This window comes from Capricornis sumatraensis, chromosome 4 (assembly GCF_032405125.1).
Source record: "Capricornis sumatraensis isolate serow.1 chromosome 4, serow.2, whole genome shotgun sequence".
Lineage (NCBI taxonomy): Eukaryota > Metazoa > Chordata > Mammalia > Artiodactyla > Bovidae > Capricornis > Capricornis sumatraensis.
Genome location: NC_091072.1, coordinates 38437951 through 38498898, shown reverse-complemented (window position 1 = coordinate 38498898; position 60948 = coordinate 38437951). Strand labels below are relative to the sequence as shown.

Below are 60948 nucleotides of genomic sequence, written 5' to 3'. Positions count from 1 at the left end.
TTTTGGCATTCTTTCCTTTTCTTCAGATATGTACCCTGGAGTGGAATCGCCTTTGTTCCTTGAGGGTTTTGACAGATGATTTTTCTTCTGAAAATATGTAGTTTAATATTTTCTGTCAAGTATGTATAATGAGCTTTGTGTTGCCCCCCCCAAGTTCATATGTTGAAGCAGGAACACTCAGTTCATCAGAAGGTGAGTTTATCTGGTGAGCCTGCAATGAGAGCCAGGATTAGATTAAAGTGATGGCCTTCTGGTGGGGCCCTAATCCAATGTCATCTGTGCCCTTAGAAGCAGGAGAAGACACCAGGGGTCTGAGCAAGAGGAAAGGCCCTGTGAGGACACAGTGAGTTGATTCCTGTCAGCTGTACATGGACACAGGCCTCGGGGACAAAGAAATCCATCTGTGCCTTGATCTGGGAAATTCTGGATCCAGGAAACCGTGATGGAAACTAATGCGAAACTCCAGACTAGGGTAGGAGGGAATGCGCTATTTCACACTAAAGACTTCAGAACATTTTCCATGTATTTGTCCATTCCCTCAGGAGGCAGAGACTTAATATAGAGCTCTGCTCGGGGATTTCATAAGACCAGAATGTGGTCAGTGAGGATGAAGGGCTTAGGAATTCCATGAAAAGAACTTCAGGATGCTGTGTGCATCTAATGTCTATATAATGTCAACCTATGTACATTCTTTCTCATTCTTCATTTGTCATGAGTTCTATTTCACACATCTTGAAATGATGTATAAATTCAAATAAGTTTTTAAAAACATAAATCTTATCTCACACTTTTTCAATTTTTCAAAATATATTGTCATTACACATTTTTTGTTATCTTTCTTCCCTAGGCTATTTAAATGACTATTTTTGTTTTGAAAGTAGGAAACTGTTGGACCCCTCTTTGCTTATTCTAAATATTTTGGGTCAAGTGTGGCTAAAGAGCTGTGTGCCATCACCTGGGCAGATGGAGGGCGACCATCTTCTCACAGCTGACAGCACGTGTTCTGATGGAGCCCAGATCTGTGCCATCTCACTAAAATCGTCCTGTGTCCTGAACCCCTGCCCCCTGGAGGTGCAGGCCCAAGAATATCAGCCCATCCCTAATAATTCCAATCTCATCTGGCTTCTGTGACAGACTCCTCTCTACTCCTGTGCTGCTCAGAGGATTCCATAAAATAGAGCATTCTCAGGCCCATTCAGAGCCTTTGAATTGACAAAGTTGAAGATCAGATGATGTTTTCTTTTGTGAGAATCTAAGAATGTAATGAGGAGGATTTAGATCCTGAGACAAGGGAGTAAAAGGAATAGGCTGTGACCCAGGTCACAGAGAAAGACAGTCTCAGAAGTTTGGGGCAGTCTGGGCCCAGCCCCAGTGTGCCAGCTGTCTCCCTGACAGTTTCATCCCCTTGTGCCTTCAGCCAGCAGGTCCCTGCCCTTGAGGTGCAGGGCTCTGCAGAATGAGGAGATTCCCCCAACTGTTGCTCTGTAGGAAGGAAGGAGCACGGTTTGCTCTTCCAAGGAAGTCCTCTCCACATGGCTCAGTGGCTGTTCTTGGACCTACTCAAGTCTTTTCCTGCTGGAGAAGAGAGGCAGCCGGTGAGGTGGGTGATCTCTGCCCACCACCTCCAGTGCTTCTCAAACCCTGCTGCTCGTTTGATGACCTCAGAGCAGCGGCAAGCCCGGTGCCCAGGCCTCAGAACAGACAATGAGCTCTACCTGTAAGGAGGATTTGGGCGTATGTACACATTGCAACTCACCAACTGAGTCCAGTGTGGCCAGAGTGAGAATAAACCAATACAAATGCTTATCATATTCTCTACGCACGAGACTCACACGGTGCATTGTCAATGTGCACGTGTGGGGGTCTGGGAGGGCCTGATTCTGTATTTTTAATAAGGTCCCCTGAAGCTCCTCTTTCCCTCAATTACAAAATCTATCTTGAGTAAAAATAATATTCAGATCCTCTTCAAGACTTAGAGATAAAAACCACATAAAACATGTCTTATATGGTAGAACTTTATTAAAATTGAAAGAAAATGTTTATTCTATGGTAAATTTTATAAAATTTTTGAGAGATATTATATCAATCCTAGCAAAATCATCATTAAAAAGGAAGGCAGGAACTTGCAAATTTGATTTAGGGCACAGGAAGGCCCTGCTAGGGCTGGGTTCAGGGCCTGCCTGCCACAAAATGCTCTTTCTACATCTCTTGATATGATTGTATAGTTTTTCTTATTTATTCTATAAATATAGAAAAAATTTAAATAAAGCTTTATAGTAACACCCCTGGTGGCTCAGAGGGTAAAGAATTTTCCTGCTACAGGAGACTCAGGGTTGATACCCCGGTCAGGAAGATCCCCTGGAGGAGGGCATGGCAACCCACTCCAGTATTCTTCCCTGGAGAATCCCCATGGACAGTGGAGCGTGGCAGGCTACAGTCCATGGGGTTAAAAAGAGTCAGATATGACTGAGCAACTAACACTAATAAAACGTAATAAACACAGCCATGGGAAGGTCCCCCACCATGATTTACAGGGAAAGACTCCAGAGAGTCCATGAGTCTCATCTCAGGACAAGGCACTGCTGACCTTCTGCAGAGCAGAGTCAGGCCCTTTAGGCAGGTTCCAAATGTTCAGATACAGATACTACCATCAAATACAGATACAACCATCACTTCCTGTCTACACCATGGTTACAGGTCACTCATAGAGTTTGCCTCAATTGCTTATAATCCTTTTAGGTTGACAGCTTGCCGTCCGGTTGGATAAGCGCCATGGGACAGACTGGGGTTCCATGAGGAGACAGGGCAGTGTGTGCAGCTGGGTGTCCCCAGGGAGGTCCGGTCCCACTGCTGTCTCGCCTACCAGGGTGGGGAGTCGGGCTTCACTGGGAACAGCCGCTCCCTCTAACACCCTGCCCACCTCCCAGAGTCACAGTCAAGTCAGGGCACCGGGCGCTAGAGGACGAGTCTCAGTTGCCACTGGTGTCTGCGTCCCAGTCACTCTCTTCAGAGGAAGAAGACACCTGGAGGTCATCGTAGAGGACGCTCCGGGGCCTGGGGACAGCGAGTCCCTCGGGCGTCTGGTCAACGGACGGGCTCTGAGCAGGAGGGGCTGGCCGCTCCGCAGGCCCCGGAGACGGGGGCGCCGTGTAGCGGCAGCTCCAGCAGCCTTCGGCATCTCTCAGGAAGCGCATCCTGAGAGGCTGGGCCCGAACACGGATGATGATGGGCGGCAGGTGGGCTGCAGGGACGGTGCGCACACTCCTGGAAGGAGATCTGTCCGCGGGAGGCTGAAGGTCAAAGCGTTGCCCCTGGGCAGGTGTCTCCCTGGATGCACGGAAGGCCATTCTCGGTCCACGTCCAGCTGTGCTGGGTGGAGGAGGGAGATTCAGGAAGGCCCCCAGATCTGCTGTAGGAGTGCTCTGCTGGGGGGTCTGGACGGGGCTGAGTCTAGGTTTCTTTGGGGGGTTCACACATGTCAGAGTGGGGTTGGTGGGGCTCTGAGCCCATCTCTTGCCTGGAGCCTCGATGCAGCCCTTGGAAGCCTGGACCAAATTCTTGCCGATGAGAGGCACTGTGGGGAGGCTGGATTTCACATTATCTTTCCTGGTGGGTGACCCTCTTGAGTGATCTGGATCCTGGAAGGATTTCCTCTTGGATGTGTGGATAAGCAGGGGCATGTTTGGGTGCTGTAAGAGAAGACCACACAGAGAGGCCAGGTGTGAGAATCTCCTCTCCCTCCAATAAAACACCTCATAGGAATTAATTTTATATGATAAGATAGTCAACATCAGGTTTGCATATAAAAAAAGAAAATTACAGTATGACCTTGATACATTTATGGATCAAATAGGTAAATGGAAATGTTATAAAAATATCTCTCATTAAGTAAGGGGAGGCAAGCTTTTGGTATACCCTCTTCTTAGGACTGTATACAGCTTGGTGTTTTGCAGGCACCTTGATGGCAAAATGAGTTTCCATGGTCATGGAAGATGAATGACAATTCACAGATTCCTGTTCTAACTTAAAGGATTCGACTATGGAAGCTACTGAATGTGGTCCACTGGAGAACGGAATGGCAAGCCACTTCAGTATTCTCGCCTTGAGAACCCCAGGAACAGTATGAAAAGGCAAAATGATAGGATACCAAAAGAGGAACTGCCCAGGTCATTAGGTGCCCAATACGCTACTGGATATCAGTGGAGAAATAACTCCAGAAAGAATGAAGGGATGGAGCCAAAGCAAAAACAATACCCAGTTGTGGATGTGACTGGTGATAGAAGCAAGATCCGATGCTGTAAAGAGCAAGATTGCATAGGAACCTGGAATGTCAGGTCCATGAAACAAGGTAAATTGGAAGTGGTCAAACAGGAAATGGCAAGAGTGAACATTGACATTCTAGGAATCAGCGAACTAGAATGGACTGGAATGGGTGAATTTAACTCAGATGACCATTAGATCTACTCCTGTGGGCAGGAATCCCTCAGAAGAAATGGAGTAGCCATCATGGTCAACAAAAGAGTCCGAAATGCAGTACTTGGATGCAATCTCAAAAACGACAGAATGATCTCTGTTCGTCTCCAAGGCAAACCGTTCATTATCACGGTAATCCAAGTCTATGCCCCAACCAGTAATGCTGAAGAAACTGAAGTTGAACGGTTTTATGAAGACCTACAAGACCTTTTGGAACTAACACCCAAAAAAGATGTCCTTTTCATTATAGGGGACTGGAATGCAAAAGTAGGAAGTCAATAAACACCTGGAGTAACAGGCAAATTTGGCCTTGGAATGCAGAATGAAGCAGGGCAAAGACTAATAGAGTTTTGCCAAGAAAATGCCCTGGTCATAGCAAACACCCTCTTCCAACAACACAAGAGAAGACTCTACACATGGACATCACCAGATGGTCAACACCGAAATCGGATTGCTTATATTCTTTGCAGCAAAAGATGGAGAAGCTCTATACAGTCAACAAAAACAAGACCAGGAGCTGACTGTGGCTCAGATCATGAACTCCTTATTACCAAATTCAGACTTAAATTGAAGAAAGTAGGGAAAACCGCTAGACCATTCAGCTATGACCAAAATCAAATCCCTTATGATTATACAGTGGAAGTGACAAATAGATTTAAGGGCCTAGATCTGATAGATAGAGTGCCTGATGAACTATAGAATGAGGTTCGTGACACTGTACAGGAGACAGGGATCAAGACCATTCCCATGGAAAAGAAATGCAAAAAAGCAAAATGGCTGTCTGGGGAGGCCTTACAAATAGCTGTGAAAAGAAGAGAGGCGAAAAGCAAAGGAGAAAAGGAAAGATATAAGCATCTGAATGCAGAGTTCCAAAGAATATCAAGAAGAGATAAGAAAGCCTTCCTCAGCAATCAATGCAAAGAAATAGAGGAAAACAACAGAATGGGAAAGACTAGAGATCTCTTCAAGAAAATTAGAGATACCAAGGGAACATTTCATGCAAAGATGGCCACAATAAAGGACAGAAATGATATGGACATAACAGAAGCAGAAGATATTAAGAAGAGGTGGCAAGAATACATGGAAGAACTGTACAAAAAAGATCTTCACGACCTAGATAATCATGATGATGTGATCACTAATCTAGAGCCAGACATCTTGGAATGTGAAGTCAAGTGGGCCTTAGAAAGCCTCACTACAAACAAAGCTAGTGGAGGTGGTGGCATTCCAGTTGAGCTGTTTCAAATCTTGAAAGATGATGCTGTGAAAGTGCTGCACTCAATATGCCAGAAAATTTGGAAAACTCAGCAGTGGCCACAGGACTGGAAATGGTCAGTTTTCATTCCAATCCCAAAGAAAAGCAATGCCAAAGAATGCTCAAACTACTGCACAATTGCACTCATCTCACATGCTAGTAAAGTAATGCTCAAAATTCTCCAAGCCAGGCTTCAGCAATACATGAACCGCGAACTCCCTGATGTTCAAGCTGGTTTTAGAAAAGGCAGAGGAACCAGAGATCAAATTGCCAACATCCGCTGGATCATGGAAAAAGCAAGAGAGTTCCAGAAAAACATCTATTTCTGCTTTATTGACTATGCCAAAGCCTTTGACTGTGTGGATCACAAGAAACTGTGGAAAATTCTGAAAGAGATGGGAATACCAGACCACCTGATCTGCCTCTTGAGAAATCTGTATGCAGGTCAGGAAGCAACAGTTAGAACTGGACATGGAACAACAGACTGGTTCCAAATAGGAAAAGGAGTACGCCAAGGCTGTATATTGTCACCCTGCTTATTTAACTTCTATGCAGAGTACATCATGAGAAATGCTGGACTGGAAGAAACACAAGCTGGAATCAAGATTGCCAGTAGAAATACCAATAACCTCAGATATGCAGATGACACCACCCTTATGGCAGAAAGTGAAGAGGAGCTAAAAAGCCTCTTGATGAAAGTGAAAGAGGAGAGTGAAAAAGTTGGCTTAAAGCTCAACATTCAGAAAATTAAGATCATGGCATCCGGTCCCATCACTTCATGGGAAATAGATGGGGAACAGTAGAAACAGTGTCAGACTTTATTTTTTTGGGCTCCAAAATCACTGCAGATGGTGACTGTAGCCATCAAATTAAAAGATGCTTACTCCTTGGAAGAAAAGTTATGACCAACCTAGATAGTATATTAAAAAGCAGAGACATTACTTTGCCGACTAAGGTCCGTCTAGTCAAGGCTATGGTTTTTCCTGTGGTCATGTATGGATGTGAGAATTGGACTGTGAAGAAAGTTGAGTGCTGAAGAATTGATGCTTTTGAACTGTGGTGTTGGAGAAGACTCTTGAGAGTCCCTTGGACTGCAAGGAGATCCAACCAGTCCATTCTGAAGGAGATCAGCCCTGGGATTTCTTTGGAGGAAATGATGCTAAAGCTGAAGCTCCAGTACTTTGGCCACCTCATGAGAAGAGTTGACTCATTGGAAAAGACTGTGATGCTAGGAGGGATTGAGGGCAGGAGGAGAAGGGGACGACCGAGGATGAGATGGCTGGATGGCATCACGGACTTGATGGACGTGAGTCTGAATGAACTCCGGGAGATGGTGATGGACAGGGAGACCTGGCGTGCTGCGATTCATGGGGTTGCAAAGAGTTGGACACGACTGAGCGACTTAACTGAGCTGAACTGATGGAAGCTACTGATAAAATCACTTCCATGTCCCTGCCAGCTTCTCGCCAGACATGCGAGTAAGAATGCAAAATCAAAGGCACCACGAAAAATGGCATCTGAAAAATAAATGCTGACATTGTCAGGAAAGAACATGACCGGTTTCCTCCCAGAGACAGGACTGAGGCCAGTCGATTAAAGAGGGGACCCAAGAGACTGACCCTCAGGCAGAGGCCAGGCTCCGGCTCCTCCTTCCAGCTCTGCGGCTGCTGAGCGCGGGGCCTCCTGGGAAATCGCTGCAGGAGCTTCCTCTGCTGCTCCTCTTTCCTGCAACACAAACAGGTCAAGTGTCAGAACCCAGTGTCCTTGTCACCGATGGGCCTGACAGTGCTGTGGCCCAGCCCCTTTCCTCATTTGGGGGTGACACTGGACCTGAAGCCCTCTGCCTTTGTGCAGACCCCCCATGTCCTTCCCTGACTCCAGAGGCCCCTGCAGGGTCTCCCAGGAAGTCCTGTCTCTTCATCTCTATGGCTTCGGGGCCTGTCAGGTGCAAAGCAGTGTGTGTTCCCCACTCTCCTTAGTGACTTCAGGGCCTGGTGTGAGCCCCCGAGTGTGGCCCCTGAGCACGTGGCTCCTGTCTCTGTCTCCCCAGTTGCCCTGTCCTTTCTAGAGATGGCTCAGCACAGTGTCGACAAGGAGAGGTACCGCCTCCAGATTTCAGCCCCGACCTTGGGTCCCACCTCCCCACCGCTCACCTCTGCCTTTCCTCCTCCTTTCTCTCAGCCGCATTAGGGGTCCCTGGGGTCGGTGGGTCCTGCAGCTTCCACGCCAGGTTCTCCTTACCGAATCTGGACCCCAAGGGCAGGGGCACCAGTGCCCCTTGCCAGCGCTTCATGGGGCACCTGAGGCTCCTTGCTGTGTGCCCAAAGGCTCCACAGTCCTTACACTTCACCTGTGGGTGGAAGAGAAGGTCAGTGAGTTAGCAGAAGCCACAGGCACGAGTCCAAAGGGAATGCAAGGACGGATGGAGAGGGTTGAATGCTGGTTTTGGAGAAAGGACGTGGTTCCTCACGTGCCGAGATATTTACAATATTGTGGTTCCCAAAGCCCTCGTCAGGAGCATCAGAGGAGGAGAGGCTGGCAGTGTAAGTTGAGCAGTAAGAGCCCACTGAAAGATCTGGATGAAGCCAGGGCAGACATAACCCCAAGGAGCCCAGGTGGTTCCTCGAAGGCTCTGAGTGGCCCAAGCTGCTGGGGAGGGAGGTCGAGGCAGCTATCTTTGGATGCAAATGTACTAGTGAGTTATGGACCCAGAATATTCCAGGTCTAAACCCTGTCTCTGCAGTCCATGCCACCCACAGATTCCCGGCAGGTCCAAGCCTCCACTCACCATAGAGTCTTTGTCCTGTGGCTGGGGAGCCGTCTGCCTCCCAGGTCCCGGGTTTTGCTTCCTTACTTTCTGGTCTTGAAAGAGTCGGCAGGCTCTCAACCATCCGTACTGACCATCCATCTTCCACACCTACTGGAGATTCTCCTCAATCTTAATTTTTGGATTTCCTCTGTGAAAAGAAAGAAAAACTGTCATACTAATGCAGAGACACAGAGACATCCCTGCCCTATCGACCCTAAATGGGGATCATGACATCGCGACCGGGTTTCTGACAATTTGACTTCTTCTGCCAAGATCTTTCTCTTCACAGAAAGTGAAGAAGAACGAAAGAGCCTCTTGATGAAAGTGGAAGAAGAGAGTGAAAAAGTTGGCTTAAAACTCAACATTCAGAAAACTAAGATCATGGTAAATGGATAGGGAAATACTGACAGACTTTATTTTTTGGGGCTCCAAAATCACTGCAGATGGTGACTGCAGCCATGAAATGAAAAGACACTTGTTCCTTGGAAGAAAAGCTATGACCAATCTAGACAGCATATTAAAAAGCAGAGACATTCCTATGCTAACAAAGGTCCACCTAGTCAAGGCTATGGTTTTTCCAGTAGTCATATATGGAGTGAGATTTGACTGTAAACAAAGGTGGATGGCGAAGGATTGATGCTTTTGAACTGTGGTGTTGGAGAATACTCTTGAGAGTCTCTTGGACTGCAAAGAGGTCCAACCAGTCCATCCTAAAGGAGATCAGTCCTGAATATTCAATGGAAGGACTGATGCTGAAGCTGAAACTCCAATACTTTGGTCACTGATGCAAAGAACTGACTCACTTGAAAAGACCCTGATGCTGGGTTAGATTGAAGGCGGGAGGAGAAGAGGACGACAGAGGATGAGATGGTCAGATGGCATCACCAACTTGATGGACATGAGTTTGAGTAAGCTCCCGTAGTTGGTGATGGACAGGGATTCCTGGTGTGCTTCAGTCCGTGGCGTCCCAAAGAGTCAGACATGACTGAGCAACCGAACTGAAAAACTGCTCAGACATTTCTGTATTCTCCCCTGATTACTGACACACAGATTAGGACCCAGACTAACATGCATTTGGATTTGCATCCTCGGAAGACTAAGTTTAGAGACTTGGGTTACATGTATCACATTCTAGGAGATAAAAGATCTCCCTACATGTATACAAATATTTGTTCTAGGGGAAAGCTACACTTAATATTGAGGAATAGGCATTTGAAAATCAAAAATAAGTGTGATCAATTTTGAAACCTGGATTCTCCCATTTGACATCAGGGAAGACAATTTTCAAGTACAAATTCACTTCAAATTATCTTCCTCTCTACTAGATTAGGGGCTTCCCTGCTGGCTCAGAGGCTAAAGTATCTGCCTGGAATGCAGGAGACCCGGCTTCGATTCCTGGGTCCGGAAGATCCCCTGGAGAAGGAAATGGCAACCCACTTCAGTACTCCTGCTTGGAAAATCCCATGGTTGGAGGAGCCTGGTGGGCTACAGTCTATGGGGACGCAAAGAGTCGGACACGACTGAGCGGCTTCACTTCACTACTAGATTAGATGATTCACAGCTGACAGTCTGTTTTCTGGAACTTTTGTCCTCAACGTCTCATTCGTACCTAGCTAAGAATTGATGCTTTTGAACTGTGGTGTTGGAGAAGACTCTTGAGAGTCCCTTGGACTCCAAGGAGATCCAACCAGTCCATTCTGAAGGAGATCAACCCTGGGATTTCTTTGGAAGGAATGACGCTAAAGCTGAAGCTCCAGTACTTTGGCTACCTCATGAGAAGAGTTGGCTCATTGGAAAAGACTCTGATGTTTGGAGGGATTGGGGGCAGGAGGAGAAGGGGACGACCGAGGATGAGATGGCTGGATGGCATCACGGACTCGATGGACGCGACTCTGAGTGAACTCCGGGAGATGGTGATGGACAGGGAGGCCTGGCGTGCTGCGATTCATGGGGTCACAAAGAGTCGGACACGACTGAGCGACTGAACTGAACTGAACTGAATGTGAAATACATGTTTCAACCAAGGGTGAACAAATAATGTTTTTGGCTTTCAATAGTATGCATATTCAGTGGAAATCTAATCAGCCATAAAAAAAAAAAAAGAAAAAAGCTTGAGATCTTATTATTTTCCAGAACATGAAGAGACATTACCGTTATGATGCTAATGAATTAAGTCAGAGGCTGAAAGCAAACACAAAGGACTTCACTCCTGGGTAGAACAGTGAGAGCAAACAAAAAAGTAACAAATCAACACATCGATAAACAAACCAGAAGACAGAGGCAAACACACAGATACGCAGAACAGTTAGCGGACAATAGGGAGGAAGCTTCCAACATCCACTGGCTCATCATAAAAGCAAGAGAGTTCCAGGAAAACATCCATTTCTGCTTTATTGACTATGCCAAAGCCTTTGACTGTGTGGATCACAACAAACTCTGGAATATTCTTAAAGAGATGGGAATATCAGACCACCTGTCCTGCCTCTTGAGAAATCTATATGCAGGTCAGGAAGCAACAGTTAGAACCGGACATGGAACAACAGACTGGTTCCAAATAGGAAGAGGAGTACGTCAAGGCTGTCTATTGTCACCCTGCTTATTTAACTTATATGCAGAGTACATCATGAGAAACGCTGGGCTGGATGAAGCACAAGCTGGAATCAAGATTGCTGGGAGAAATATCAATAACCTCAGATATGTAGATGACTCCACCCTTATGGCAGAAAGTGAAGAAATAAAGAGCCTTTTGATGAAAGTGAAAGAGGAGAGTGAAAAAGTTGGCTTAAAACTCAACATCCAGAAAACTAAGATCCTGGCATCTGGTCCCATCACTTCATGGCAAATAGATGGGGAAACAGTGAAAACAGTGGCAGACTTTATTTTCTTGGGCTCCAAACTCTCTGCAGATGATGGGTGCGGCCATGAAATTAAAAGCCTCTTGCTCCTTGGAAGAAAAGTTATGACCAACCTAGACAGCATATTAAAAAGCAGAGACATTACTTTGCCAACAAAGGTCCATCTAGTCAAAGCTATAGTTTTTCCAGTAGTCATGTATGGATATGAGAGTTGGACTATAAAGAAAACTGAGTGCTGAAGAATTGATGCTTTTGAACTGTGGTGCTGGAGAAAACTCTTGAGAATCCCTTGGACTGCAAGGAGATCCAACCAGTCCATCCTAAAGGAGATCATACCTGAGTATTCAATGGAAGGACTGATGTTGAAGCTCAAACTCCAATACTTTGGGCACTGATGCAAAGAACTGACTCACTGGAAAAGACTGTGATGCTGGGAAAGATTGAAGTGGGGAGGAGAAGGGGTTGACAGAGGATGAGATGGTTGGATGGTATCACTGACTCAATGGACATGAGCTTGAGGAAACTGCGGGAGTTGGTGATGGACAGGAAAGCTTGCCCTGCTGCAGTCCGTGGGTTCACAGAGAGTCAGACACAACTGAGCGACTGAACTGAATTGAGGGAGGAAGCTTCAGGGCAGAAGGCAGGATAGTGACTGTGGTCAAATGTGTAGTGGCAGGGAGAGAGGAAAATCTGGGTGGTGAGGCTGTATAAGGGTCAAAATGCTGGAATGTAATAATGTACCAAAGGGCAGAGTTGCTGCAGTCCCCATGATGCAAGGTGACCAGCAGGATCTTGCCCACCAGAAGAATAAGAAAAGGCAGAGCCGCTCGGTGAAGGGAAAGCACTGCGTTCCCGGGGCGATTGTCCCCCAAGCAGAGGGACACCCAGATCATGCAGCAGAAGCTGAGAAAGGCAAAAGGGAAGGGGGAAGCCAAGTAGCTTTGGGGCTTCGTGTGCAACCCTCTTGCCCTTGGCCTGTGGGCCTGAAGCCAGTGCCCCCATGCTGGGGTTTCCTGCCGCAGGGCTCCCAGGCCCCAGGACCGATGGCGTTCCCTTTGCCCTGAGTCTGCAGCGGGTCCCTTTTGTGCCTCCTTCCCCTCAGGTAGCCTCTCTCCCTTTTGGCCACTGCCAGAGGGTGAGGGGGTTATCCTTTCCCAGTCATTTTTATTCCTGTGGGGTTCACCTCAAAGTTTTAAAATTAGCTTTGTAATTGAAAAAAAAGGACAAATAAACATGTAATATTAACATCAACGTTTACTCAATTCAAAAAATAAAATTATAAAGTTCAAGACAGCTTACCCTATCGCCAGGCCAAATCACTACATAAGTTACGATGGACTTTTGTTCTGAGCGATATGCTGAATACCAGCTTTAAAAAGCAAACCATCCTAAACTCCAGCTGTGCTCCTCGTCTCTGTAGGAGAGGATCAGAGAGGTGGGGGAGGAATGCCCTCACTGAGGGAGATGCAGCTCTGATGGTGGCCGAGGACCAGTCAAGGAGGAATTGCCCTTTCCCAGCTGAGCTGAGGCTGCTCCAAGGTCACATGACCTTGTCCAGAGATTCTTAGCCAAGTGACATCAGCTATTCTCTTTGGTCTAACGACATCTGAAGACTTGTTAAGAGAAATTATTCACAATTTCACTCGTGTGTGGAACACAAAAGACAAAAAGAAAACAAGTAAACAGAATTTTAAAGAAGACAAGGCTGACATGATGGCAAATACAAAGGTACACAGACCTGAGTAAAGGGAATCAGAAGAGGAGCCGCAAAGAAAATGGGGCAGCAGATAGTCACAGAGGAAACCTGCAGTTTTTGGTGCTGAGAAGGTGTGTGGTTCACAGAAGCTGAAATGTATGGTAATGCACCTAAAGTTTCACTAAAATTACAATGGGATAATATCAAAACTTAAAACAATTTAAAGTCCAAAGAAATTAGAGAATCAATCCCCAGCTGCCTAAAGCCACATCACTACATGACTTTCCTCTTGTCCCGTTTCCCTGAGGGACTAGCCAAACACCAAGTTTAAACCACACAACCTGAAATTCAGCTGTGAGCCTTCAGTCTGTCAGCAGATGCTCAGAATCATGAGTGCTGGACACTCCAGCCGAGGAGATGCAGCTTCCAGGGTGGCTGAGGAGGGTCAGAGGGGAAATTTCCCTTTCCTGACTTTCTACTCCCCTCAGGTCACATGACCTTGATGAGGTTTCTTCCCCCCACCCTTTTTTTCTGATGAGGTTTTCTTAACCAATCAACGTTATGTAGGCCACAGTCCAGGGGGTCACAAGGAATCAGACACAGCTGAGCGACTCAACAGCAGAAATCAACAGCAGAGGACACTCGAGAAATACCTTGTGCATTCACTTGGATGTGGAACACTAAACACAAATTTCAAAAGCAAATAAGTCAGCACAAAAAGCAAGGAAAGCAAATGACACAAAAGCAAACATTCCCATAGAGCAGAGCAGGGCGTGTCAGAGGATAGTGCAAGGCGACGGCCGACGAGTGAAACGGGTCCACAGTTGGTAACAAAAACACCTAAGTTGTTGGTGCTCACCAATTCTATGATCTACTGGAACTGAAATATATTTTTGTACACGTAAAACTGAGCTAACATTTTCACTGAATGATATCCTACAAAAATAATTAAATTAAAAAATTAAAATATTCCTGCCCATGGCCTAGACTACATTGGTACCTATTTTGTCTACTGTCTCATTTCTCTGATGGACAAACTGAACATCAAATTTAAATCAACCTGAACCTTAGTCACATTCCTCTTACCTGTCATAAGATGCCCAGAATGCTGGGTGCTAGGCACTCTGCACCTTTGAAGGTGACTGAGGAGGGCCAGTGGGATAACTTCCCTTTCCTGCTGCCGTTGATTTGTCCCCAAGGTTACCTGACCTTGATGAGGTTTTTCCTAATCCAATCAAGGTTATATATCACCTTTGGTCTAATAATGTCTTGTAGATACCTTTAGAAAACAGCAATACCTGATGAATTCATTCATATACGGAACATTAAATACAAGGAAAAAGAGAAAATAAGTAAAAAATAAATATTAAGACAGCAAATGACATGCAAATAAACACATTCACAGAACAGAGCCATGGATGTCAGGGGGTACCAGCAGCCGAATGGCTGCTGAGTGAAATACGACCACAGGATGGTAAAAGAAAAAAACTTCAACGTTTTTGGTGCAGGTCAGTTTTATGGCATACTGAAATTGAAATGTATTTGATATAAATAAAACATATAATATTGTAACCAAATGAATGATACTCTAGAAAAATAATTAAGGGCTTCCGTGATGGCTCAGACAGTAAAGCATCTGTCTGCAATGCGGGAGACCCGGGTTTGATCCCTGGGTCGGGAAGATCCCCTGGAAAAGGAAATGACAACCCACTCCAGTACTCTTGCCTGGAAAATTCCATGGACGGAAGAATAATTACATGAAAAATTATCCATGCCTCAGTGCATAAAGCCATATGTGTACATATTTTGTCTACGTCTTTTCTCTGCGGGATACACTGAACACCAAATAAAGCCAAACAACCTGAAATCCAGCTGGGTGCCTCCCATCTGTCAGTAGCTGCTCAGAATGGTGGGCGCTGGACACCGTCCACTGGAGGAGACGCAGCCTCGGAGGCAGCTGAGGGTCCATGGTGGAAGTTCCCTTTCTTAGCTGACTTGTTACTGCTCCAAGGTATGTGACCTTGTTAAGATTTTCCTGACCAATCCAAGTCATATATCAGCTTTGTTCCTTCTGTGTCTGAAGACAGATAAAGAGAAGAGAAACACCTATTGACTCTACTCATGTGTGAAGCAGGAAGAAACCAAGAAACAAAAAGAAAACAAGTGAAAAAAAATTAAGGAACTAAACAAATGACCCAAGAACACATACACAGATACACAGAACTGAGTGGTGGATACAGTGGGGAACTGGCAGGCGGGAGGGCCCGAGGGTAACACAGTCACGGAGAGTAAAGGAGGGAAGATAATGTGTTGGTGCTGGGCAGGTGCACGGTATGCAGGACCTGAAATCCACTTGTAAATGTAAAACTCATCTAATATTATAACAATGATAGCTCAGTATAACATAGAGATGAAATTAAAGAAAATTAAAGAACCTTTACTCCATTGTCTAAAGCCACAACACTACATATTTTGGCTGCTGTCCTATTTATCTGGGGGTTTAGCTAACACCACATTTATTTCAAACCAACCTGAAATCCAGCTGCACTCCTGTCTGTAACTAGAATCACAGAAAAGTGGGTGCTGGACAAACTCCACTGGATGAGATGAAGCTTTCAAGGAGGCTGAGGAAGTGTCCATGTGGAAAGCTGTCTTTGCAAACTGACCTTCATACTGCTCCAAGGTCACATGACCTTGTTGAGCCATTTGTACCCACGGAATGATACATGTCACAATAGAGAGACAATAGAATTGGTTGCTCATCACCTTTACCCAGGACTTGTTTTCCCATCTTGACTGCCCCCAGAATTCCTTGTGGAAATTTTGAAAACCAGTGATGAATAAGAATCCTCCCGTCAAAGTGGGAGACACAGGTTTGATCCCTGCTCTTGGAAGATCTCATGAGCAGCTAAGCCCCTGTGCCCACTGTTGAACCTGTGCCCACTGTTGAGCCTGTACCCACTGTTGAGCCTATGTCCTAGAGCCCCAGGAGCCCCAACTAGGCTCTAGGAGCCTAGAGCCGGAGCTCTGCAGCAAGAGAAGCCACTGTAATGAGAAGCCTCTGCAATTAGAGAGAAGTTCCTGTTTGCCACAAGTGGAGAAAAAGCCCTCCCAGCGATGAAGGCCCAGCAGAGCCAAAATTAAATAAAATTGTTTTAATTTAAAAAAGTCATTATGGATCAGTACCATCCTTGTGTGTGTTTCTGTGAGTGGACTCAGGCCTTGGTTGGGGAATTGTACTGCTTTGACAGGAACACACCTCATCCGAGTGGATATCCGGGAAGACTCTCTCTGGAGATATGGGTTCAATATAGATATGTGTCAAAGGATAACTTTCCAAGTCCTGCAGACAAGAGGGGAGATTTGCTCTGTGACAACATTTTATTTGGAAAAAGACGTGCTAATTATTTAAAAAACCTGCTTGTGCGATGACTGATAGTTTTAGGCATTTTATATTCATGCAGATTTATTTCATGAGCTTATGAGGTGGTAACAAGGCGGGGTTCCTGTTTAGTGAGACGGCTGGGTCCAAAATTCAGGAATCAGCTGAGTAAGATAGAGAGTCCCAAATCCCAAAACTTTGTCAGTGGGATTTTCCAGACAAGAATACTGAAATGGGTTGCCATGACCTCCTCCAGGGGATCTTCCCGACCCAGGGATGGAACCTGAGTCTTTTATGTCTCCTGCGTTGGCAGTCAGGTTCTTTACCACTAGCACCATCTGGGAAGCCTGCAGACATAGGTTGAGCAGCTCAAATAACGTAGGACCAGATGTCTCTGAGACTCCTCCAGGACCTTGCCTGAGCAGGATCATGACATTTTGGAAACCTGGCCAGTGGAGCTGAAGATCAGAGCTGTGTCACCGCCAGGGCCTGAAGGGGTGGATGGGGTGGGGGGCCACTGGAATGAGTGGAGCTGAGTTGTGAGGAACGAGCAGTGGAGAAAGGGGAGACTCAGCGAGCGGGGGTGTGTCTCTGCCCACTTTCCCAGAGTGCAGACCTGCGTCCCTGTGTTTACAGGAGCCCAAAGAAACCAGACAGCAACACTGAGCTCCTTTAGCCACGGACTTTATTGTTTGAATGTTAACAATTATTATTCTATGCACACATTTTAATTTCTTATAAAACTTTCTTATAAAAATTTTCATGAAAAGGTATCTGCCTGATGGTGTGTTTGTTGTTATGATTGTTGTGGTGTAGTCACTAAGTTGTGAACCCATCGATCATAGACCCCCAGGCTCTTTTGTCCATGGGGTTCTCTAGGCAAGAATACTGGAGTGGGTTGCCATTTCCTTCTCCAGGGGAACTTTCCAGACCATGGATTGGACCCATCTCTTGCCTTGCAGGCGGATTTTTCACCACTCAGCCACCTGGGAAGCCTGATTGTGTGACAGGTTTCTTTTGCAGGCTTCCCCTCCTACACAGGGTCATTTTTTTCTGATATGAAATCCGTCTGTAGCTCCACTGTGACTTTAGGATCGCTGCATTCTCAGTGTGATAATTTCGTGTTGACTGAGAAGTAAGTCCCCAAAGACTTCCCTTCCTTCACAACACCGAGGGTGTGTCATACAGACTGAGCACGTCTGGAGCAGAGTGGTTGATCTACGGAGAAAGAATTTCTCAGAACCTTCCATGAGGTCACTTTGCTAGGATAAATTATTTAGAAGTATGCCCTGGTATTGCTCAACATACTTTAGTATTTCTCAAGAATTTTCACCTTTATTCTTGTTTTAGTGTTTACATTTTTCATTGAGTTTCTTGAGCACATCAAGCCTGGGGCTCCGCTGAATGTTCATAGTGATTACAATCCTACTGGTTTCCTTCATGGAGTCGGCACATGTTGAACAATTAATTATGAAAGAACTAGGGGTTGCTTATCCTCTGCTCATGACCTCTAGGTACTCAGGGGCTTCAGAGTTGGGAGTTGTTGCTGAAAACACCCATATTGTATTTAGAGGGAGTCCTGCTAAGTTACCTGAGGTCAGGCCAGTGACTAAAGGCTTTGCCACAGAGACAGCGCACATGTGGATCCATGTCCACAGGTGATTCCTGTCTGGACTGGGAAGTGCGATGCCTGAAGGAGCCTCCATATTGGTTACAGACAGTTACTTTACTGAGTGGGAACCTGGTGATTTAAAGGCTAACACTATGGCTGCTGCTCCTCCCACGTTCCTCATGTGTGGAGTGTGGAAGGAACAGCGTGTCACCTCGGGTGGGAAAGTCTACTGAGGGCCTTCCTGGTTTTCTCTCTGGTGCTGGGTTCCCTCGTGTCGTCTAAGGGAAGAGCCGTGACTAAAGCACTTCCCACAGACCTGACACTCATAGGGTTGCTCACCGGTGTGTGTTCTCTCATGCCTTCTCAGGTTTGTATATTGACTGAAGGCATTCCCACACCGCTGACATTTATAGGGTTTCTCTCCTGTGTGGGTCCTTTTGTGCCGAGTCAATTCAGAACTCTGACTGAAGGCCTTCCCACACGCAAGACACACGTGAGGTTTCTCTCCAGTGTGGATTCTCTTGTGCTGACTAAGGCCAGAATTCTGGCTAAATGTTTTTCCACACTGATGACATTCATAGTGCTTTTCTTTGGGGTGGATTTTCTCGTGTTTTCTAAGGTAAGAGATTTGATTAAAATTTTTCTCACACAGACGACATTTGTAGGGCTTCTCTCCTGTGTGAGTCTTCTCATGTTGTTTCAGGTAGGACCTTTGACTAAAGAGTTTCCCACACACATGACATTTAAATGGTTTCTCTCCAGTGTGGACCCGATTGTGGTTTCTAAGGTCAGAACTTTGAAGAAAGCCACTTCCACAGAGACCACATTTGTATGGTTTCTCTCCAGTGTGAATCATCTTGTGTTGTCTGAGGCTAAAGCAATTGCTAAATACTTTCCTACACAGAGGGCATTCACAAAACTTGCCTCTACTGTGAATGTGACCCTGTGCATTAAGGAATGACCCTTGGCTAAGTGATTTTGCACACCGTTTGCTGACATTACGTTTCCTTCTTAAGTGAATTGATGAATGTTGAGGGAAATATCTAGAAGGATCTTCATCTCTCAAATCCGTGCATCCAGCAGGATCCCCTTGCGGGTGAGAAACCTGTTTGGGGAAAGGAGATATGAGGCTGTTACTGGTTTGCCCATGTCCAGGTAGACACTCATTTGTCTACATGTTCACCCTAGAACATCAGCTCAAAATAGTCTCTGGTTAAAATGTCTCCAGTGTTAGTTGTAAACACATGTTGTGTTATTTCCCTGCAAGCATGAACATTCTCCTTTATAGTTTCCCAATCCAAGATAGGGAAACAGTGGAAACAGTGTCAGACTTTATTTTGGGGGGCTCCAAAATCACTGCAGATGGTGACTGCAGCCATGAAATTAAAAGATGCTTACTCCTTGAAAGAAAAGTTATGACCAACCTAGATAGCATATTCAAAAGCAGAGACATTACTTTGCCGACTAAGGTCTGTCTAGTCAAGGCTATGGTTTTTCCTTTGGTCATGTATGGATGTGAGAGTTGGACTGTGAAGAAGGCTGAGCACCAAAGAATTGATGCTTTTGAACTGTGGTGTTGGAGAAGACTCTTGAGAGTCCCTTGGACTGCAAGCACAGTCCATCCTAAAGGAGATCAGTCCTGGGTGTTCATTGGAAGGACTGATGCTGAAGCTGAAACTCCAATCCTCTGGCCATGTCATGCAAAGAGTCGACTCATTGGAAAAGACCCTGATGCTAGGAGGGATTGGGAGCAGAAGGGGACGACAAAGGATGAGATGGCTGGATGGTAATCCCGACTCAATGGACATGGGCTTAAGTGAACTCCGGGAGTTGGTGATGGACAGGGAGGCATGGTGTGCTGCAATTCATGGGGTTGCAAAAAGTCAGATATGACTGAACTGAACTGAACTGAATCCAAGATATCAGATTAATTTTGAAGATTTCAGTGTGTTCTAGAGACTAGGAGATGAAAAATGTTTTTGCAACGTATCTTTTTCTCTCTTACATTATGGTTTTGAGCTCATGTTAACTTCTTAACCAATTTCAGAGTATACAAAAATTTGCTCAAGAAGAGTTCAGTCTCAACTTACAGGCAATTGAGCTCAATTACCAACTTATCTCACTGCAGGTCTTTCATTTGGATAAGTGGGGTTCCCACCCATGAAACTTACCGTTGCCATGGCAGGGGATGTGTGCTTCCTGAAGACACTTTGCATGATCATTTCTTGTTGTCTAAGGGGCCTTTCACTGCCTAAAGAAATGTGAAAAGTATAGATTTTAGAGTGGCAATAGGGAAATAAAATGTAGACAGATACAAAGGTCCATGTGAATATATTTCAAAAATTGGTACTCAGAGAAACTGTGTATAACAAAGAAACACTCAATGTAGTAGAAATACTTTAAAAGTCATGTCTATTAGAAAAAAGCCCAGGCTTAAAATATAAAAACATAATGTGGTGAAGAGATATTGGGTCAGAAAATGGTAGACAAAACTTTAAGTGGCAGGATTAGGACAGGAATCACTATGTGAAAATTGAAGTGTGGTATAGTCCACAAGCACCTTTTTCCCTAAAGGAGAGAAAATATCAGGAATATGAATCGTGATGTTAACAACACGAGGAATATGCCCCAATGTCCTCACTTCCACTTTGGAATATATCCCTGCCTTCATCAGACTTTCATCTGGTGTCTCCAAGGACTTAACACACCGGCTGAAACTGTTTCGCCCTGAAGCCCAGGCCCCTGACGCTCACCTGGACTCTGACCTTGGAGGCCTCCTGCTGCTTCAGGCCACAGCTCTTTTCCTTGTTCCAGCTGGGAAATCACATCGGATTTGCTGATCTGATAACCTGTTTGATTAAAAAAAAGAAAGGTGTGGATTTTGAGTCTAGGCTAATCACTCTTTGCTGTGCTCAAAACATGGGCAAAGTACTGGGGAAAATAAAGAGACAACTGAAGGTCAGTGCAGGTAACAATATCCTGATCAGGCAGAACAGTGAAGGTCCTTCAGCAGACTGGGAGGAAACCCAGAGCAGCAGCAAGAACAGTGAAGCTGTCTAGGAGCTAGCTGCCTTTCTGTCAAACAGGATCCAGTAATGATCCACCGTACAGGAAGAATCGAAATTATGTCATATATAGGACTCTGCTCTCAAGCCTTCATGGAGTGATTGGAACAGAAGAATTAGTTTAAAATATTTGATCCTTTTATTTATGCATTAAAATGTCCATTGAATCCCCAGTCGTGTTCTGAACGTTGAGACTAAGTATCAATAAATATATGAAACCTGGCCAAGCTGACCTTTCAGTGTGGTAATGAAAAGTGCCATGAAAAGGAATGTCTTCCTTTAAGTAATTATGAGGACTAGCAGAGAATCAGGGAGCAGCTGGAGTGGGACCCAGGAAAGCTGTTCTAAATGCTCGTTCAGTGAGTGAATGAACAGAATGGACACAGGCGCAGGCACATCCCTGTTGACAGACTCACCTACAGAGACCAGGTGGGTGACAGTTTCCAGCATCACATTTCTGAACAGGTTTTTCTGGGACTTGTCTAGCAGGCTCCACTCTTCCTGGGTGAAGTCGACGGCTACATCTTCAAATGTCACCTATTCCTAAAACATCAGGGATGTTCTGGTTTAGACAGAGCAGCCCTCCCGCTGTCCAGAGTGGGCGGCTGAGCTGAGGAAGGATGGGGACTGGTGGCAGCGTCAGGAGGAAGCACCCCTACTCACCAGGGGCTCCATGCTCAACAGCTCAGTCACCGGGAGCCTTTCTCGGGATCTCACTCACAGCCAATCAAGCACTAGGCAGGCCAACCTGAGGATGGAGAAGCCACGAGACCCCAGTCCTGTGCTTCCAGACCCACCTGAATTCAAGCCCCCAACCTTCACCTGGGTGTAGCCTCAGCCCAGCACTCGGGAACTGGTGGTGCGTCCAGGGAATACTATGCAGCTTCTTCTCTCCCACATCCCGTGTGAAGAGCTAGAGCTGCGGTTGCTAACAGAGAAAGTCAGAGTCTGCAAATAAGGACGTGCTAAGCACTGACTTTGTTCATCAGCCCGTGGCACCCAGAATCGCTCAGTGTCCTCCCTGATTCCAGCCCTCGGGGACCCTGACTCTCGCCAGAGTGGATGGTGATTTACTGCTGTAGGTAAACGCTCTGGAGGCCCCCAGATCATCTCCTGCCTTATGTGCCCACAGTGCTTCTCCAACAGCCCTGGCAGTCCTCTGGAAACACACTGCCTTTCAGCTCTCCCTCAGCCCTGAGGTTAGTTCTGTCCTCCATGGATGTGGATATCAATTACCCTAGGACCTCTTTTAGGATGGAGTTAAATGGAGGACTTATTCCATTTGGAGGGACCATAGCACCCACCCTGCCAGCCTCGTCCTTATCCCCTGCACCAGAAAGTAGCAGGAGTCCAGGAGTCACAGTTTACTGTCCCAGACTATCTCAATCCTACTGGTCAAGGATGGTCAGAAATATGGAGATTTAGAAGGAAATTGCTTTACTTACCAATTTACAATGGACACCCAGAGGTTCCAAAATCTTTAATATCTGACAGGGTTCCACTAGAGGAAGGAGCAGCTGTCATTTCATTTTGCTCAGTCTGTGTCTTGTGTTACCCGAAACACCTTTGGGGTAACAAAGATCACCCAGATTTTACCTGTAATACAGCCTCTAACATTAACAATCAGAAGCAGCTCCTCGTTACATGTCTCTTTATGATTATTGCCCAGGTTGGGGAGAACCTCTCTATATATTCAGTCGATCCCCTCATCACATCTCATCTATCTTGAAACAGAAACCTTCCTGAATATATTTGCTCTCTGGTTTCTGCTCTCCAGTTCTCCTTTCACCATCAAAGTGAAAGCCTAAGTGTCATTTCCTATCAGAAATGAAGTCCTGGATCCATACGTCTGCTCACCGTGGAAAGGAATCAAGTGTCCAGGACAATGAACAAACCCCAAAATCCACTCAAGGAAAAGTGATTGGATTGGTGATTAGATTATCTGGAACTGGGGAAACCCAAGTTGGGAGAGACTTTCCAGGAAAACCAATCAAGACTGGGCATAGATTGCCTTTGGTTTAGACATCAATTTCTGTGTGAAGTGAAATGCTCTTTTTCATTCTTAAATTTCTTCCTCTATTGATAATAGGAATATATAAATTCCTATGATATCCAGGGAAACCCCAGGAATATGCCAAAGGGCATTCCTACAATAGAAAGAAGACAGAACCTCAGCAACCCTGGTGATGTCCCGCTTAAAGGTCATAGGAATCAAAGGAGGTTAATATTAAATTTTTGGAAGAATTAAAATAAATATTTGAAAATATTTATTTTATCTTGAGATAATTATTTTGACACAAAAATCCATCTCAAGACACGTAAGAAATAAAATGAAGACAATCACTTGATGAAATCCATAAAAGAAACTTCAGCAAAGCAGAAAATGAAGTATTTAAAAACCAATTAGTAAAAGCATAGTTGTAGATCAATGATCAGCAGAACCTTTCAAGATGAAGGTCATGCTCTGTATCTGTATTGTGTGAACAGATAGTGTCACACACAGAATACCTGAAATCTGGCTGGCACTACCGAGGAAGTGAAAATTAGCTGTTCAACTGCATTAATTTAACTGCGTTACTGTATTGGAGATCACAAAATCTTAGTTTAGGGATATAAAATAGATTCAAGACAAGAATGTTGGAGTTGAAAAAAATCGTGAACAAAGTTTAGAAATGAGAGTGGCAAAGAAAATGTTGGCACAGTATGATCCAGAAACTATAAGAGGCTGCTTTGACTCCAGTGTCTAGAGACAGATAAGACTTATAACATTTAAGGGAATGAAACACTCCTATCTCAGTTTGGAAGACTCACCAAAACCCCAAATTGGAGGAGCCAGTGAAGTCGAGTGGATTCTGAGGACTTCACAGTAAGCAGCTGATTTCCCTCTCTTCAAGGTCCCAAACAGTCCAGCTTCTTCTCTGAACAAATGCATCCCTCTGTTGGTTTGACTTTCTTTTATACTCGAATAGCAGTTTATAACACAATCTGGGCTACAATCCACCCTATTGGATCTTGAGCTTAATAGGGTTGTAGTCTGTGAGCCACACCCTGTTCAACTTGATTGGATTTTCTAAACTAATTTGAATTTATAACCCACACCCAGTGTTGAAGAGCAAAGATGTAATGACATTGAGAAGATCCATCATTTCCTTCTTCATCCATAAACACTTCTGATGGATGTATTACTGTATTGGAGATCACAATAAAGTGCTGTACTGAGAACCATTCAATGTCTTCAAATAACAGGGCATCAGACACCCTGGGATTCTGGGGAAGTGAAGCTGGGCTTCTCTGGGAGAAACATGGAATTAAAAATAAAATGCAAGATGAAGAATTATGACCATTTGAAATATAAGTAATTGAGTGACAACACTCAACTTGCTGGTCTGCTGAACGTGACTCTTAAAGCACTGGCTACGCAGTACTTTCAAGAATATGTTAAGACTCTATTAACTGTGCAAAGAAAATGAGAAGACAGTTTTACACTCCAATGTTAATTAGTGAGGAAATGAACACAAACGTTCCTACATAGTGAACTATTGTCAATTATTTCACCTCCATGAGTCGTGTACAGTTGATTTGAATATGTGAGTGGAAATTTTATGGGTGTGGTGATGGCTCTTTAAACTTAAAATTCCTGATTCCCAAATGGAAAAAAAAATTAACCAGAGGACACAGTGAGTATTTCATTGATTCTGAGGACATTTTGGTTATACCTCATACAATGCCTAGTGATCCTGTTGTCTCATGCATTTTAGTTCCATCTTCCATATTCATTAAAGAGTAGTTCGCCTGAAACTAGTATATTAAGTTAAATCCACTATACTTCAGTTTTGAAAAAAGAGTATTTTGAACTTTCATCATATCATTCAATCTCCATGGAATCATCCTTTTCCCTTAAATTCATCAGATTATGTGTAAACTAAACTGAAACAGATCATTTTGGATATAGGCACTTTCCACCACAAGATTTAAAGAACTCCTGTAGGGTCATTCATTACTTATGCCATCTCTTACATAGCAGGAAAGGAATTACATTCATCTCAGCTCAGGAATTTATTTATTTATTTATTTTTCCTATTCTCTCCTGGCACATCAGAATATAAGTTATGATTTAAAACATGTGCACTCTCTTTTTATCTAGTTTTAAAAAATATAGTTGATGTACAATATTGTATTTGCTTCAGGAGTAGAACATTGATACAGTATTTTATAGATTATGCTCCACTGAAGTTATTGTAAAATATCATCTGTATTCCTTGTGTTTTGCAATATGTTGTTGTTGTTGTTGAGTTGCTAGGTCATGTCCAACTCTTTGAGACCCTATAGACTGTAGCATGCAGGCTCCTCTGTCCTCCACTATCTTCCAAAATGTGCTCAAATTCATGTCCATTGAGTCACTGATGCTATCTAACCATCTCACCCTCTGTTGTTCCCTTCTCCTGCTCTCAATCTTTCCCTCAATTGGAAAAGTATCAGGATCTTTTCCAGTGAGTCAATTTTTTGCATTGGTGGCCAAAGTATTGGAGCTTCAGCTTCAGTATCAGTCCTTCCAATGAATATTCAGTTTTGAGTTCCTGTAGGTTTGACTGGTTTGATCCTCCTGCTGTCCAAGGGACTCTCAAGAGTCTTCTCTAGCACCACAATTCAAAAGCATAATTTATTCAGCACTCAGCCTTCTTTAAGGTCCATCTCTCACACCCACAATATATAGTGGTAGCTTATTTATTTTATACATGTAGGTTTGTTCTTCTTAATCCCCAGTCCCTATCTTGCCCCCCTCACCTCCCCCTCCTAAATGGCAACCACTAGTTTGTATTCTGTATCTGTCTTTTTCTGTTTGATTTTGTTTATTTGTATTTGTTTAGATTCACACATATAAGTGATAACACATAATATTTTTATTTCTCTGTTTGAATTATTTCATTTGGCATAATATACAGTGCAATATTACTCAGTCATAAAAATGAAAGCAATTTACCATTTGCAAAAACAAGGATGGACCTTGAGGGTATTATCTGTTCATCTGTGGATGGACACTTAGGTGCTTCCATATCTGGGCTGTTGTAAACAATACTAGTGTAAAATGAGAGGTGCATTTATCCATTTGAATTTGTGTTTTCCTTTCCTCAGATTTTACCCAGGAGAGGAGTTTTGGATCATAAGGTATTCTGTTTTCAGGAACCTCCATACTGTTCCCCACAGTGGCTACACCAATTTGCATTCCCACCAACAGTGTAGAAGGTTCCCTTCTCTCCAAATTCTAGTCGACACCCGCTAGCCGTAGAATTCTGATGATAACCCGAACACGTGTGAGGTGGAATCTCATTGTGGATAGGACTTCCATTTCTTTGATTAGCATTGTTGAGCATCTTTTCATGTGCCTGTGGCATATTTCTTCTTTGTAAAATATCTGTTCAGACCTCTGCTCAATTACTTATTACTTTTTTTTTTGATATTGAGTTGTATGACTTGCAAACCAACTATATACACTTTAAACCGCTCCTTCTCTCTGAACCCTCCTCTTGGCATTTGAATATGTTATGACATCACCCAACCTGAAATTCGAAATGAGACAAAAAAAGATAAGCAAACAATTTGGATTCCTTTTATTTCTAATGGTTTCCCTCTCATACCCTCTTTAATCCAGGTTGAGGGTAGAGCTTATTAGCATTTCTCCCCACCTCAAACAATCTTGTGTTTTGTCCCCATTAATTCAAAGACATGATTCTTGCCAGGGAAGCTCACGTCTGATCAAAATTCAAGTCTCATGAGATGCCATCAGTCTTCATGTTATTTCTATCCTGAGCAGAAGTTGATTCCTTCTGTTGTGAGCCCGATTTTCCCTGGAATCTTATCACTTTCATCACAGTTTTGGATACCAGAGGGCAGAGGAAATGGCGCTTCATGTGCTGGGTATTTATTAGGAAGTGATCTCAAGATAAACATATAGTGAAAAGATGAGGGAGAAATCCACACACTTGGAAATGTGGCTTCACCTCAGCTGTCAGCAAGCACTGGTCAAGACACATGTGAGCTCAGCCAGGGTGGATGGCAGGAATGCGGCCAGCTGAGGAGGAGAGTGAAAAAGTTGGCTTAAAGCTCAACATTCAGAAAACTAAGATCATGGCATCTGGTCCCATCACTTCATGGCAATTAGATGGGGAAACAGTGGCAGACTTTACTTTTTTGGGCTCCAAAATCACTGCAGATGGTGACTGCAGCCATGAAATTAAGATGTTAACTCCTTGGCAGGAAAGTTATGACCAACCTAGACAGCATATTCAAAAGCAGAGACATTACTTTGCCAACAAAGGTCTGTCTAGTCAAGCCTATGGTTTATCCAGTAGTCATGTATGGATGTGAGAATTGACTATAAAGAAAGTTGAGAGCCGAAGAGTTGATGCTTTTGAACTGTGGTGCTGGAGAAGATTCTTGAGAATCCCTTGGAGTGCAAGGAGATCCAACCAGTCCTTCCAGAGGAAATCAGTCCTGGGTGTTCATTGGAAGGACTGATGTTGAAGCAGAAACTCCAATACTTTGGGCACCTGATGTGAAGAACTGACTCATTAGAAAAGACCCTGATGATGGGAAAGATTGAGGGCAGGAGGAGAAAGGGATGACAGAGGATGGGATGGTTGGATGGCATCACCGACTCGATGGGTTACTAAACTCAATGAGTTTGGGTAAACTCCAGCAGTTGGTGATGGACAGGGAGGCCTGGCATGCTGCAGTCCATGGGGTTGCAAAGAGTCGGACATGACTGAGTGACTGATCTGAACTGAACTGAGGGGGAGTGACACTGGGAGCTGACGGTCAGTACCAAGTGGTGCTGCTGGGCAGGTGTGGATCACGACCCTGTCTCCCAGGGGGCAGCCACCCTGCCAGCCAGCTGTCCTCTGGGGAGCTGGTGGTGTCCAGTGGGGGACCTGGACCAGGTCTCTCTGTGCCCAGAAACCCCTCTATATAAGGCTGGCAACAGGGTTAAGGGCCCTGTGTCCTCATGTATATGTGGATTCCTTTCTCTTCCTGCTCCTAGGCTGTGCCCCCAGAATGTACTTCCCTGTTAAATCTAGAGCTCTGCTGCCCTTGAGAATTGATGTCATGACCCTGTCACTCACTTGGTAAAAACCTGTCTCTCATCTCCCATCACTGTAGCTTTATTACCATCATGAATATAATGAGTACATCTCCCTCCCCATGTTCATTGTTGCCTTAATTGTTACTGTTGTTAATCTTCTTTATTCCCATTATTGTATACTATAGTACATTGTTATTCAGTCAGTTCAGTTGCTTATTTGTGTCAGACTGTTTGGGACCCCATGGACTGCAGTACACCAGGCTTCCCTGTCCATCACCAACTCCCAGAACTTGCTCAAACTCATGTCCATTGAGTTGGTGATGCCATCCAACCGTCTCATCCTCTGTCGTCCCCTCTCCTCCTGCCTTCAATCTTTCCCATCATCAGGGTCTTTTCCAAGGAGTCAGTTCTTCGCCATTGGGTGGCCAAAGTATTGGACCTTCAGCTTCAGCATCAGTTCTTCCAATGAATATTCAGGACTGATTTCCTTTAGGATTGATGGGTTTGATCTCCTTGCTGTCCAAGGGACTTTCAAGAGTCTTCTCCAACACCACAGTTGAAAAGCATCAATTCTTTGGCACTCACCATTCTTTATGATCCAACTCTCATATCCATACATGACTATTGGAAAACCCATAGCTTTGACTAGATGGACATTTGTTGGTAAAGTAATGTCTCTGCCTTTTAATATGCTTCTAGGTTTGTCATAGCTAGTACACTGTGGTTGTTGATATAGAACATTGAGGGGAGATGCTCTTTGGGAAAGTGTTTCCAGCTGTACCACAAAGTATCTTTTTCTCCTGAGGAGCTTTCTGAAATATTCCAATTCTTGATTCTACCAGGTGTGAAATAGATAGCTAATAGGGATGTAATGCACAAGCATAGGGAATATGGCCAATATTTTATAATTATTTTATATGGAGTATGATCCATTAAAAATATTGAAGTACTAAGTGCTGCACCTGAAAGTAATATAATCCTGTAAATTAACTGTACTTCAACTAAAAAAATCAATAAAAAATAAAAGCCAGTTTTTAAAACATAAAAAACACAAAAAAGAATGAACTTTTAGAAGCCAGATTATATCTCCTACCAAATTCATATGTTCAACTATTCACACTGAAGAGACCAGAATGGAGGACACCCTTTGTGGTTCAGTGGTTAAGACATTGCCTTCCAAGGCAGGGAATGTAGGTTCCATTCTTGGTTGTGGTAACATGTTGCAAAATGTGGCCCCTGAATTAAAAATAAATCAATAAAACTTGAAGAGACCCTAATGGGGCTGTCTATGGAGACCCTTTGTGATCCCATGGACTGTAGCCCCTCAGACTTTTGGTCCATGGAATTTCCCAGGCAAGAACACTGGAGTGGGTTGCCATTTCCTTCATGTCTGTGGAGAAGAGGCAGATAAAGCAGTGTTTAGGTTAAAGTCATGCCCTCATCTCAGCAGACTGGTGCCCTTAGAAGAAAAGCAAGAGACCCCAGAGTCTAAGGAGGGGCAGGACACAGGAGGCCGCTGTGGGTGGGTGGTGGTCACACTCTCAAAACAGAAGCCTCAGGAGAAAACAGAGCAACTACACTTGATCTGGAAACTTCATGCCTCCAGGACTGAGCCTCTGCCTGTAGTTGGAGATCTTTGTTAGATAGAAACTGGAGTGTGGACCTCCGGAGGTGCGGTTTCACACCAAACCCCTCAGAGCATGTTTTCCATTTCTATAACCCAGTAACTCTGGAGGCAGAGACCAAGCCTTGGGCTCAGATCTGGGGACTCCCAGGACCAGACCTGGGGTTGTGAGGTTCAAGGACTGAAGAAGTGCTCTAAAAGAATAATTGTTACTAGAACTCCTACCATCAAATATCTATGATCTGTCCAACTTCTTTCTCATATCTTTCATTTCAGATGTTCTTTTTCATACATCTTGAGTTGACTTCTACTTTCAAATACTTGGGATGAATGTGGATGATTCCCAATAAGTTTTCATCTTTCTAAATATATTATAGTTTCACCATTTAAAAAACTACCTTTGGGGAATTCCTTGGCAGTCCAATGGTTACATGTCAGACATGCACGGCTGTGCTTCAGGGCACCCAGGATATCTCACTTTCTTGTGCATTTTGTCACCTGTGAAATCTGAGACACACTTCCAAGCTGAAAGAGAGATGAGCTGGGAGTTGGGCTTCAAAAATGGGGAACACCTGCTATATGAACACAGTGCTGTAGTGCCTGACCGACACGTGGGCCCTGGACAGCTAATGCTGTTTCAGCAGCATGGACCATCTGTCCCTACCAGATCTGTGTGCTATACAAGCTCACATCACCCGACCCCTCCTTCATTCTGGAGAGGTAGTCTGGCCCTGGAAGGACCTGGTTGCTAGTTTCCACAGATATAAGCAGGAAGATGCCCACAAGTTTCTGATACTCACCCTGGACATCATGCAGCAAGCATGTTTGAGTGCCTATGAGCTGTTAGACCATGCCTCTGAGGACAGCACCCTCATCTGTCAGATCTTTGGAGGGTCCCGGAGATCTCAGACACTTTTGACCCATGTCTGGACATCCACTGGATATCATGGCAACTCAGAGTATGAACCAAGCTTTGAGAAAGCTGGTGAAGCCCAAGAAGCTAGATGGTGGCAATGCCTATCATTGTAGCATATGTCTCCAGAAGGTGCTGGCCACCAAGTGGCTGACTCTGCACCACGCCCTGCCAAGGTCCTGATCCTCATGCTAAAGCGGCTCTCAGATTTCACAGGTGACAAATGCACAAGCAAGTGAGATATCCTGGATGCCTTGATGCGCCACCGTACATGTCTGAGCAGAAAGTAGGACCCCTGGATTATGTGCTCTATGCTGTGCTGGTCCACTTCGGGAAGAGCTGTCACCAAGGACATTACTTTTGTTGCGTGAGAGCTTGAAACGGCCAGTGGTACAAGATGGATGATGCTAAGGTCACCCCCTGTGCCGTGCATCTGCCCAGAGTGCCTACGTCCTCTTTACATCCAGAAGAGTGAACTAGAAGGAGGCGATGGGGGTAGCGCCAGGAGGTCCCTGGGGGCTGACTCCACAGGCATGGATGCAGCCCATGGCGAGCCTGCAGGATATGCCAGCCCCAGAGCTCCTGGGTTGGAGGAGACCCTGGAGGGAACCGACGTTCAAGAAATCAGCTTAAAAACTATATGATTATCTCAATAGATGCAGAAAAAGCCTTTGACAAAATTCAACATCCATTTATGATAAAAACCCTCCAGAAAGCAGGCATGGAAGGAACATACCTCAACATAATAAAAGCTATATATGACAAACCCACAGCAAACATTATCCTCAATGGTGAAAAATGAAAAGCATTTCTCCTAAAGTCAGGAACAAGACAAGGGTGCACACTCTCACCACTACTATTCAACATAATTTTGGAAGTTTTGGCCACAGCAATCAGAGCAGAAAAAGAAATAAAAGGAATCCAGATTGGAAAAGAAGAAGTAAAACTCTCATTGTTTGCAGATGACATGATCCTCTACATAGAAAACCCTAAAGACTCCACCAGAAAATTACTAGAGCTAATCAATGAATATAGTAAAGTTGCAGGATATAAAATCAACACACAGAAATCCCTTGCATTCCTATACACTAACAATGAGAAAACAGAAAGAGAAATTAAGGAAACAATTCCATTCACCATTACAATGAAAAGAATAAAATACTTAGGAATATATCTACCTAAAGAAACAAAAGACCTATATATAGAGAATTATAAAACACTGGTGAAAGAAATCAAAGAGGACACAAATAGATGGAGAAATATACTGGTGTCATGGATTGGAAAAATCAATATAGTGAAAATGAGTATACTACCCAAAGCAATCTATAGATTCAATGCAATCCCTATCAAGCTACCAATGCTATTTTTCAGAGAACTATAACAAATAATTTCACAATTTGTATGGAAATAGAAAAAACCTCGAATAGTCAAAGCAATCTTGAGAAAGAAGAATGGAACTGGAGGAATCAAACTGCCTGACTTCAGTCTCTACTACGAAGCCACAGTCATCAAGATAGTATGGTACTGGCACAAAGACAGAAATATAGATCAATGGAACAAAATAGAAAGCCCAGAGATAAATTCATGCACCTATGGACACCTTATTTTTGACAAAGGAAGCAAGAATATACAATGGAGTAAAGACAATCTCTTTAACAAATGAAACTAGAACACTTTTTAACACCATACACAAAAATAAACTAAAAATGGATTAAAGATCTAAATGTAAGACCAGAAACTATAAAACTCCTAGAGAAAAACATAGGCAAAACACTCTCCAACATAAACCATAGCGGGATCCTCTATGACCCACCTCACAGAATACTGGAAATAAAAGCAAAAATAAACAAATGGCACCTAATTAAAATTAAAAGCTTCTGCACAACAAAGGAAACTATAAGCAAGGTGAAAAGACAGCCTTCAGAATGGGAGAAAATAATAGCAAACGAAGCAATGGACAAAGAATTAATCTCAAAAATATACAAGCAACTCCTGCAGCTCAATTCCAGAAAAATAAATAACCCAATAAGAAAGTGGGTCAAAGAACTAAACAGACATTTCTTCAAAGAAGACAAACAGATGGCTAACAAATACATGAAAAAATGCTCAATATCACTCATTATCAGAGAAATGCAAATCAAAACCACAATAAGGTACCATTTCACACCAGTGAGAATGGCTGTGATCCAAAAGTCTACAAGCAATAAACGCTGGAGAGGGTGTGGAGAGAAGGGAACCCTCCTACACTGTTGGTGGGAATGCAAACTAGTACAGCCACTATGGAGAACAGTGTGGAGATTCCTTAAAAAAACTGGAAATAGAACTGCCATATGACCCAGCAATCCCACTGCTGGGCATACACACTGAGGAAACCAGAACTGAAAGAGACTTGTGTACCCCAATGTTCACTGCAGCACTGTTTATAATAGCCAGGACATGGCAGCAACCTAGATGTCCATCAGCAGATGAATGGATAAGAAAGCTGTGGTACATATACACAATGGAGTATTACTCAGCCGTTAAAAAGAATGCATTTGAATCAGTTCTAATGAGGTAGATGAAACTGGAGCCTATTATACAGACTGAAGTAAGCCAGAAAGAAAAACACCAATACAGTATACTAGCGCATATATATGGAATTTAGAAAGATGGTAACAATAACCCTGTATGCGAGACAGCAAAAGACACACAGATGTATAGAACAGTCTTTTGGACACTGTGGGAGAGGGCGAGGGTGAGATGATATGGGAGAATGGCATTGAAACATGTAAATTATCATATGTGAAATGAATCGTCAGTCCAGGTTCCATACAGGGTGCTCGGGGCTGGTGCACTGGGATGACTCAGAGGGATGGGATGGAGAGGGAGATGGGAGGGGAGTTCAGGATGGGGAACGCTACACCCATGGCGGATTCATGTCAGTATATGGCAAAACCAATACAATATTGTAAAGTAAAAAAGAAACTAATTAAAAAAAAATCAGCTTAGGGGAGTGGAGGTGCCTCCAAGAACACCGTTGACCTTGGCTTGAGTTCCACCTCCAGAAGGTCGAGTCGGCCCCACTTGCCGCAGCAGTCCTGATCCACCTGTCAAAATATGGAGATGGGAGGAAAATGAAACTTCCTGAACAGGAAAACTACCGGCTCAACAATTCAACCAGGGACCCCCCACCTCAGGGGCCAATAAACGTTGGCAATGACCCTTGTCTCCGATGGGGAGGCCAAAGGAAGAAAAGTAGCAAGAAGAAGCAGAGGCCTCCGGATGCACTGCAGTAAGTGCTGCTGTACATGTCTGCATGGACACTCACAAAGACACACACACTCACATAGACACACACAGTCACATAGACACACACACTCACATATGCAGACACACACATACTCAGACATACACACTCACAGACTCACATAGACACACACACTCACATAAACACACACAGTCACATACTCACATAGACACACAGTCACGTACTCACATAGACACACATACTCACAGACACACACACACTCACATAGACACACACATGCTCACCTAGACACACACTCACAGACACACACACACTCACACACTCACAGAAACACACTCACATACTCACATAGACACACACACTCACATAGACACCACACATTCACACACTCATTCACTTACAGACACACACAGAGTCATGTTTAGGAACTAGTTGGTGTTCTGGGTGTGAATAGTGGAAGGACTGTGTGTCTGGACAGTTCACAGGACACAGAATTCAGTTTGAACTTTCCCTCCTGAGATCTGGGGTGGGAGATCAACTGTGAAGTTGTTGGAGGGGATGGCATTGATGACTAGTTTATTTTCTTTTCCTCACTGGGTTGGGCTTTCTTTTCATATTAACATGACCACTTGTAATAATTTTACTGTTAAATGTATGTCTGTATGCTCTGTGCCTTTGTCATCTGATTGGTTTCCTGTTTGCTTGAGAGGAAATACTAATATCTATTTCATTTGTGGCGCATCCTTTTTTACAGCGTGTGAAGACCGGTGGCCCTCCAGACACCAAGGTCACATCTGTCCAAGGCCCTGTTCTCATGTGGATGCTGCCCTGTGAGCATCGTGTTGGGGACATGGCTGGGTCCCCCACCTACCATCCTGCACTCTGCCCAGGACCCTCCGTCCCTGCCCAGCTCACAGAAGCAAGCCTCCTTGGCCTCAGCCCTGCCCTCACATTGCAGGTTCAAGCCCCGCATCTTGATGTGCCCGCCAAGCCATGCCCCTGCCCTGCTCCCCAAAGACTGAGCCAGGACTCTGGACTCTGCACCCCAGCCGCAGATGAAGGGGTCTGCCTGGGTCCCCCGGGACTCACGGTCCCTCAACAAGCAGAGACCCCCAGCAACTTCCAGATCCACAGAAAAGCACTCAGCAGCTCCACCGGGAGGCTGACGAGACTGTCTGTCTCCGCTCAGCACAGACCGCTGTGGACAGAGAGACACCTGCTCTGGTGACCAGCCCTGACCTAGGCCTCCCCACAGGAGGACTGCCCTGACCACTGCCCGTTCCCCGTCCAGCTGTTCCAGGCTGGCCTCTAGAATGGTCTTTACCAGACTGACCGATGGATGGTGGAGCTCCAGGTTCAGAAGAACGTCCTTCCTCCAGCCTCTGGAGACGCCACCCTTTTCTGTCAAAGCCCTCATACCCTCAGTGACCCTGGAGGGCATGCCCCCTGGGTCCCGTGGCCTTTCCTCTTTGATGACTCTGTGCTCTGGTTCTCCTTTGAGCAAAGTGACCGGAGTGAGAAGCTCCCGTAAAAACTGAGACGTGATTTTCTGCCCTAAATGACTGAGGAGGGGCGAGCACAGGGCATTCACCGCTCCCTGTGTGTGAGCAGAGGAAGGAACCTGGAGTGACATGGGAGGTAGACACGCCACACAGCTTCTTCTAACTGTGGACGTTTCAGGAGGAAATAACATGGAACTTATAAAATTGGCATAGGAAAGCTTTTTTAACTTTTAAAAATTTTATCCTGAGGTAATCTGAGTAAACTAATTGAATAGGAATTTAATTGGAAATAAAGAGCTTTGAAATTAGTCTGAATTTGAGGAAACTCTGGTTAAAGGACTGAGCTATGGGCTCTATGTCTTTTAAGAGTTGCCCCGTCCTGAGACAAGAGTTTTGTTTTATAAAAATGATTGTAATATCTAGTGGAACTATATGTAACTTTGTTCTGTATTTTCCAAGTCTCTTGTAAATGTGTTATCGTACTTTCATCATTTAAAAAATTAAAAAAGAAGGGAAAAAGTTTTGTTTTATAGAAGATGAGAATTTTGTCTCTCTGGAGGTGTCATATAGAAACCAGTACATTTTGTTATTCAATGGCACTGTGTTTTAAAATGTCTTTCAATGTTACTAAATCCACAAAATATGATATACTGTGCAGGTATTTTGATTTCTAAGTTGTCACCAGTTGACTTTATGTTTTATTTATTAAGTTTATGTTACTGATATGTTCATGTGCTTAGTCGTGTCCAACTGTTTTGCAACCCCATGGACTGTAGTCCACCACGCTCCTCTGTCCATGAAAAATTTCCAGGCAAGAATACTGGAGTGGGTTGCCACTTCTTTCTCCAGGGTATCTTCCTGACCTAGGGATCAAAGCCGCATCTCTTGTGTCTCTTGTATTGGCTGGAGGATTCTTTACCACTTCACCACTTGGGAAGCCCATATTCCTGATTGTAGGGTAAGGGAGTTAGAGAAAGCGAAGTTCGGAAAAAGAAGGAGACTGGCACTTTACAGGAACAGATCACCTTTAATGAGGCGAGAAGGGGCAGCAGTCAGATTAGTAAACTGCTGCACTAACCCAAGAAAAGAGTAAGCATATATAGGCATATATGTGGAAATCTACTGTCTTAAGGGGGCCATTCTTTTCCGAGGTTGTTTGGAGTAGTTATCTCTTAAATGGCTGGGGCTGGGGCCAGCTGGGAGCTGGGTGTAATCAACCTTAATGTCCAGTTTTTTTCTTCGGGTGAGCGAGTTCTTTGTTTTGCATAGAATGGTGGGGAGGACCTGAAGGGGAGTTTTAACTCCAGGCTACTTTGAGCCGTGTAACCTTCCTTCACTGATATAACCTGTGGCTTAATAGAAATGCAGTCCTTTAGGTATCCAGGACTCAACTCTAAGAAAATGAGATTCCACAAAGTGGATGGACCCAGGAATTTGCATTTTTAGCAAAGCTCTTAGGGATGCTGAACATGGTCCCCGAACCTCCCTCCAGCGAGCACTAAGGCAAAGGGCAAGCGCAGCACCACCAGTCCCTGAGACCCACTAAGTACATCTTAACACAGGACTTTTGTTCCTAGGGAGACCACCATCACTTCTCAGATAGATTACAGATTGCACTGAGCTAACCAAGCAAAGACTGGAGGGGAGAAGGGGGTCGGTTCTGAGCAAGGTGGCATCTGAGCAACACCCAACCTTCATTCAGCAACACCAACTGCATTGAGCAGCTATTCTGCTCTCCTGGGTGGGCTGGGGGCCCTCTACGCTGGGCCCTGTGCTGGGAACCACAGTTCATGATATGAGCGCATCGTCATGCACTGCAAGTGGTCACAGTCCATTTACACACTGGAGTGGAAACCTTCGGATGTGCAGATGGCCCATTCAGCTTAAAATTCCTGGTTCCCAAGCAGAAATAATTAAACCAGGCGACACAGTGTTTCACTGTATCTGGACACTTTGCTTATTCTTTCTCATAAAAGGCCTGGAAATCTTATGACAGCAAGCATTTCAGTTTCATCTCCCATGCTCAGTAAAGAGCTTATCTCCTGAAACTAAGATAAATCAACACACTACTTCAGTTTTTTTAAAAAAGATTATTTGAAACCTTCACCATTACCACACAGTCTCCACAGACTCATCCTGTTCTCTTACTTTCATCAGATTATGTGTAAACTATGTCACAAGTGAAATAATTAACTTTGGACGCAGGCATTTTGCACCCCAAGATTTAAAGGACTCCTGTAGAGTCATTATTTATACCATCTCCCACATAACAGGAACAGAACTGTCTTTCATTTCAGCTCAAGAATTTATTTCTACACTTGTGTTCTTTTCCTATTCTTTCCTGCCAGGTCAGAATGTATGTTATGATTTAAGTTGAATTCACTTTTTATTTTTTTAAGCATGGTTTATTTACAATATTATAGTAGTTTCAGGTGTACAACATAGTGATTTAATTATTTACATTATACTCCACTTAAAGTTATAATAAAATATTCCCTGTGTACAATTTATCTTTGTAGCTAAATTTAAAAATTTTTATACATAGTAGTTAGTATTCCTTGATCTCATGTTTTCAGTTTGCTCCTCCCCTCTTCCTTTTTGCCTTTGGTAAGCCCTGCTTTATTCTCTGTGAGTCTATTTGTTTCCTTATTTCATTTGTTTCTTTTTTTCTTTTAGGTTTCGCATATAAGTGATAGCATACAGTATTTGTCTTTTTGTGTCTGACTTATTTCTCTAATCATAAGACCCTGCAAGTCTGTCCATATTGTTGCAAATGGCAAAATTTCTTTTTTACAGCAAAGTGATATTCCATTGTGTATATACATCATTTGTTATTTACTCTGTTGATGGAGATGTAGGTAGCTTCCATATTTTGACTTTTGTAAACAAAGTACTTGTGGACATTGGGGTGCATGTATCTTTTCAAAATAGCATTTTTTGTTTTCTTGAGCTGCACACCCAGGAGTGGGGTTGTTGGATCACAGTAGTTCTATTTTTCACTTTTAGGACCCTCAATACTCTTTTTCATAGTAGCTGTACCAATTTGCATTCCCACCAACAGTGTGCTAAGCTTCCCTTTTCTCCATACGCTGGACAATCATTTCCAGTTGTAGAACTTTTCATGAGGGCATTGAGACAGGTGCCAGGTCACAGCTCATTGTAGATTTGATTTGCATTTCTCTGATGATTAGAGGTGTTGAGTATCTTTTTATGTGGCCGTGTGTATTTCCTCTTTATGAAAACGTCTATTCAGATCTTCTGCCTATTTAAAAAAATATTCATTTGTTCATTTATTTTTGACTGTGCCAGGTCTTGGTTGCTGCCCAGGCTTTTCTCTAGCTGTGGCGAGTGGGGGCTACTCTCGTCCCGGGGCCACCGCTTCTCATCCCGGTGGCTCCCCTGTTGCAGAGCACAGGCTCTCGGTGCTCGGGTTTCGGTCTCCGCAGTTCCTGGGCCCTAGGGGACAGGCTCAGCAGTCCGCGCACAGGCTTAGTTGCTCCATGGCACGTGGGAATGCCCCAACCAAAGACTGAATCCCGGGGTTGCCTCCAGGGAAAGTGACTCACCTCCAGCCCGGGTGGGACTCCGCTTCCTGCCATCATCAATGCTGGGACGCAGCTCTAAGAAAATCGTGGCCTCCAATTGTCTAAAGCTGCGAACCTCAGGCCCTGTTGCTTCTCCTACAGCATCTCACTCCTTCTCCCTGTGACCGGCTGCCAAGGGCCCCGGGAGACGGGCTTCCCACACCCCCGCCCAGGATACCGCATTTCTGGGGGTCTGTCTAATCTCTGCACTCAGCTCCGTCCAGAGAGGCAGGCGGTCCCGCCCGGAGCAGCCCCAGCCCTCGGCCCTCGTGCCAGGGGACCGGTCCCTGCGGGCCCACCACGAGGGGAGGCTCGGATCTCCTCTTGTTCAACAGAAACGCGCCCCACGACCGCACCCCCGGAGGCTGGAGCAGAACAGACCCGGGGAGACCTCCCTGATGGTGGATTCGCGGTCCAGACAAGTCTGTGGCCTTCAGACCTGACCTCTGGGAATCCATCATGTCCCTCAGCCGTCTGAAATGTTTCCTCGAGGTCCTGAACTACTAGAGGCGAGGAAGAGGTTTCGGCAAGTTGGAAAACGGAGACTGGAACAGTCAGAGCGCTGGCTTTGAGCTACTGAGAAGGTCCTGCGCCGGAAGGAGCCGGCGGCCCTGGAGCCCGCCCTGCCGTGCGCGCCACAAGGCGGCGCCGGAGAAGGGCCCGGGCGGCTCCAGGTTCCGGGCGTCAGGCGGGACGGGACTCCTCCTGAACGCGCGTCTGCGAAGAGCCGGGACAGACGGACTGTGAACCGAGACGCAGGTGCTCCCTGACACGGCGGAGTGAGCGCCGGGCGGAACTCGAGCCCCGCGGTCCTCTTTTGAAAAGTGCGAGAGGCGGGCGCTGTCCACGCGGGGCCGGGCGGGGTGCGCGCGGAGCCGCGGAGCCGCGGATCCGGACGGACGGACGCCCCGGGCGCGGGGCCCACACACCGCGCGCTTCCCGGCAGCGCTCAGCTCCCCCTCCTCTTCCTGGTGCAGCGGAGCCGGGCTGTTCACTGGGAAGAGCAGAGAGCAGGAGAGGACTCGGAGACTCACCCCCTAACCCACAGGGACGACCGGGTTCCGGGGAGCAGGCCCCGCCCGCAGACCTGCGCTCCGCTCCTGGGACGGGCGCGCCCGGACCTGCTCCCCGACCGACCTGGGGGGCGCGGGGCTCGGGGCGTCCTCCTCACACGACGGCGCCTGAGGGACAGGGCTGGGGGGCGGAGGTGACCCTGCGGCTGAAGGGGCTTCAAATGCACACAAACAAGGAATCCCAGTATTCCTATTTCCTGGCTTTGGTATTTCTCAACATTTCACAAAATTTTCAGCTCTGTATTTTCATGTCTTTATTTCTCTCTTACTTTTCTTTTTTTGACTGAAAAGGGAAGTGTTTACTCTTTCATTTTTGTTTATGTACTCATTTATTTTTTAATTGGCCTGGCGTTACAACGTTGTGTTAGTCTCTGCTGTACAGCAAAGTGAGTCAGCTGCATGAATACACGGATCCCTTCTTTCCTGGATTTCCTTCCTACTGAGGTCACCGCAGAGCATTTTCCCTTTCTTTTCTTTTTGCTAGACTGTTTTGAAGCAAATCCAGGGTACCGTGTCATTTCATTGCTCAGCCCTTCAGTGAGCTTCTTTAGCTGAGGAGGCCCTTTCTCTTCCAGCATAACTGCCTCATTGCTGACACTCTAATGAAGTCAATAAGAAGCCTCTGATACTAGGAGTCCATATTCAAACTTATCTGGCCCTCTTAAAAATGTTTTCTTGCAATTGGTCTCTTTGATACAGAATCCAAACAAGGCCCACCTGCTGGTTGTTTTGCCTCTTTTCTCTCTCTATAATTGTAATCCTTCTTTCTCCTCAGGCCATTGGGTTGGTAAAAAAAACTAGTTTCTTTTTCCTAACTAGCATCTCAAGTCCTGAGTTTGACTTAATTGCTTCCTTGAGCAGTTGTTTTACTTGTTTCTCTAACTTTTGCATTTCCTGTAAATTGTTAGATGTAGAAACTCCAGTAGTTTCAGGTTCAACTGCTGGTGAGCCCTGAGGGAACTCAGGAAGGAAACAAGAAATACCCACTATCTAGTAGCCATCAGACTGTAGCCACCCCTGATGGTGCAGCTTGAGGAAACTCAGGATGAGAAAACACAGGATCCTGGCCCCAGAGAGCTGAGGAATGATTTCAGTTCAGTTCAGTTCAGTTGCTCAGTCGTGTCCGACTCTTTGCGACCGCATGAATCTCAGCACGCCAGGCCTCCCTGTCCATCACCAACTCCCAGAGTTCACTCAGAGTCGCGTCCATCGAGTCAGTGATGCCATCCAGCCATCTCATCCTCGGTCGTCCCCTTCTTCTTCTGCCCCCAATCCCTTCCAGCACCAGAGTCTTTTCCAATGAGTCAACTCTTTGCATGAGGTGGCCAAAGTACTGGAGTTTCAGCTTTAGCATCATGCCTTCCAAAGAAATCCCAGGGTTGATCTCCTTTAGAAAGGACTGGTTGGATCTCCTTGCAGTCCAAGGGACTCTCAAGAGTCTTCTCCAACACCGCAGTTCAAAAGCATCAATTCTTCAGTGCTCAGCCTTCTTCACAGTCCAACTCTCACATCTATACACGACTACTGGAGAAACCATAGCCTTGACTAGACGGACCTTAATCAACAAATTAATGTCCCTGCTTTTGAGAACCTGGGTCTACTGCATTGGAAGAAGGCGCTTTAACCTCTGAGCCACCAGGGAAGAATGAATATACTATCTAGGTTGCTCATAACTTTTCTTCCAAGGAGTAAGCGTCTTTTAATTTCATGGCTGCAATCACCATCTGCAGTGATTTTGGAGCCCCCCAAAGTAAAGTCTGACACTGTTTCCACTGTTTCCCCATCTATTTCCCATGAAGTGATGGGACTGGATGCCATGATCTTCGTTTTCTGAATGATGAGCTTTAAGCCTACTTTTTCACTCTCCTCTTTTACTTTCATCAGGAGACTTTTTAGTTCCTCTTCACTTTCTGCCATAAGGGTGGTGTCATCTGCATATCTGAGGTTATTGATATTTCTCCTGGCAATCTTGATTCCAGCTTGTGTTTCTTCCAGTCCAGCGTTTCTCATGATGTACTCTGCATATGAGTTAAATAAGCAGGGTGACAATATACAGCCTTGACGTACTCCTTTTCCTATTTGGAACCAGTCTGTTGTTCCATGTCCAGTTCTAACTGTTGCTTCCTGGCCTGCATACAGATTTCTTAAGAGGCAGGTCAGCCCAAACACTTGCATCTTCCCATCCCTAGAAAAGTGCTAAATTCCTTAACTGGATATCTGTTTTTCTTTTATTAACAGTAACCTTTTGTTCTGAGTACATGTTGTTATTGCAAAAACTCCTATATATCCTGGCATATATGCTGGCTTCCCCATTTCCTCTTCCAAACAGTTTTACCTGAGAGGCTCTCTCCCTAAAAATGCCCGCCGAATAAACATAACTCTCAACTTGTAGGTTGTGCATTTTTTTTCAGTGGACATGCTTTTGGTCAGAGTATTTCTTAGGTGGTGGTGTGCCCTTCTCTGAATCACAATAGGAGGTCCATGAACCTCTGATCCTGTCGCTTACAGTGAGGACAAGGTTGATTATTGAGTTTAGTTGGTCTCAGTCATAATTCTCTATCATGAAATACTTTGCCAAGCTTTCCAACAGATATTTTAAAGCCATCCATTGACATTGCTTTAGATCTATTGTTTCATTCAGGGGTGCAAAATGTGATTTTCCAATTCTATTATCCATTCTTCAATTATCTGGAAATTTTCTATAAATATTTCACTCATATAATGGTTTACTGTAAAATACAGTTTCTACAAGAAGGGCAGAATAAATGCTTGATCTTTTCTCCTATAATCCGATTTCCAGAATGATAAGTTGGCACCTTAACAAACCTCAAGTATAAATAATATTGTTTTTTAAGTATCAGTATGACCTCATGGATTTTTCTATACTTGATGTGTTTAAAATATAATTTACTATTATATTTTAGTGTATTTAACACGTTTATATATTTTATATATTTAATCGGTGGTAGTCACAGTTCTCTGCCGGGATGGAAAGTGCTCCATCCTAGCCTAGGGAGTCCCCCTCAGATTGGAGCCAGTGTTTCCTGGACACTCACCAGCCTTTGGTAGCTTCTCTACCATCTAGCACAACGAGATACCCCAGACTCACCTTGTCCATCTCAGGCTCCGTGCTTGGAAGCTGCTGCTTCTGTGAGACATCCTGGTTCTTTCTAGTGGGAAAGGTGATGGCCCATGGCCTGGGTGCTGGGGGTGCTCATTGCTACTTCATTGTCTCTGCATTTGTAGGGGTGGGCTGAGAAGTATACACTTGTTAAGAGGGGGAAAGTCAGGATTTTATACTAATACATCCAATTCAAATTTAAGGCTATAGGATTTTAATATAACCTTTTAATTTCATATGAATCTTCTCTTACGTCAAATCTCTTGGTTCTGATGATTTTCATCCTCCCCCCAACCTGAATTTCATCTTGATAAGCTTCAGATGGACACACAGACAAGATTAGTACTATGCGTACCCGTACAACCTCCGTCTGGATCCACCAGTTGTAATTGCTTTGCAAGTTTAATTTGCCTTGAGTGACTACAGAGGAAGTTGCCAGCTTTGTGACATTTCAGCCAGCCCTAAATGCTTCAGCTTGTACCTCCTAGGAATAGGCTCTTCTTCGGCAAAATGTCAGTGCAGGAAACAATAAAGATGCAAATCTCGTAGACACTGCTCTGAGGGGGGCACTTGTCCTGGTGTGTTCAGGTGACTTTGGCTTTTCCATTGGACAACAGTCATGTCTTGCATCTTCAAAATATATGTTCTATACTCTGCATACATTTTACACAAATATGCATGTATTTTGTGAAAAGGAAATTCTTCAAAAGTACTTCTAACTGGAAGCCACTGCCTTTCACTGCTCCTCTGAATGACATGCTTACCCCTCTTATTTTCACTTATCAACTTTAAACACCATCTGTTGTTTCATAAACCACAGGACTTAGTTGATACTACCCACTCCCCTAACCACTGGACCACCAGAGAATTCCCCCACATTTTTATACTGCTTGACTTTTATGTGTGCTTGTGATTGATCCAAGTGGAATGTGGACTTGCTCTTGCCAGATGAAAGAGAGGACAGCGTGTGTATCATCAGGAGTTGTAAGAAATTTATTGGAGAAAGGGGAAGGCATCCCTCTCTCTCCCATCAGTGGGTGTCTACAGACCTCGTGGTACAGAAATGACAAAAGGCAGGGGCAGTGGTCCTGGAGAATGCTTCTGTAAGTGATGTGTAAGTAGATCATGTGACTGTGCTGGAGTTAGAAATGGTCCTCCAGGAACCGGCTATTAGGCCTCCTGACTCGGGATAGTTTTATGGTCCTAATAAAAGTTCTCAAATGCTAAGGTTAACCAACCCACAGCCCACTGTCCCGGCCCAGGGAGGAGCAGGGGCAGCAGCTCTGGGCTCAGCAGATGGACAGGCTGCTGAGATCGCTGGGTCTGGGATGAGCTTCTGCTACGAATGAGGGGGGCCTGAGGCTGGGTCATTTATCACGTGCTCTTGGTCTCACCTGGACCCCCTGCATCGCTCACCTGGAGATCTGGTGATGAATCAGAGTGGAGGTGGCACGGCTCACGGCCTCGTCAGCATCCCCCAGTCCCGTACTTGGTGGGCTTTGCTGCCTGGCCTGTCTGCCCTTTCGAACTTCACACTTTCTTAATCTCTTCCAAAAGGAGACACAAGACTCATTCTGGTCTCAAGGACATACGCCTCACAAAATCCTTTTATTAAAACGATGGTTACAAAGACTTCACATGGCTCCCGAGTCCCCTCTGCCGTCGCTCCCAGCTCAGAGTCAACGGATGCAGCACTTGGCTTTGCCCTTGTAGCAGGTGCCTTCAATCCTGTTGTAGAGGGGGCAGGGTGACAGGTTGCAGGTCCCCCCTTTCCTGGCACATATGTAGCTGTCAGACCGCTGCCCGAGAGCCGTAAGCTGGCCGGCACCTGAGACAAGGGAAAAGCAACCGTGTCAGACTCCTGGCCTGCGGCACAGGGATTTCAGGGGAAAGCAGGACAGACAGCCCTTTGCAAAGCACGTCACAAGGGTTTCCCTTGCAAGAGCTTTGCACCAAGCTGACCTGTGGAGCTGCTCATGAAACACGGCACCTGAAGAGCCCCCTCAGTGCTGGTGGGTTGGTGTCTCCACCCTTTGCGAGCCCTCATTTTTGGCATTATCTTTGAAGGCTCAGTGCATTATAGGCCCAAAAGGAATAGCTACATGCCTCATCAGAGGGCTCTGGTTACGTTCCTTATTCTAGAGTGAGTCTCTGTGATTTTTAGCAAAGCACCCTAACATTCTGAACCCCAGTTCTCAAATTTAAGGAGACTAGATTATGTGATCTCAATCATTTTCAAGATTCTGAGGCTGGTCATCTTTCTTTTGGTGGGGAAATAGCACTTTTATGGTTACTTTCTTTTTAATTTAAATTTTTTATTTTATATTGGAGTATAGCTAATTAACAATATTGTGATAATTTCAGGTGGACAGCAAAGGGACTCACCTTTGGATATACATGTATCCATTCTCCCCCAAATGCTCCTCCCATCCAGGCTGGCGAGTAACATTGGGCAGACTTCCAAGTGCTATACAGTACATCCTTGTTGGATGTATAGCATTTATATATACCATTTTATATATAGCAGTGTGTACATGTCCATCCCATTATGGCTGCATTTAATTCTCTAAGAAATGTATCACTTTTTCCTAACTAAATGACAGAGGAATTGAGATTAAATGTTCTCATTATCTAATCAGTCAATGGTTATATTATGTTAAAAGATGCAGAAAAATATTGGAAAAAATTCAACATTAATTCATGATTAAAAAAAAGAAAGAACTTCTACCAAATAAGGAACTGGAGGAAACTTCCTTAACCTGATAAAGAGTGCTTACAGAAGCCTACCACACAGTGTACACTTCAAGCACTGAAAACATCCCACGAGACTGGCAATCAGACGAGCATTGCAGCCATTGTCATTATCACCCCACGTTGTACTTGAGGTTCTAGCCAGGGGAATGAGATAAGAAAGAAAGAAACAAAAGGTACAAGCATTGGAACAGAAGAAATAAAACTGTCTCTATTTGCAGATATTATGATTAGACGTAGGCAGTCTGAAAGGAAAACAGGAAAGCTTAGCAAATTTGCAGTCCATGAGATTAATATACAAAAAGAATAAGAATTTTTCTTCTGCAATCAACAGGAAAAATAAATAAAAACACTTTATAGAAGAGCGTAAAACATACCTGGTTGCAAATCTAAAAAATAATGTGCAATATCTCTGTCTGTAAAGAATATAGTTTTTTTTTTTAATTTAAAGAGGCCCTAAATAAGTAGAAATGCTATGCTTAAGCATTGGAGGATTAATTATTTTTAAAATGTTAATTTTCCCCCAATTAAGCTGCAGTGCTAGCCCCAAACCATGAAAATCTCAGGAGATTCTTTCAGTGACACTTGATGAGCTGATTTTAAAATTTTTGTGGCAATTCAAAGGACCAAGAATAGCTGAGGCAGTCTTAGCAAAGAAGGCAGGAGAACTTGCTTTACTGGATTTTGAGACTAATTATAGAGCCACTGTAATTAGACCAGGTGGTGAGGATGCAAACCTACCAATGGAACAGGGCAGAGAAATGTACCAATAGAATCGCGGGAGATGCCCGAGGAGATCCCTGCAGATGCTGAAACTGAGCAGCAGTCGCTCAGCGTAGCAGTGGAGGAAATGGTCTCCTCCGTGCTTGGTTCTGGAACAATTAAATATTCATAATGGAAAAAATAAACCTTTTACCATTAGTCACACCACACCTGCACATTAAAAATCACTGCCAGATGGTTATAAACCTGGATGTAAAAGGAAAATCAATAAGCCCTCAGAAGACACACTGAACACTCTTCACGCCTTTGGGCTAGAAGAAGACTTCTTAAGGCATCAAAGTACTAACCCTAAAGGAAAAAATATGACACGCTTAACCACCTTAAAATAATGTGGAAAATTCAGAGAGTGGAAAACTAAGGCAGAGGGTGAGGGAAGATATTTGTCATGCTTACAACTGACACGGCTGCTATGCAGAATATATAAAAACTACTCCAGATTACAGGGCCTCTCCTCCGACCAGCCTCCACACCCAGGAGACCAATCACTTACAGGAGCCATGTCTTGGCATCCCTGGTGGTCCAGTGGTTAAGAATCTGCATTGCAATGCAAGGGACATGGGTTTGATCCCCGGCCCAGGAAGACCCCACATGCCTCAGAGCACCTGAGCCCCACGTGCCACACTCCTGAGCCTGTGCTCTGGAGCGTGGGATCCACAGCTACCGAAGCCCACATTCCGGAAAGCGTGCGCTCAGCCCCAACAAGAGAAGCCACCACAGCAAGAAGCCTGCACACGCAGCAAAGAGCAGCCGCGCTGCAGAACTAGAGAAGGTCCTCACATCACCGAAGACCCAGCACAGCCAAAATGAACAAGTAGATCCTTACCAAGAAGAAGAAGCCTTGTTTGATTCTGTGACTCTCTGGTTTGAAAGCCTCTGGGGCCCCCCTGAACACAGATGGGGTCTCCTGCTGCCTCAGGCCTGATGGACCTGTGCTTCCCTACATCCCTGGCCCCTCTCCTGACCCCTCACCCTGGTCCCGGCACTCTTTGTGCAGTGTTGGAGCTGATGGCCTGGGTTTGAGTCCCTGCTCAGTCTGTTACCAATCAAGTGACTGTAGCCAAGTTATTAAGCCACAGAATGGGGGTGATGATTCTTCCTCCCCACAGCGGAGCTGGGAGGACTAGAGTGAGAGTGAGAGCCCTGGTTGTTGTTGTTGTTGTTTTAATTTATCTGGACGTCTGGGCTTTCAAGGGGATCCCCTGGTTGCTTAGATGGTAAAGAGTCTGCCTGCAATGTAGGAGACCAGGGTTCAATCCCTGGGTTGGCGAAGATCCCCTGGAGAAGGAAATGGCACCCTACTCCAGTATTCTTGCCTGGAAATCCTATGGATGGAGGAGCCTGGCAGGCTACATGGGGTAATCCATGGGGTCACAAAGAGTTGGACACGACTGAGTGGCTCGCCTACCTACTTGGCTTTCATACCAGCTCTCCTTCCCATGTGGCTTGTCCTTGCCGTCTCTCGTTTTGATAGAGGCAAAGTGAAGAGACAAGATCGATGATTAAATAGTTAATCCCACTAGGGTATTGCAAGTAGAAAAATATGGGAGACCCGTGTAAGGTAATGATCACTCGAGAGAGCAAGTTTGCTTAACCACAAAACCCAGCAGGCTTGCTTAGCAACAAAACCGAGCAACAGAGGCACAAGGCAAGCCTCAAGGCAGTAAAATAATGGCGGCATGAGAGCCACAGCCTGCGCAGTGAGCTTAGCAAGTCAGTGAGCCCAGGACATGCTCTCTGCACACATAGTAAAACTAATTTGTGGACCTAGCTTGACCAGGAAGGGACGAAAAAACTACCCTGATCAACCTGGAGGAGGAGCAATCTTGGAAGCATGATGTTCACTTAGGAAAGTCAAAGAAGTTCTTTCCCCCCTTCCCACTTTTCCATTGCTTATAAAAGAAGCCAGTAAGTTTTTGGGTGGTGGCTGCATGGGCGCAGGAGGGCCGAGAGGAGCTACTCCACATTCAAGGTCAGGAGGGGCGGCCATGAGGAGGTACCCCTCATCCAAGGTAAGGAGCAGCAGGTGTGCTTTGCAGGAGCAGCTGTGAAGAGATACCTCACATCCAAGGTAAGAAAACCCAAGTAAGACGGTAGGTGTTGCGAGAGGCATCAGAGGGCAGACACACTGAAACCATATTCACAGAAAACTAGCCAATCTGATTACACGGACCACAGGCTTGTAAACTCAATGAAACTAACCCGTGCCGTGGAGAGGTCTGACAGAATGCGGTCCACTGGAGAAAGGAATGGAAAACCCCTTCAGTGTTCTTGCCTTGAGAACCCCATGAACAGTATGAAAAGGCAAAATGATAGGATACTGAAAGGGGAACTCCCCAGGCTGATAGGTACCCAATATGCTTCTGGAGATCAGTGGAGAAATAACTCCAGAAAGAATGAAGGGATGGAGCCAAAGCAAAAACAATACCCAGTTGTGGATGTGACTGGTGATAGAAGCAAGGTCTGATGCTGTAAGGAGCAATATTGCATAGGAACCTGGAATGTCAGGTCCATGAATCAAAGCAAAGTGGAAGTGGTCGAACAGGAGATGGCAAGAGTGAACGTCGACATTCTAGGAATCAGCGAACTAGAATGGACTGGAATGGGTGAATTTAACTCAGATGACCATTAGATCTACTCCTGTGGGCAAGAATCCCTTGGAAGAAATGGAGTAGCCATCATGGTCAACAAAAGAGTCCGAAATGCACTGCTTGGATGCGATCTCAAAAACGGCAGAATGATCTCTGTTCATTTCCAAGGCAAACCATTCATTATCACGGTAACCCAAGCCTATTCCCCAACCAGTAACACTGAGGGAGCTGAAGGTGAATGGTTCTATGAAGACCTACAAGACCTTTTAGAACTAACACCCAGAAAAGCTGTCTTTTTCGTTATAGGGGACTGGAGCACAAAAGCAGGAAGTCAAGAAACACCTGGAGTAACAGGCAAATTTGGCCTTGGAATGTGGAATGAAGCAGGGCAAAGACTAATAGAGTTTTGCCAAGAGAACGTACTGGTCATAGCAAACACCCTCTTCCAACAACACAAGAGAAGACTCTACACATGGACATCACCAGATAGTAAACACTGAAATCAGATTGATTATATTCTTTGTAGCCAAAGATGGAGACGCTCTTTACAGTCAGCAAAAACAAGACTGGGCAGGAGCTGACTGTGGCTCAGATCATGAACTCCTTCTGCCAAATTCAGACTTAAATAGAAGAAAGTGGGGAAAACCACTAGACCATTCAGGTATGACCTAAATCAAATCCCTTATGATGATACAGTGGAAGTGAGAAATAGATTTGAGGGACTAGATCTGATAGAGTGCCTGAGGAACTATGGACGGAGGTTGGTGACATGGTACAGGAGACAGGGATCAAGACCATCCCCATGGAAAAGAAATGCAAAAAAAGCAAAATGGCTGTCTGGGGAGGCCTTACAAATAGCTGTGAAAAGAAGAGAAGCCAAAAGCAAAGGAGAAAAGGAAAGATATAAGCATCTGAATGCAGAGTGCCAAAGAATAGCAAGGAGAGATAAGAAAGCCTTCCTCAGTGATCAGTGCAAAGAGAGGAAAACAACAGAATGGGAAAGACTAGAGATCTCTTCAAGAAAATTACCCTACAAACATCATTAACTTTAAACATTAAAGTATCCATACCCCATTGCCTAGACCACATTGGTACCTCTTTTGTCTACTGTCCCATTTCTCCGATGGACACACACCACCAAATTGAAATCAGCCTTAATCCCAGCTGCATACCTCTTACCTGTCAGTACATGCTCAGAAGGTAGGTGCTGGACACTTTGTGCACCTTTGAAGGTGGCTAAGGAGGGTCAGACTTCATTTTTTTGGGCTCCAAAATCACTGCAGATGGTGATTGCAGCCATGAAATTAAAAGACGCTTACTCCTTGGAAGAAAAGTTATGACCAACCTAGATAGTGTATTCAAACGCAGAGACATTACTTTGCCGACTAAGGTCCGTCTAGTCAAGGCTATAGTTTTTCCTGTGGTCATGTATGGATGTGAGAGTTGGACTGTGAAGAAGGCTGAGCGCCAAAGAATTGATGCTTTTGAACTGTGGTGTTGGAGAAGACTCTTGAAAGTCCCTTGGACTGCAAGGAGATCCAACCAGTCCATTCTGAAGGAGATCAGCCCTGGGATTTCTTTGGAAGGCATGATGCTAAAGCTGAAATTCCAGTACTTTGGCCACCTCATGTGAAGAGTTGACTCATTGGAAAAGACTCTGATGCTGGGAGGGATTGGGGGCAGGAGGAGAAGGGGACGACAGAGGATGAGATGGCTGGATGGCATTACTGACTCGATGAATGCGAGTCTAAGTGAACTCCAGGAGATGGTGATGGACAGGGAGGCCTGGCGTGCTGTGATTCATGGGGTCACAAAGAGTCAGACATCTCTGAGCGACTGAAATGAACTGAACTGAAGGAGGGTCCGTGGGGTCATTTCCCTTTCCTGCTGCCTTTGAGTCTGCTCCCACATCACCTGACCTTGACGAGGCTGTATTAATCCAATCAAGGTTAAGTATCACCTTTGATCTAACAACACCTTGTAGACACTTTCCGAAAAGAGAAATACTTTATAAATTCACTCATATATGGAATTCTAAATACAAAGAAAAAGAGAAAACAAGTAAAATAAATTATTAAGAGACAGCAAACAATGGTAACAATAACCCTGTATGCGAGACAGCAAAAGAGACACAGATGTATAGAACAGTCTTTGGACTCTGTGGGAGAGGGAAAGAGTGGGATGATTTGGGAGAATGGCATTGAAACATGTATAATATCATATAAGAAATGAATTGCCAGTCTAGGTTCAATGAAGGATACAGGATGCTTGGGCTGGTGCACTGGGATGACCTAGAGGGATGGTATGGGGAGGGAGGAGGAAGGGGGGTTCACGATGGAGAACACGCGTACACCCGTGTCGGATTCATGTTGATGTATGGCAAAACCAATACAATATTGTAAAATAAAAAAAAAAATAAATAAAAGTGTAAACACACACACACATACAAAGAGACAACAAATGACAGAAAAATAAACACACATTCACAGAGCAGAGCAGTGGGGGTCAGAAGGCTGCAGTAAAAGAGGTCCGCAGGCTGGTGAAAGCAAAACCTAGTTTCTGGTGTTGGTCAGTCTTATGTCATGCCAGAGTTGAAATCTATTTTTATACAAATAAAATATGTACTTTTGTAACCCAAAGATACCCTAGAGAAAGAAATACTTAAAAATTACATTTCCATGTTTCAGTGCATCCCCTGTGACTCAGCAGGTAAAGAATCTGCCTGCAAAGCAGGAGACCTGGGTTCGATTCCTGGGTTGGGAAGATCCTCACTCCAATATTCTGGCCTGGAGAATTCCACAGACTATACAGTCCGTGGGGTCCCAAAGATGTGGAAACAACTGAGCGACTTTCGCTCAGTACACTGAGAGACAAGGGGGTGGTGACCCTCAGCCTGAGCAAGGGTAGATAAGTGCCTGGTTGGTCAGAGAGTTCTCGAAACACTCGTCGTGGGCTCTGCTGCCCCTGTTGGTCCAGGAACAACAGTCCCTGACACTTGCCTGTAGCCCCCTGCTGAGACACCCAGAAGCCTGCTGTCTGAACTCCCAGGTTCTGGAGGAAGAGTTGGCGCAGGGCACCTGACAATGAGGGCTGAGGTGATTCTGGGGCTTCCTGTGGCTGTAGGCAGTGCACAGGCTGACCACATTCTCCTTGCAGGGGACTGACACGGGGGCGTTGTTAACGTGCATAAGTGGCCCCGGGGATCTGGGAGGCCCTGATTCTATGTTTTTCATAAAGTCCTCCCATGCTCCTCTTTCCCCTCCATTACAAGATCTATCTTGAGTTCAAAATAGTATTAAGATGATCTTCAAGGCTTAGAGATAAAAACCACACACAAAATGTTTTATATGGTAAAACTTTATTAAAATTCAAACTTTTTCATTGGTAAATTTTATAAAATCTGTGGGAGACATTATATCAATCCTACCAAAATGATCATTCAAAAGCAAGGCAGCAACTGATTCCCACTAGTTTTCCATACCAGTATTACATAATAGGGCTTCCCTAGCAGCTCAGTCTGTAAAGAATGCGCCTGCAGTGCAGGAGACCTGGGTTCCATCCCTGGGTTGGGAAGATCCCCTGGAGGAGGGCATGACAACCCCCTCTAGGATTCTTGCCTGGAGAATCCCCACGGACAGAGGAGCATGGCGGACTGAGGTCCATGGGGTCCAAAAGAGTTACACACGACTCAGCTACTAAGTGTACCTTTCCATGATAACAAAATCAAGTAATACATAATAACAAAATCAAAAATTCCCTGATGAGCATAAGTATAAAAGATCTTAATAAACTATTAGTGTATTAAATCCAACAGTATATAATTATATATACATATGAAATGGATCTTGACCTATTGGTGATTTGATTTAGGGCTGAAGGAAGGCCCTGCAGGGGCTGGGTGCAGGGCCTGCCTGACCAGGATGTTGACTGTGACCAAATGATCTTTCTACATCTTGTTTCTTCTGAAAAGATAGAAAGAAATTTTTTAAAGCAAAGCTTTAGAGTACCATGTAATGACACTTGATAAGCACAACCACGAGAATTTTCCCCACTGTGATTTATAGTGCAAGACTCCACAGAGTCCACTAGACTTATCTCAGGATGGGTGTCGGCTGACCTTCTGAGGAGCAGAGTCAGGCCTTTAGGCAGGTTCCAAATGTTCAGATACAGCTACTACCATCAACACAGATACTACCATCATCAACTACAGATACTACCATCACTTCCTGTCTACACAATGGTTACAAGTCACTCCTAGAGTTTGCCTCAATTGCTTATAATCGTTTTAGGTTGACAGCTTGCCGTTCGGTTGGATAAGCGTCTCGGGACAGACTGGGGTTCCATGAGGAGACAGGGCAGTGTGTGCAGCTGGGTGTCCCCAGGGAGGTCCAGTCCCACTGCTGTCTCGCCCACCAGGGTGGGGAGTCCGGCTTCACCGGGAACAGCCGCTCCCTCTAACACCCAGCCCACCCGCCAGCCACAGTCAAGTCAGGGCACCCGGCGCTGGAGGACGAGTCTCAGTTGCCTGCGTCCCAGTCACTCTCTTCGGAGGAAGAAGACACCAGGAGGTCATCGTAGAGGACGCTCCGGGGCCCGGGGACAGCGTGTCCCTCGGGCGCCTGGTCGACGGACGGGCTCTGAGCAGGAGGGGCTGGCCGCTCCGCAGGCTGCGGAGACCTGGGCACCGTGTAGCGGCAGCTCCAGCAGCCTTCGGCATCTCTCAGGAAGCGCATCCTGAGAGGCTGGGCCCGAACGCGGATGATGATGGGCGGCAGGTGGGCTGAGGGGACCCCGCGCACGCTCCTGGAGGGAGATCTGTCCGCGGGAGGCTGGAGGTCAAAGCGTTGCCCCTGGGCAGGTGTCTCCCTGGATGCACGGAAGACCACTCTCGGTCCACGTCCTGCTGTGCTGGCTGGAGGAGGGAGATTCAGGAAGGCCCCCTGATCTGCTGTGGGAGTGCTCTGCTGGGGGGTCTGGATGGGGCTGAGTCTAGGTTTCTTTGGGGGGTTCACACATGTCAGGCCGGGGGTCTGCGCACATCTCTTGCCTGGAGCCTCGACGCTGCCCTTGGCGGCCGGGGCCACATTCCTGCCGATGAGAGACACGGCGGGGAGGCTGGAATTCACATCATCTTTCCTGGTGGGTGACCCTCTTGGGTGATCTGGATCCTGGAAGGATTTCCTCCTGGATGTGTGGATAAGCAGGGGCATGTTTGGGTGCTGTAAGAGAAGACCACACAGAGAGGCCAGGTGTGAGAATCTCCTCTCCCTCCAGAAAAACACCTCACAGGAATTAATTTTACATGGTAAGATCCTCAACATCAGGGTGCTCATGTGACCTTGACACATTTATACATCCAATGGCCAATGGAAATGTTCTAACAATGTCTCTTGTTAAGTAAGGGGAAGCAAGCTTTTGGTAGACCTTCTTCTTGAGACTGTACACAGATTGGTGTTTTGCAGGTGCCTTGATGGCAAAATGAGTTTTCAGTTCCAGTTTTGGAGGATGAATCACAATGTACAGATTCCTGTTCTAACTTAAAGGATTTGACTATGGAAGCTGCTGATAAATCACATCCATGTCCCTACCAGCTTCTCGCCAGACATGCGAGTAAGAATGCAAAATCAAAGGCACCACGAAAAATGGCATCTGAAAAATAAATGCTGACATTGGTCAGGAAAGAACATGACCGGTTTCCTCCCAGAGACAGGACTGAGGCCAGTCGATTAAAGAGGGGGCCCAAGAGACTGACCCGCAGGCAGAGGCCGGGCTCTGGCTCCTCCTTCCAGCTCTGCAGCTGCCGAGCGCGGGGCCTCCTGGGAAATCGCTGCAGGAGCTTCCTCTGCTGCTCCTCTTTCCTGCAACACAAACAGGTCAAGTGTCAGAACCCAGTGTCCAGGTCACGGCACACCCCTTTTCTAGTTTGGGGCTGACACTAGACCTGAAGCCCTCTCCTTTGTGCAGACTCCCCATGTCCTTCCCTGACTCCAGAGGCCCCTGCAGGGTCTCCCAGGAAGTCCTGTCTCTTCATCTCTATGGCCTCAGGGCCGGTCAGGTGCAAAGCAGTGTGTGTTCCCCACTCTCCTTAGTGACTTCAGGGCCTGGTGTGAGCCCCCGAGTGTGGCCCCTGAGCACGTGGCTCCTGTCTCTGTCTCCCCAGTTGCCCTGTCCTTTCTAGAGATGGCTCAGCACAGTGTCGACAAGGAGAGGAACCGCCTCCAGATTTCAGCCCTGACCTTGGGTCCCACCTCCCCGCCGCTCACCTCTGTCTTTCCTCCTCCTCTCTCTCAGCCGCCTTAGGGGTCCCTGGGGTCGGTGGGTCCTGCAGCTTCCACGCCAGGTTCTCCTTACCAAATCTGGACCCCAAGGGCAGGGGCACCAGCGCCCCTTGCCAGCGCTTCATGGGGCACCTGAGGCTCCTTGCTGTGTGCCCAAAGGCTCCACAGTCCTTACACTTCACCTGTGGGTGGAGGAGAACCAGGTCAGAGAGTCAGCAGAAAGCACAGGCATGAGTTCAGAGGGAATGCAAGGATGGATGGAGAGCGTGGAATGCTGGTTCTGGAGAAAGGGCGCAGTCCCTCAGGTGCCGGGATCGTTACAATATTGTGGTTCCCAAAGCCCTTGTCACAAGCATCAGAAGAGGAGGGGCTGGCTGAACAGTAAGGGCCCAATGAAAGATCTGGATGAAGCCAGGGCAGACATAACCCCGAGGAGCCCAGATGGTTCCTCCCAGGCTCTGAGTGGCCCGAGCTGCTCAGGAGGGAGTTGGAGGCAGCTATCTTTGGAGGCGAATGCACTAGTGAGTGATGGACCCAGAATATTCCAGGTCTAAACCCTGTCTCCGCAGTCCATGCCACCCACAGATTCCCTGTGGGTCCAAGCCTCCACTCACCATAGAGTCTTTGTCCTGTGGCTGGGGAGCCGTCTGCCTCCCAGGTCCCGGGTTTTGCTTCCTCACTTTCTGCTCTTGAAAGAGTCGGCAGGCTTTCAGCCATCCGTACTGACCAGCCATCTTCCACACCTACTGGAGATTCTCCTCAATCTTAATTTTTGGATTTCCTCTGTGAAAAGAAAGAAAAAATTGTCATACTGATGCAGAGACACAGAGACATCCCTGCCCTATCGACCCTAAATGGGGATCATGACATCATGACCGGGTTTCTGACAGTTTGACTTCTCCTGCCCAGACCTTTCACTTCACAGAAAGTGAAGAAGAACGAAAGAGCCTCTTGATGAAAGTGGAAGAAGAGAGTGAAAAAGTTGGCTTAAAACTCAACCTCAGAAAACTAAGATCATGGTAAATGCATAGGGAAACAGTGACAGACTTTATTTTGGGGCTCCAAAATCACTGCAGATGGTGACTGCAGCCATGAAATGAAAAGATGCTTGTTCCTTGGAAGAAAAGCTATGACCAATCTGGACAGCATATTACAAAGCAGAGACATTCCTATGCTGACAAAGGTCCTTCTAGTCAAGGCTATGGTTTTCCCAGTAGTCATGTATGGATGTGAGAGTTGGACTGTAAACAAAGGCGAATGCCAAAGGATTGATGCTTTTGAACTGTGGTGTTGGAGAGGACTCTTGAGATTCCCGAGTGCTGCCAGGAGATCCAACCAGGCCATCCTAAAGGATATCAGTCCTGAATATTCACTGGAAGCACTGATGCTGAAGTTGAAACTCCCATACTTTGGCCAGCTGATGTCAAGAACTGAGTCACAGGAAAAGACTTGATGCTGGGAAAGATGGAAGGCAGGAGGAGAAGGGGACGACAGAGGATGAGCTGGTTGAATGGCATCACCCACTCGATGGAAATGAGTTCGAGTAAACTCCCAGAATTCAAGATGGACGGGGAAGCCTGGGGTGCTGCAGTCCATGGGGTCTCAAAGAGTCAGACATGACTGAGTGTCTGAACTGAACTGAACTGACATTTCTATATTCTCCCCTGATTACCAACACACAGATTAGGACCCAGATTAACATGCATTTGGAATGCATCGTCAGAAGACTACATTTAGAGACTTGGGTTACATGTATCACAATCTAGGAGATAAAAGATCTCCCCACAAATATTTGTACACAAATATTTGTTCTAGGGGAAAGCTACAGTTAATATTGAGGAATAGGCATTTGAAAATCAAAAATAAGTGTGATGAATTTTGAAAACTGGACTCTTCATTCGACATCAGGGAAGGTAATTTTCAAGTACAAATTCACTTCAAATTATCTTCCTCTCTACTAGATTAGATGATTCATGGCTGAGGGTCTGTTTTCTGGAACTTTTGTCCTCAGCATCTCATTTGTACCTAGCTCATGTGAAATGCATGTTTCAACTAAGGGTGAAAAAATAATGTTTTTGGCTTTCAATAGTATGCATATTCAATGGAAATCTAATCAGCCAGAAAAAAAAAAGAAAAAATATTGAGATGTTATTATTTTCCAGAACATGGAGAGACCTTATTGTTATGATGCTAATGAATTAAGTCAGAGGCTGAAAGCAAACACAAAAGGACTTCACTCCTGGGTAGACCAGTGAGAGCAAACAAAAAAGTAACAAATCAACACATTGATAAACAAACCAGAAGGCAGAGGCAAACAGACAGATACCCAGAAGAGTTAACGGACAATAGGGAGGAAGCTTCCAACATCCACTGGCTCATCATAAAAGCAAGAGAGTTCCAGAAAAACATCCACTTTTGCTTTGTTGACTATGCCAAAGCCTTTGATGGTGTGGATCACAACAAACTCTGGAAAATTCTGAAAGAGATGGGAATAGCAGACCACCTGTCCTGCCTCTTGAGAAATCAATATGCAGGTCAGGAAGCAACAGTCAGAACCGGACAATGAATAGTCCGGTTCCATGTCAGGAAAGGAGTATGTCAAGGCTGTATATCGTCACCCTGCTTATTTAACTTACATACAGAGTGCTTCATGAGAAACGCTGGGCTGGATAAAACACAAGCTGGAATCCAGATTCCCGGGAAAAATATCAATAACCTCAGATATGCAGATGACACCACACTTATGGCAGAGAGTGACAAATTAAAGAGCCAATGGATGAAAGTGAAAGAGGAGAGTGAAAAAGTTGGCTTGAAACTCAGCATTCAGAAAAGGAAGATCATGGCACCAGGTCACATCAGTTCATGGCAAATAAATGGGGAAACAGTGGAACAAGCGGCAGACTTTATTTTTGGGCAGCTCCCAAATCACTGCAGATGGTGACTGCAACCATGAAATTAAAAGACACTTGCTCCTTGGAAGAAAAATTATGACCAACCTAGACAGCATATTCAGAAGCAGAGACATTCCTTTGCCAACAAAGGACCATCTAGTCAAAGCTATGCTTTTTCCAGTAGTCAAGTATGGATGTGAGAGTTGGAATATAAAGAAATCTGAGTACTGAAGAATTGATGCTTTTGAACTGTGGTGTTGGAGAAGACTCTTGAGAGACCCTTGGACTGCAAGGAGATCCAACCAGGCCATCCTGAAGGAAGTCAGTCATGGGTGTTCATTGGAAGGACTGATGCTGAAGCTGAACTTCCAATCCTTTGGCCACTGATGCGAAGAAGTGACTCACTTGGAAAGACCCTGATGCTGAGCAAGATTGAAGTCAGGAGGAGAAGGGGACGACAGAGGATGAGATGGTTGGATGGCATCACCAACTCAATGGGCATGAGCTTGAGGAAACTCCGGAAGTTGGTGATGGACAGGGAAGCCTGCCGAGCTGCAGTCCACAGGGTGGCAGAGAGTCAGACATGACTGAGCATCAGAACTGAACTGAGGGAGGAAGGTTCAGGGGAGAAGGCAGGATAGTGACTGCGGTCAAATGTGTAGTGGCAGTGAGAGAGGAAAATCTGGGTGGTGAGGCTGAATAAGGCTCAGAAAGCTGAAATGTGCTAAGGCACAAAAGAGCAGAGTCGCTGCAGTCCCCATGACATGATGTGACCAGCAGGAGCTTGCCAGCCAGAAGAATAAGGAAAGGCAGAGCCGCTCAGGCAGAGCCGCTCGGTGAAGGGAAAGCACTGAGCTTCGGGGTGATTGTCCCCCAAGCAGAGGGACACGCAGATCACGCAGCAGAAGCTGAGAAAGGCAAAAGGGAAGGGGGAAGCCAAGTAGCTTTGGGGCTTCGTGTGCAACCCTCTTGCCCATGGCCTGTGGGCCTGAAGCCAGTGCCCCCACGCTGGGGTTTCCTGCCACAGGGCTCCCAGGCCCCAGGACCGATGGCGTTCCCTTTGCCCTGAGTCTGCAGCGGGTCCCTTTCGGGCTTCCTTCCCCTCAGGTAGCCTCTCTCCCTTTCGGCCACTGCCAGAGGGTGAGGGGCTTATTCTTTTCTAGCCATTTTTATTCATGTGGACTTCATCCCAAACTTGTAAAATTAGCTATGTAATTGCAAAAAAAAATTAAACATCTAATATTAACATCAACATTTATTCAATTTAAAAAATAAAGTTATAAAGTTCAAGGCACCTTACCCTATCGACAGGCCAAACCACTACATCAGTTTACTATGGACTTTTGTTCTGAGCGATATGGTGAATGCCAGCTTTAAAAAGCAAACCATCCTAAACTCCAGCTATGCTCCTCCTCTCTGTAGGAGAGGATCAGAGAGGTGGGGGAGGAATGCCCTCACTGAGGGAGATGCAGCTCTGATGGTGCCGAGGACCAGTCAAGGAAGAATTGCCCTTTCCCAGCTGAGCTGAGGCTGCTCCAAGGTCACATGACCTTGTCCAGAGTTTCTTAGCCAAGTGACATCAGCTATTCTCTTTGGTCTAACGACATCTGAAGACATGTTAAGAGAAAGAAATTATTCACAACGTCACTTGTGTGTGGAACACAAAAGACAAACAAAAAGAAAACAAGTAAACAGAATTTTAAAGAAGACAACGCTGACATGATGGCAAATACAAAGATGCACAGACCTGAGTAAAGGGAATCAGAAGAGGAGCCGCAAAGAAAATGGGGCAGCAGATAGTCACAGAGGAAACCTGCATTTTTGGGTGCTGAGAAGGTGTGTGGTTCACAGAAGCTGAAAGGTATGGCAATGCACCTAACACTTCACTAAAATTATAATGGGATACTTCCAAAACTTTATACAGTTTAAAAAACATTCCAAAGAAATTAGAGAATCGATCCCCAGCTGTCTAAAGCCACATCACTACATGATTTTCCTCTTGTCCCTTTTCCCTGAGGAACTAGCCAAACACCAAATTTAAACCACACAACCTGAAATTCAGCTGTGAGCCTCCAGTCTGTCAGCAGATGCTCAGAATCATGAGTGCTGGACACTCCAGCCGAGGAGATGCAGCGTCCAGGGTGGCTGAGGAGGGTCAGAGGGGAAATTTCCCTTTCCTGTTGACTTTCTACTCCCCTCAGGTCACATGACCTTGATGAGGTTTTCTTTCTTTCTTTTTTTTTTTTTTTTGATGAGGTTTTCTTAACCAATCAACGTTACGTAGGCCACAGTCCAGGGGGTCACAAAGAATCAGACACAGCTGAGCGACTCAACAGCAGAAATCACCCTGTATCTCTCAGTGTCT

General features: G+C 45.4%; 2 protein-coding genes and 2 pseudogenes across 2 annotated transcripts; 2 read left to right on the top strand and 2 right to left on the bottom strand.

Annotated features, from left to right (window-relative positions):
* Positions 1-2969: 2969 nt before the first annotated feature.
* LOC138078555 (protein FAM90A13-like) lies at positions 2970-8636 on the bottom strand. The gene is made up of 4 exons (XM_068971396.1): positions 8583-8636; positions 7882-8078; positions 7348-7453; positions 2970-3689 (listed from the first exon to the last, which is right to left on the bottom strand). The coding sequence occupies exons 1-4, from the start codon at positions 8634-8636 to the stop codon at positions 2970-2972; spliced, it is 1077 nt and encodes a 358-aa protein (XP_068827497.1).
* Positions 8637-17631: 8995 nt separating this feature from the next.
* On the bottom strand, positions 17632-21822 carry LOC138078554 (zinc finger protein 705A-like). The gene is made up of 7 exons (XM_068971395.1): positions 21811-21822; positions 21564-21684; positions 20836-20931; positions 20254-20333; positions 18737-19187; positions 18399-18670; positions 17632-17688 (listed from the first exon to the last, which is right to left on the bottom strand). The coding sequence occupies exons 1-7, from the start codon at positions 21820-21822 to the stop codon at positions 17632-17634; spliced, it is 1089 nt and encodes a 362-aa protein (XP_068827496.1).
* Positions 21823-30497: 8675 nt separating this feature from the next.
* On the top strand, positions 30498-31240 carry LOC138078553 (ubiquitin carboxyl-terminal hydrolase 17-like protein 6; annotated as a pseudogene).
* A 28102-nt stretch (positions 31241-59342) lies between these two features.
* The window catches only part of LOC138078552 (uncharacterized), a 5848-nt pseudogene continuing 4242 nt past the window's right edge, over positions 59343-60948 (top strand).

Excerpts from the sequence above, each read along its gene's own strand:
- LOC138078555 (XM_068971396.1), bottom strand. The coding sequence starts at position 8,636 with ATGGATGGTCAGTACGGATGGTTGAGAGCCTGCCGACTCTTTCAAGAC. Across the intron at positions 8,079-8,582 it reads GACTCTTTCAAGACCAGAAA|GTGAAGTGTAAGGACTGTGG; the intron begins GTAAGGAAGCAA and ends TTCCACCCACAG. Across the intron at positions 7,454-7,881 it reads AAGGAGGAGGAAAGGCAGAG|GAAAGAGGAGCAGCAGAGGA; the intron begins GTGAGCGGTGGG and ends TTTGTGTTGCAG.
- LOC138078554 (XM_068971395.1), bottom strand. Across the intron at positions 19,188-20,253 it reads CATCCCCTGCCATGGCAACG|GTTTCTCACCCGCAAGGGGA; the intron begins GTAAGTTTCATG and ends TTCCCCAAACAG. Across the intron at positions 17,689-18,398 it reads AGCAACCCTATGAGTGTCAG|ATCAACCACTCTGCTCCAGA; the intron begins GTCTGTGGGAAG and ends CTTTCTCCGTAG.